Raw genomic sequence first — 72,089 nt, forward strand, 5'->3', positions numbered from 1 at the left:
GCAAAATGGAATTATTTTATTTTAGGAGAAAGAAATCTGAGACAGCCTAATGCACTGACATTTTAGAAGGAACACATTCACACACTAGTTTTATGACTCACTGAAGTAAGGCTTCCATAAGAAGTCTGCCTACATGCTCTGCATATCCATCAGGCTGATGAATCCTGAAATAATCACACCCTTCTATTCCAACATAGCCACGAGAATGTAACTCACTGATGAAAAGCATACATACATTGTTTTCCATTTATTAAAGCAGTAAAAGTAAGTTAGCTCTGTTTAGATGTCGTATTTTTTTCATTGTAGTCTTATACAGATCAGAATAAATTTGAATGACAGTTATACATTGATTTTTACAGTTAATAGAAGATTCTTGAAATACACAAAAGGGGCACTCAATAATTTCTCAGTATACATAAGAAGAATGAGCACATGAAATGTATTATATTTTTATTTTTCTATGTAGTCAGCCTTAAATCCTATATATTAGTTAACTAGATTTAGCAATTAGCTTAGTGTCACAGTCACCCCCCCCCCCCCCCCCCCGCTTGTGCCCAGTGATTCCCTGAACTGGATAAGTGTGATGTTTTTTCATTACTTGACCATTCATCATTATCATCAGAACAACACTTTCCACAGAGATATTTCTTCACATTTAGGAATGGGTAAAAATCACTCTAGGCTTAGTCACGGCGGCAGATTGGATGTCAAATTTCTTGCAGTGAACAATCATGCACAGCGCTATGCTTAATTTTGTCAAAATACATGTGTTAGTTTTCATAGCAATTGCAACAACACAATCAATCAAAATAAGCTGATGTATTCTTTATATAACTTCAGAAATGGTCACTTCTATAAATGTGTGTGTGTATGCACTGTATGCTCTCTGTATGTAATTAATGTCTACTTCTTACTCCTTTTGATTTTTTGAAAGCATATGACTGCACAAAGCACAATCTCCACAATTGTCACCCAGCTGTTTGCCTGCTTGTACAGATTTTCTAAAGCAATATGATTAGAAAGACCTGATACTGTATCAAAGCTGAAAAGGTGGCACCACAGTGCTGTCACATTGACAGAAAGCTCATGGAGAGACGGAATAAAGACAGGCTTACAGATTTAAAAAACCCACACCTAGCTCAGTCTGCTTTTCTTCATAACAGCCTCTACTACACTGCGAGGCTCAGAGTGTTTTTGTGTTTGAGTGAGAGCGCATGGCCGTCTGTGCTTACCATCACTCCTCCTCGCAGCCTTGAAGTGCAATTCTCTGAGTCAAAGCACCGACACCCATTGTGTTTCACAAATTTGACAGATAGCAGACATTAAATGGTGAGCTTACAGGTCAGGGAGCTGTTGTGCTGATTTTGTCTTAAGGCAAATCATCTGCTTTCTTTGTGGTTTCTAGGGAGGTGAGAGGGACCTTGCAGTCTTTTATTTGTCTCTGTTACACTAATATATTATTCAATATCTATGAATATTAAAACTGCAATACTGCATATATATACGAAGGGCTTTTGTGACAGGTTTGCCAAACTCCAAACTGTAACTCATTAAAGCTTGATCAATATTTTAACTTAAATAACAAGCAAACTTCAATTTTAATTAAAAAACTACATAAATCTACTAAACAATACATAAATATATATTAAAGACCTAGGGTAGATCTGTAGTTAGCAAGCTGTTTTAGGCTCTGCATATCCAGTGTGCAATTTTTTCAAAAAGCAGATGATTGGATTTTGACTTCGGAACGAAAACCTGAAATTTGATTATTTAATTTGCTATTTTGGGCATAATCCAATCCAGAAGATGTTACGGCTTGCGTTATAAGCTACAACATGGAGGATGAATGATTGTCAGATTAACAACTATTTTTCAGAGTGGCTGTGTTGACACAATTTCAGTGGTTTTATGTATGATTTTCAACATCACAGTGGTGAGAGTCATTTTCATGAATCTTGAAATCTAGCATGCTCTGTGTTTTTTATTCTTGTAGTTGCTAGTCTCAGGTCAAGCCACAAATGATGACATCTACCTAGAGGAACAGCAGTCAGGGGATTATCCTGTTGATGATGATGACTTCAACTCTGGCTCAGGATCAGGTAAGGCTCCCATATTTTCATAAAAATCAGTGCTGCAGACACACATGTGGTATTTTTTTCACCATTTTCACTGCCATGTGAACTGTACTGTATTTACTTGCTGTGGTACCCAGTGTACTGGAGCACAAGTTGACAGAGAGTAATGATGCAGACTAATGATTGATAAAATGCCATTTCACAGAATCATCATGATTTGTTTGTCAGATCAAACAACCAGAATTAAAGTAAACAGAATTATTTCATTCATTCATTCGTTCGTTTGTTGTCTGTAACCACTTTTCCAGTTCAGGGTTGCCTTGTGTCCGGATTCTACCCCAAATCACTGGATGCATGGCTAAGAAGATTTCTTGCTAAGCATAATCACTCTCAGTGACTATTATATACAAACAAATACAGAGTAAATGATTATCAAAATTTGGAGCTCCACCATTCTCACTTAAGCTGTGCCCACCACACAACCTCTAGTAATGCAGGTATCATAGATACAACTGGAAAACGAGAAACCAACAACTGTTCTCATCCAGGGTATAGACTATGGGTTCAGATTAAAAATGCTACAATGCTGTACCTTACTGCTGACTGAAAAGTTATTTTGTTTATAACATATATTGAAATACATTACCTATGTTGGAACAATGCTGGTCCTGGAGATCTTTCACTGTAGAGAATTCAGATCCATAACACCTGGCTCTAATATTCAGATAGTCCTGAAGGCCTTCATTAAGGATCAGGTGTGTTTATATTAGTGTTGGAGCTAAAACTTGCTCTCTAGGACCAGGACTGAGTCCCCCCTGTTCTAGACCCTCAGTATCAGCAGATCTTCAGGGCCCTGAAAACAGTGAAATTTGAAGTTTCTAAAAGCTATTTGTTTGATGTACATACAAATTTTATCTGACAGCTCACAGATCTGCTCAGCTCAAAAAATCCCCTTGACTCACTGTGTGATTGCCATGAGCACATCACTAAGTGGATGGGACAGAATAAAAGCGATATTATTTTATTTACATATAACAGAGGTGTGGACTGACCAGGTATCTTGATTGAAGAGCTCCATATCTAAAGAATTAATGTGTAACTGTGGTGTAGTAATGGACTCTGACCTGACATTTAAAGTCAAAATTGTTACCAAATCAGCATAAATACACCTTAAAAACCTCAACAAGAATAGAGATTTTCTGACTAAATCAGGCCTAGAGCAATACACCCATGCCTATTTTTATCCTATCAGGATATATTAATGTAATGTTCTCCTAACTGGACATCCAGAAAAAAAAGCTGCCAGTATTCTCAGTAAAAGCAAAAGAAGGGAACACATGAACACCATATTTAATACCCCATATCAGTATGCTGCAGAATAGACTTTAAATTACTCTGGTCTATAAAGATCTTAATAGCGTAGGACCAGCATATTTCTCTGATATGTGGCAGTGAAATGAGCAAAAATATATATTTATATCTTTAATAAGTAGTCAGTTTGTCCTGCTTCAGGTAAAGACTAAACATGGAGAAACAACATTTAACTACTATGCTGCTTTACATGCTGTTTGAGCAGACGTCCAGCTCAGTATAAAATGCTGCTAACTCTACAGCACTTCTATCCTGTAAAAGCACTTTTATTCCAATTAAATTTTTGTTTCATTTTATTTCTTTTATATATATTGTTTGAATCATGTTTTACTTTTTACTGTTTCATTTTTCTTTTTAAAATTTAATTACAATCGACTGTATTTTCTCATTTGTAAAACAGTGTATTGACTTAATCATATATATGGTCTTAAACACAATATTATTTTTAATGTAATGGGTGTAGCAGTAGCAGTCTTGTTGCTGTTTTTTGGGGGTTTTTTACAGGCCTAATGGCCCAGACAAACTCCAGCGTGTGGTCAGTTTGGCACAGCTCATTAAGCTTGTAACACTGAGTCTGAAATACTGGTGTGCTTTTGTGTGGCCACTGTAAGCAAAAGGGCTGCCTGCTGGCTGCTAGACAATGGCAGCAGTTTGATGAGTGCACAGATGTTTCACCTGCGGTCAAACGCGGTCAGCCAAGACCACCATGGTTATCCAGCAGGTGTCTGCTCCATACATGAGCTCTACATTATTAATGAATAAGCTCCCTTTTCTTGAGTTGCAATCAGCAACACTTATGGAGACTTTGACTTACAGAAAAACTCTACTTACGTATTTACATTCATTTACAGAACTCATAAAAAGAAGAAACAAAGAAACATACATTGTTTTATAAACAGTGCTTTCAGGAGAAAATCGCTGATGTTATATTTTTCTGTTATATTTTTGGCTTTTATTCAGTGTCTTACAAGTTTAATCCTGGTACATTACCCAAAGACAATTATAGGTAATCTGGTGTTCTTCCCAGGAATTAAAAACACTATTCAGTTATGTGGAGAACAGTGGTGTTACCCACTGTGTTATAATAAATTATTGCAGTATATTACGCAAATAATTAAATTAAATCTCTTGTTTCTGTTTAAATTAGAACTCCATGTTGCAGAGTTGGTGGACATCTGGTCAACAGACCAATATCCCCCTTTGCTGCTGTAACAGTTTCTACTCTTCTGAAAAGGATTTACACCACTGCAGTTTATCCAAAATGTACTGGATGGAGCATCAACACTTCAGAGAACACATCTGCAATATTCCTCAGCTCAGTTTTACAGGGCTTTATATCCCTCTATGTGACAAATGTCATTGAGCATGGTGACCTTAGACTCAAGTGTATCTTCTGCAGAGTATCTCAATAATTTACTTTTTTATGGTCATTATACGAGGTGTTACAGAATGCAAATAAGTGTAAAAAATTGTCTAATCATTTACATCGCTTAGACATGTGTGTACCTAATGTTTTCTTTGTTCTATAAATACAGGTTTCAGTGATAACGATGATGAGGATATGTCAAGAAAGAGTATACAAGAGATCATCGAACATTTCACCCAGACCAGCAACCCCAGTCTGGAGACTTCTTCACTCATAGAGCCAGAGTCTACCATGGACACCACAGTGGACAACAAAATGGGCAAAGAGGTGAAAATGCATTTCATGTCAACAGTACTGCAACTTTCAGAAATGTCTCACTGGTGTTATTGTTGTCACTTGTCAAAGTTTGACATTGCGTGTCAAAATTTCTCACAGATTTTAGCAGGAGGAAAAACTTACAAAGCCCACAGACTGTGACATGTTGTGTTTCCTTTTGTATTGCACCTATTTGAGTCAGATGACAGGCTGTCACCACTCTCTGTCTGCATTGTAACCTGTGGAAGATTTCACCTCAGTCTTAAGTAGACAAATCTACTTGTCACCATAGTCATTTTAAACATATATAGTAGTCCATGGATGTTGTATTAAAAATTCAGTTTTGGAATTACTGACAATTTTATAGAACCCAGACTATACAAAACTGGGCAAATTTGTGTCATATTTTAAAAAACGCAATGCTTTATGCGTACTTAAAATGATTGACTTCTGAAGACAACATAACCATAATCCATGTTAGGAATTGAATTTATTACTTTTTTTAAGCTTCATTATGGTCAACTTGCTTGTATTAACACTTCTTTAGTCTAGCAATAACACATCTTTGAATTCCCAGATGCAGATGCCCCATGTACAGTCAACTATAGACCTTTTTAGGAATTTCTCTTATTAGGGGAACTAATAATACAACAAAAATGGGGGACTGTGGGTAAAAATATCTATAGATGATGTGTTATTCCAATGCAGATATTCAAATCTCAAATTAAAACATGCAGTGTGCATTTTTTGAAACAAAACATTGAATTGTGTCAGTGTTCATTGAGTTTGAAAGTGCCCTGTGCACTGCAAATGATAATCTGCCCAACGTTACATTTGCACATGAAGGGTCTTCTTTCATATTCTTCTTTCATTTTCCCACATCTCCTCTCTTCCTGTATCCTCTCTAGGTGTCTGATTATCAGACTGAGAAGCCTCAGGTCAGTATTGTAGCCACCAGCACCAGCAGCTTCACTGGTCTGTCACAGGAGTCTGACAAGCAACATGAGGTGCGCACAGAAAACCTCTTCCAGAGAACAGAAGTGCTTGCAGGTATGTTCAGATTAGCTTCAGAAATATTATTTTTCTGATTCTCAAGCCCTGTGTGTGTGCATGTGTGTTATCTTAAATTCTGTGTGATAAGATACCTAGAGATTGAAAAAGTGTTTGAGCATTTCAGCTACTAATGGATGCTTCACAACTAGAGACAAATTCACTTTCTTTCATTAAATAGTTCAGCACCATCCCAGGCAAATAAGATTGTTTAAGTGCCCTCTCACTCTTAAACACTTCATTGATTACTTCAGCATTTTACTGCATTACAATGTGGCTTTTTGGCGCATTCACTATATTTTATTCATTTTCCTGTGCTTGAGAATACACAGGGAAATATTCTAATAGAACATAATGCACCAACAAAATAGTTGTCTATGTAGCCTGATCATTGGAAGAATGTATTCTAACCTTTTCTTTCTTTTCCTCTGTTCATGTAGCTGTTATAGCTGGTGGTGTGATCGGCTTCCTGTTTGCTATCTTCCTCATCCTCCTCTTGGTGTACCGCATGAGGAAGAAGGATGAGGGCAGCTATGATCTGGGGGAGCGTAAACCCCCCAGCACAGCCTATCAAAAGGCTCCAACCAAGGAGTTCTATGCTTAAATGACCAATCACTCTTAACATTAAAATCCATATGAAAACCATTTCCTCAGTCTTTTAAAAGAAATGCTGGAATGATGAAAGACTGAGGAGGGTTTTATTGAGAACCTTATTTAATAACAAAGATATTTTGCTTCATAAAGCCAGTCAGGTCTTGTGTTTTCATTTGGATTAAAATTGTTTCTTTTGTGGATTTTGGAATTGTTAGAGAAAATAATGTGTAATATAAAACAGTTGAAATTTTCTCATGACGTCATCCATTGACTACTTTAGAGGTACATATTTGTATTTTTTTTAAAAACAAGAAATGGGTTGAAACGTGGACTATAATTGTACTTCATATTTTCAGTTTTAATAATTACCCTAATCACACTTCTGCAGTCACATCATTTATGATGTCAGTGTTGACTTCATTCCTTGTTCAGGTACAGGAAATTTTTTTGTAAAAATTATGCTTTGGGCTGGTGCCATTTTTTGCTCTGCTGACATAAATTTGTATATTTTTGTCAATTATGTATCAGGGTATGAGAGGACCAATCATTTCAAAATGTTTTCATGTCATATTTCATATTTTTTAATGGAATTACTTCAGACCCTAATTCAATTATTTCCTTTTTTAATTAAGCCAAGAACAAACCCTGATATGCTTCTGCTCTCTCTCTCTCTCTCTCTCTCTCTCTCTCTCTCTCTCTCTCTCTCTCTCTCTCTCTCTCTCTCTCCCTTCCTCTCCCCCATTTATCTCTCTCCCTATCTTAAGTTGCTATGCAAAGTAATGTTCACTCATTGAGTAAGCAGTGCTACTTGACAATTTTCTTTGATTTGAAATGTTACTGTGTATTTATCTTTTGTCATATCTGCCATTCTCAAACTCAAGGTGTAGGTGTGTATATATATATATATATATATATATATATATATATATATATATATATATATATATATATATATATATATATATATATATATATATTCTCACCTAAGTGGTAAAAAGACATTTGTAGTATGTCAAGTGAGGTTATGAAAATTAAGTTTCCCATCTGTTTCCCTAGGCACCTAAATTACAAACATTGGGAAGCTGGCTACTCTTCTATTTTGAGACTTCTTGTTATGCCATTCACGTTCTGATCCTAATGTTGTTTACATGCTTTAATTAGGATGACTGTGACTTTACACTGATATTGTCTCCAAGTCAGATATCAGACTTTGGCCATATAACTGGGATTATGTTGAATTGGAGACTCTTTTAAAGGTTTCTTGGTTTTCTTTTCTGGCATGGTACCATCATAGATAAAATGTTATTATTGACAGGTTCTGGATAGTAAAAATAGATCATCTAGATTTACTGGGACCTAGATTAGTTAATGATTAAAACTTCGTTATGTTTTCATATGGTCATTAAAAAGTCTGCCTGTAAATATTCTTAGATTAGTAGAATAAAGACAATGACCAGTATCTGACTGACAAGACAAAATATAACGGGCTGTTCAGACATAAAACTGATTTAATCAGAATTCACAATGAGACATATATAAGATTACCAGCATAAGTGCACTTCATTTTATTTCTTTGTTTAATACACATGTAGTTGGCCTTTGTTGTGTTAATTGTAAGTATTGCATTAACAGGGCCACTGTTGTCATAGATGAATCCTTGTGTCTTGTTATAATACTGATCAACTGTCATAATTTTCCAAAGACTTAAACGGTGGTGTGATGAAAATTATGTCTTAATTACATGAATACTTAACATGCTCATTCCTTTTCATGTTCCTTTCTGCTTAATTTCCTTTTAAAGACCTGACCATTTTGAGTCAATGACTTATCTGTATATGTTAATATACAATAATTTATAGAATATAATTATTTATATACAACATATTAAATGTAATATGTTAGTTTAAAAAAAGTCTATGAAAATGTATATTCACAGATGTTTAAACGCCCTTGAAGTGCCTACTGTTTTAAAACAGATTCCCATTTTGGGCATTTGAGGACATTTGTACAACAGGATTAAAAGAAGTAATGAGCTTCTTAAACATGGGTTATAATGGAAACATTAGTTATGAAAGCAGTGTTGTAGTATGAAACACTACTGAATAAACATTTTCTCATAGAATATTCTAACTGTGGTTTTTCTGCAGCATGGGCTACATATACTTTCTGCTCTTTTATTGAATCAACCTTTTAAGGTTGTCACTAGATTCATCATTTTCTCCAGGCTGTGTGTGTATGTGTAGGCAACACAATAATAACTTCAAAAATGTCATGAGAATTGCGTTCAATCACAAAACATAAACCAAACGTCTCTCAAGTGTCTCTCCAAGCTATTAAATGAAAGGTGCAAAGGAAATGTAAGACTTCTAACACAGACTGCTCTGGGATTTGTCACTATGATTTGCAGGATGGTAATGACTTTGACAAACTCAAAACAAGACAACATCCGCTGGCTGGCACACTAAGTGAAAAACTATCACTGTGATGGTATCTTGCTGTAACTGTGGTGAAACCATCAATGATACATATTATAATTGTACAATATTCTATATTAAATAATTGTATATAGTGGGTAATATGTGTTCATTCAATTTTCCCAATTTAATCTCCTGAACGTATATTTTGAATATCTATTCTGAAAATAATATTTCCTTAGGGCAGTACGGTGGCGCAACAATTAGTGTCACTGTCACACAGCTCCAGGGTCCCAGGGTTGTGGGTTCAAGCCCTGTTCTGGGTGACTGTGAGGAGTGTGTTTGGTGTGTTCTCCCTGTGTCCGCATGGGTTTCCTCTGGGTGATCCAGCTTCTTCCCATGGACCAAAAATAAACCACATTGGTAGGTGGATTGGCTACTTAAATATGTCCCTAGGTGTGAGCATTTGAGTGAATAGGTGAGTGTGTGTCACCCTATGAAGGACTGGCTCCCCTTCCAGGGTGTGTTCCTGCCTTACGACCAGTGATTCAGGGTGGGCTCTGGACCCACCAGTCGTAAATTTGAAATGGTAAATCAGGAATCGTAAATCAGGAATCTGAAATGGATAAGCGGTTACAGGCGATAAAACAAAGAATAAACAAATATTTATATAATGAAAGCTTATAATGAGAGCTTATAGTGCACTTTGCTCACATGCCAGAAAGCATTATTGCTAGCTGAGATTTTTTGAGAGGTTTTTGAGGACACTACTCTTTTCCTGTGTTGGGCAAGCACTGGCCCAGATCAAATCCTCCTGATTCCTGCTTGATTTTGCCCACACCTCTGACAATTAGGAGCCCATGAGGTACATTTCTCACAGTAGAAATCTATTTTAACCTTTAAACAGTTTGATATCATTCATTTTGCTATAGAAATGGATGTTTATGTAGTTTTAACAAGCAGTGTTTCCTAACAATTAATGTGGAAATACACAAGCCATGCATTCATAGTATTCCTGTGTGTTAGAACAGCGTACACTAAAAAAATGGAACATGGAGGGTTGTTCACTTTACAAAAATGCAGTTTGCAAACTTTACATATTTGTTTTATGTTTTTCTCTTGAACATGATTAAATCTTAGCACACCATTTCAATCTTGAGTGATTTAAGTTCTACTAATCTAAACCATGTTGTGAAGAATGAAAAGAGTCATGTTTTAAACACCGGAAGTGGATGTTCCCGCCTCCTTTGTCAAGGCTTCAGCCCAGAACGGTTGCTGTGGATTTTTAAGCAGCACCATTTTTTCCTCACTTCAGCAGGAAAACAAAGTGGATATGGAGGACTCTGCACGGCGAGCTTAACTAAAACCTATTAAATATCAGTCAGTCATAGTTAGAGGTAGTCTAGAAGAAAGCATTCGGTTTTAATGCACCTTTTTACCTTCAATAATAGTAAATAGTAAAGCAAATCTGTCTCATCAGACTTTGAAATATTACCACCTTTGAATTTCTAGCACTGAATTTATGTATCTGAATATAATTGATCTTGAATAGAATTTGTGAATTTTCAAGAACACGTTTTCACTGTTATTATTAAAGTTAAATAAATTCAGATAAAAAAAGTTGCTCAAATTCTGTAGACGAAATTCAAATACCAAAATACAAGTTAAAAAATTCAGATACACATCCGGGACACAAAGGATGAGCAATCGATTCATTAGGATTTTCTCTTTCACCTTAAATGCTGCACTAGTTGCATTCTGTCGCTGCTAGATGGCGAAATACCAACACAACTTCCACACCGTGGAAAAACTACACGTTTAGCTTCCTTCCGCGGATCTCTTTATTTTCAAAGTATTTTCCTGAAGATGAAGAAATTTTACTGTGGACATTTTTTGTAATGGCCCTGTGAACAGAGCATGTGATATGACAGAATGTGGAAACATGAACTTTGGAGTATATGTCCTACGGCATTTTTATTTTTAATTGTCAGATTATCAAGAATCTGAAATTGATATTACAGAAGGTGTAATACAAATATAATATCCCAAAGTGCAGAGTTTAATTAATAAGGTTGTGTTTGTTTAAACACTGAATGTCGTTGTGTATATTCACAATGTCTGGTTATTTATAATATTATTATAAATATTTATATAGACATTTGTGTTTGTAGATTATTTATTTGTTGTAACAATGCTTCTTGGCAATACATTTTATACCATTGAAAAGCCTGTTAATTTGTACACATTTGTATGGAACATGTATTTGTGGGAGGAGCAGTTGAGCTGAGTATGTGGGTTGCACCCATGAAAAATTTGCCAAATCCTCTCTGCCAAAGCCAATTACATTGTACAACCTATGTTTATAAGTAATTTCTTCAGTTTTATTTGTATAAGCTCAATTTCTTAGTGCTGTTCAAATGAAAGTCAAATGTCCATATGATAAAATATGTTTAAAAAGACAAAGGCTTTCATGGGGTGTCTTAATTTTCACACGACTGTATCCCCACAGTTCATGTTTCCACATTGTCATATCACATGCTCTGTTCACAGGGCCATTACAAAAAAATTCCACAGTAAAATAACTTCATCTTCAGGATGTCAATAGTCTGTTATATTGTGTCTTCAATGAGCCTTTCAGATTTTTGAGACACTTTGAAAATAAAGAGATAATATCCGCGGAAGGAAGCTAAACGTGTAGTTTTTCCACGGTGTGGAAGTTGTGTTGGTATTTCGCCATCTAGCGGCGACAGAATGCAACTAGTGCAGCATTTAAGGTGGAAGAGAAAATCCTAATGAATCGATTGCTCATCCTTTGTGTCCCGGATGTGTATCTGAATTTTTTTGTAACTCGTATTTTGGTATTTGAATTTCGTCTACCGAATTTGAGCAACTTCAAAATATATTGTTGGATTTTTTTTTAGCTTTCATTTTTTTTATCTGAATTTATTAACCTTGAATAATAACTGTAAAAACGTGTTCTTGAAAATTCACGAGTTCTATTCAAAAGCAATTATATTCAGATGCATAATTTCAGTGCAAAAAATAAATAAATAAATAATTCAGATGCATAAGTTCAGTGGAAAAAATAATTCAGTGCTACAAATTCAAAGGTGGTAATATTTCAAAGTCTGATGAGACAGATTTTCTTCCATAGAAGATATTTCATAAGCTATGTGTATTAATGTATTTTTTTGCACGGAATGTGTTTTGGAGTTGGATAAGTTTTAGAACATAGGCCTACTTCTCTTTTAAAATCCACAATAGTTTCTTGAATCGTAGCATTAAACAAGCTAGCTAATAGGCGTTGTTGTGAGAGCTACGCAAAATGTAGCTGGCTAGCTTGGCTTTGGCCTTGGATTTGCTAAAACATGTCTGGAAAGGAGGAGTGGGAACACCTCACAAACATGCAGATATTTAATACACCAAAATATATATATATATTATTGAATGTATATTACAAAACTAAATTACATATAGCTGGATTTTTTTTTTCACAAAAGGAAAGCAGATGCCAATAAAGTATAAAAAGTCAATGAGAAAATTCACAGCTTTCCTGTTATGAAAAAATGTCATGTGATTTTTTAACAGTAAACCCTACTCCAGACCTGCAATAAATGATTTATAATACGGCAGGTATAATCTTCATATACTGTTATGAATGTGGAAGAATAGCAGTGTAAAATCATGAAAAACGTTACATGAAACTTTAATCGTGTATCCTGTTCAAATGCTTATATTCATTCATCCATTAGGTGATTCCTTCAATACTGAGTAAATTGTAGTATGAATGAACACTTGGTTAAGCTGTTGTTCATTTATTAACGTTCAACATTGCATTTTTATTGGTTTTTTTTTTTTTTGGTTAGGAGAACAACCAATGAATTAATAGTTTTCTGTTTTAATTGTAATAGTAATGTTTTGTGGTTATGTTGTTGTGACAATGGGAAGGTTTTACTCTTTTGCTTGTTAACATTGTACCAGTCAAACTTCTTGTTTCTGTGAAGCATTCTCCATTGATTTCATAATTTGTCAAAGCAGGTGTTTTCAGCACACTCAGTGTTATATTAGGTACCAACACGAAGGTACTATGAATACTATGCACTTCCTTGATGTTTTGATGCAGTACTGTGCATTTATTAAAAATAAGTATTTAAATAAAACAGACTATTGTCACAAATAAAGATTTGGTAATATATGAAGAAATGGTTGTTTTTTTGTCACTGACTATTTTTAAAGCTAAATTATGTTGATTTAATATTAACAGGAAACATCCCTGTTGACTTTAAATATTGATTGTTTTTCTAATATAAAAAGTAATGTTGGTTTAACAGATAAATTAATATTTTTATATTAAAAAGTATAAATGTTATATTAAATGTTTGACAAATGATCATTTTTAGTGTTACAAAAAGTCATGTAAATGTAATATAATTGATTATCCTTAAATTCAACATAATAGTTGATTTATCTTTAACATAAAATGATTTTAGCTGAAAAAAGAATTGATTCTTTTATATATAAGAAACAATAATTGAAAATCTTTTAATATGAAAAAGTCATGTTCATTTAACAAACAATTGTAGAACATGAATATTTCCTTTTGACCAAACGTAAATGTATGTGCAACAAATGTAAATTCATCAGGCATTCTTTTTTTTCAGTGTAGGGGATTTCAGATTTAATTTTAAAATGTCAATACTAGTTAAAATATTTAACAAATGTAATTTTTTAACTAGTAATAATATTGTAACAATATTTCATGGTACTCCAGTTTCCTTCCACAGTCCAAAAACACACGTTGGTAGATTGGATTTGCTACTCAAAAGAAGTGTTCATAGGTGTGTGGTTAAATCATAGGAGTGTGGTGCCCTGTGATTTATTGGTGCCCCATCCTGGGTCCCACCTTGTGCCCAGTGATTCCAGTTAAGCCTTGAATACAAACCAAATGAAACATTTTAAGGTTTTTCTTAGTTAATTCTAAACAAAATAATAATAATAATAATAATAATAATAATAATAAATAATATTTCATGTTGGGCGGCACGGTGGCGCAGCAGGGAGTGTCACACAGCTCCAGGGACCTGGAGGTTGTGGGTTTGAGTCCTGCTCCGGGTGCTCAGGTTTCCTCCCACAGTCCAAAAACACACGTTGTTAGGTGGATTGGCGACTTAAAATTGTCCGTATGTGTGAGAGAATGTGTGTGTGTGTGTGTGTGTGTGTGTGTCTGTGTTGCCCTGTGAAGGACTGGCGCCCCCTCCAGGGTGTGTTCCCGCCTTGCGCCCAAAGATTCCAGGCAGGCTCTGGACCCACCGCGACCCTGAACTTGATAAACGGTTACAGATAATGAATGAATTTCATATGTTTAAGTAAAAATTGATTTTGATATATTGAAATTGTAATTATTATGATTTAATTTGTAATTATTGTTTGTATTGTTAACTAGTGAAAACTCAATTTTCATTTGTGCAAAACTAAATTTATTTTGATTATGAGTTAAAAGGTAAAATGGCTTACCATAAGAATATGTGGCATAAGAGCATGTCATACTAAAGCATCATTATTTTTACACATTTTTATAGTGACATTACCAGCCACTTAAATGGAATGTGTACGTTTAGCAAGTTTGGGGAATTGGTAATATTTCTGAAGGAAATGTCCATATCATGTACCATTTTATTATCTGCTCAGAGTGTACTATAAAATACACGTCTACATGTGGCTACAGTTAACATTTCTTCAATGTCAGATGTACAGCGCTGCTGTATAAAGCTACGCCGTTTCGGGTGAAATAAAAATTCATCAGACTTGGGTTCGGAGGTGGTTCACTGGGGTGGGGAGGAGAGAAACGAGGAAAGAGAAGTGCGTTCATAAAACCCTCAGCCAGATGCTAAGAAGGTTCGTGTGCCTGAGGTTCGCGCTTTATTTGAAGTCACTGAGAAAATATACACGTCAAGTTCAGGTTTTCCTTTTACGTATCGATGTATTAGTAATTCTCAGACATTAATTTCAATACATTTTGGACTTTTACTGCTCATTCTGCTCGTTTCGCTTGTTTTAACATTTAGCTCATTAGCTTCCTGTTTTCATTGAGAGACACTTGTCTGAGTTAAAGTAAATTCATGCAGAAATGTTTAATCTTTAGAAACTTAAGAGCCGCTGCGGACATAATAACCTGACAAACCTCTATAGGAAGGGAATTTCAAATAAAGCTGTTCACTGACTCGTTTCAGCTGTTTGTAAAGGGTGACATTAAAGGAAAAATACTACGGTGGCCGGGAAAGCCCAAACGCGCTGCAAAAGCAAAACATCAAAACGACTATACATGGGCTTCATTTAAAATACGCGATGCAAGTTTAGAAAAAAATGCAAACTCAGAAACGCGATGCAAGTTCATAAAACAACTGCAAGTTAAGAGAGATGCAAGTCCAGAATATAAATATAAAAGGTTTTTATAAATATAAAAGTTTAGAAACGCTGAGAATCCAACTACATTCGCGTACCCGCGCGTCAGCAAGCAGCACTGGCAGGACACATAACAGATAACACTCGCGATTCCTGTTGTTTCTGTTTAAAACAAGTGTTATACTTTTTCCTTCACATTAGACACTAGAACAGCGTCTAAGCATTAGCTGTATTGCATTTAATAAACTGAATACCGTTTCAGTATATTTCATCATTGTAAAGGTGTTCCCTAATGGCAGTGGCCTGTTTCAGCAGGATAATGCTCTATGCCAGGGATAAATTGCCCAGGGATTGTTTAAGAAACATGACAAAGGTTTAAAAGTGTTCACTTGGTCTCCAAAAAACCCAGATCTAAGTCCAAACGGGCATCTGTGGGATGTGCTGGGAAAACAAGTTACACATATGGAGGACCCACCTTGCCACTAGCAAGACTTAAAGGATCTGCTTATTTAGTGGTACCACATATCACAGGACATTTTCTGGGGTATTATAGAGTCCATGCCTCTGTGGATCATAGCTGGTTTGACAGCACGAGAGGGATCTGTACAATATTAGGCAGGTGGTTTAATGTTTGGTTTTATTTCTTTTCCTTACTGTACAAATCAGCGAGGCATCTTATGTGTTTTTAAATTTAATACTGTTAAAGGTAAAATAATAGAAATCTTAAAGAAAATTATAGTAGAACCATAAGGTTTCACACTTCATGTCAAACTGTTGCAAAACCGAATCTGATTTATCAGGCAGTGATTTCATAACCTGCTGCTAAATAAACATTTTTCTTTTTTTCCTTCAGATGACCATCATGGGACAATGCAGTAATGGCCTTGTATATTTGGCCCTACTCATTCTTATTGGTTGTTTAAACCAAGGCTTCTGTAAGCCACATGTTTACAAGGATAAACCACTTAAAGAAATATCCAACAAGATTTCATCTTATGCTGACATAGCTCAGAAAATCATAGAACTGGCAGTGTATGGGAAGGCTCAAAACCGTTCATATGAACGACTGGCTGTCTTTGCTGATAAAATTGGCCACAGAGTGAGTGGATCCAAGAACCTGGACTTGGCTATTAAGTATATGTACAATGCTCTGAAAGAGGATGGCCTGGAGAATGTGCATCTAGAACCTGTGAAGGTCCCTCACTGGGTGAGAGGAGAGGAAAGTGCAGTAATGCTTCTTCCAAGAAATCACACCATGTCCATCCTTGGATTAGGGAGTAGTGTTGGAACTCCTAAAGGAGGTTTGTAGCTGCTTATTTAGCCACTGTTATTGACATATAGCTACTCAGCTCTCAATTTTAGATACTGGGTCCCTGATCCAAGATTATCACAATGTCTTGAACAAATTTCAAAGAAAGAAAACTGTTCATTCTCTCCAAGTTTTGGAATGGTGCTAGTCATTTGTGATCAAACTTATAAAATTATTCTAACATAATTAATTGTATTTCCCACATTTTAGCACATAATCACAATTTTAAGATTGAATTTTGTCTGTCACCATTTTCTTTTTAGAGGAATATAAGAGATACATACATACATCTATAGTTGCATTCTTAAGCATGCAAAAAATACATATTTGAAATTCTCTTACACTGGTTAGTAAAAGCATTTGAGCTAAGGTATTGTGTTCTCCTTCGGTCTGACAGGTATTGAAGCAGAAGTGTTGGTGGTGGAATCCTTTGATGAGTTGAAGAGGAGAGCGAATGAGGCTAAGGGAAAGATTGTGGTGTATAATCAGCCGTTTGTTAGTTATGGGGAGACAGTTTCATACCGTGCTTCAGGAGCTTCAGAGGCTGCTAAAGTTGGAGCAGTGGCTTCATTAATTTGCTCCGTGACTCCATTTTCCATTTACAGGTCTGGTCCCATCACCTGTCATATCACTCCCTTTCCTTGATTTTGATGCTGTTTTGTCACTGCTGCATTCATCACAGCTCTGTTCTTGTTATAGCCCCCACACTGGCTGGCAGTGGTATGACTCTGGAGTGCCTCAGATCCCCACTGCCTGTATAGCAGTGGAGGATGCCCAGATGATGGCCAGGATGGCCCACAGAGGCACAAAGATTGTGGTACGCTTGACCATGGGAGCACAGAACCTGCCTGATGCAGAATCCTTTAACACAGTGGCTGAAATCATAGGCAGTCAGCATCCAGAGCAGGTAAGTACACATATATTTTAGAATGTGGTCATCAGTTCAGTATATGGTGATTTCCATTCTCAAACATTCCTGATTCAGTTCAGCAGTTAATTAGTTTGTCTTTGCTATAAAATGGCCAAAATGGTTGGATTAGTCCTGAATTTGATGACCTGTAATCTAGGACATTGATAAGTATTGTTGTGGTTGCCAGATACGAGGACCTGATCAAGAATTTGATGAACATGATACAATAAGATAAAACTCAACTGTCATTGTAGTTATAGAACGAAATTCTGTTCTGAACTCACAGAAAACAAACAAAAATGAGAAACTGAATATAAACTGCTGAATTAATATATTCCTGTATTGCTACTATACCTAAAGTAAATATATTTGCTATTTTAGCTTTTTATTACATTAGAAATACTTGTAGTGAAGAATATCTACCATTACAGCACTTTTAGGGAATAAAAAGGAAAAAAATTCTGCTCACTCAAAGTTTAGTCTTCAACGCTTATTAAAGACTGTTTTGAAAGGACAGACTTTTTCTTTTCTATTTTATTTTGAAGCCTTTCATGAAGTCTATTCCGTGACCCTGAAATGGACAAGTGGAAAAATGATGATGATGATGATGAAGTCTATTCACCAGAAAACAATTTTGTATATCAGTGGCTTTTTAGAATGGTTAAGCCAGCAATTGGTCCTTTTATTTGCTGATCTTTTTGGGAATAAACAAAAATTAAATCAGTATACATTCTTAGCCTTTAGAAAATATACTATATTGTCTAACCATAGTACTGGATTTGTGTGGAAAGTCCTAAGGACTCAACCTTTGAAGGAATACAGTGGCGTTTTCTTTAAAACAATTTTAGCTCAGCTTGGAAGGTTTGGAAAAGTTGAAAGCATTATAAAAGCATGATTTAATGTTCATTTACTTTGTTTAACCAATAATATGTTGTGTTAATAACATAAATATAAAAAGTATGCATGCACAACAGTGTGGAAAAAAGCTGCATCTTTCATGACTAGACAGTTGTCCCATGGCATAATGGGTGAGATATCTTTGGGGTACAAAATGAACTAAAAAAAAGCCAAATTATAATAATATAATAATAATAGATGATTCATTATGGATGTAGTTACACAAAAATCAAAGCTGAGAAATAATTTGTCGCCCTTAGAAGAGCGACTATAATTTTTGACTGAACAAGAACGTTTGTGTTGGCTGCACTTAAACTGACCTGCATTTTTGTCTGAGAGTACTGCTGATATTGGGAAACTGCCTTTTATATGCATCACATGCCATTACTGCAGCATTTATATAGTTATTCCTTTTCCAAAAAATACACATAGTGTAACATCATTTTGTGGTGTGGTTCAAATCCTGAAAATTGAGCTCATACCATAACTGGCCAGTTAGTGACTGCTCAGATACACATGACGTTTATCAGTGTGACTCACCAGGATGTTTCGGGAGCCAATTATAGAGTTTTGATAGAGGTTGCCCTTTAGTTGCTGCTGGGAGCTCAGTTACACAGTTTCTCTTAGAACGTTGATTGGTATTTGAGAATGAGGGCTGTCCCTAGATCAGTGCAACAGGGTGCCTACCACCTTCCACCAATTATGAAAAATATAGTACTACACTGACTTGTCCATCATACACTGTGCTTTCTGACACTGAACATGACACATCTCTCCAGGAGTCTAACTCACACCAATAGTTGGCATCTAATTAATGACCTGTTAGTAAAGGTTCTTTCTGATGGGCTGGTTGTCGCTCCTCCTAGGGCACTAGCTGCAGCATAGAATAGACCTCAAAATGATAATTATAACACATCTGTTCTTTTATTTTTGCCAGTCTAATCTGATCCATTTCCTCACTGAATTCCAAAACTGTCACAAACTGCAGCTTCCTGTTAAAAGTGGTGGAAAAATCTGCTAGCCACATGAAGGAAATATATGGAGTCATTCATATTTTTTAACCTTGTAGCCCACATCTGTATAAAAGCAGCTCACAAATAGCATGCACAATAACAGTCATTCTAAAATCCTGTTTTGTAGACTTCAGTGTGGTTAGTTGAAGTACTCTGGGCTTTGTCCTCAAATCCAAACACACATCAGATGTACACACTGGTTTAATTTGTATAACTGTGTGCTGTAGGGACTCTCTTGTTACATAAGCTGGAAATAATGCCACAATGCTGAGATTTTTTAGCATTTTATATGATGCAATCTTCTTAAATAAATAAACAAATCAAAACTAGGAGATTCTCAAAATGTGGCCTTAACTTTTCATCAAATATTATCCCTTTCATACAAACTTGAATTTTCAGAACATCATCTTTTAAATAGTTTCCTTTAGCTTTGGTACTACTTTAACAGGAATTATCTGAAGTCCTGTCATGAAGAATACTTATGGGTTTCAGGACACATCATCTTTATGTATACTAGTGTTCCGAAAACACAGTCCATTCTAGTTCCTCCACATGATCATAAATTGATGAATCTCCTGTTCCGCTTAGCTTCTTCCTGGCTATTTTCAGAAACTACATAACAGCCATGAATCATTAGAGGAATGACATACCTCGTGCTAACATATGCAGCATGTTGAGTGACATGCTTCTTAAATGTCACTGTTTAACTTGTATTTTGGTGGTCAATACAGGCAATGACATTCTTTTAGTAGACTTCTGTTATGGTTACTTCAGAGATTTTGTGTTTGAAACTGTCATTCACCTACTTTATTTTTTGCACTTATTATTGCACTGAATATGAAAACACTGGTTTTAGTGTTTATTGAAAATTTTACAGTGGTTTGCTGGCTGGTTGTTCATGATTAAGGTCTACACAAAGATTCATTCAAATGTTTTGTGCCTTAAAATATCTTAGGTAACCAGTGTTTTTATAGATGACTCACTGCGGACATTTACTGATAGTTTCACACATTGCCATATATTGATTAATTCAATTAGGCTGAATTATATGACTGAAAAATCTACCTGCTTAGTAAATTAAAGATCATTGCAGAAAAGACTTGAGAATATTAAGAAAGTGTTTTCCATTGCACATTCAACAACAAAAAATGACCCTGGCAGGATGCAGCAGAACTTACTGCTCTAGACGTGGTTAATTTTCCACTCACTTTGGAGACAGTTGTAGCTGTGAATAACTATCTTATTGTATTTTATGCCATTCTAAGACATCTATTTTGAGTAATTAGTTACCTTGTGTGCGAGTTGGCTAAACCTTCAGGCTGACATACCACTATATTGTGTACACACATTTTTTATAAGTTGTTGTGCTAATTAGAAAATGTTGTCTGTCAACTATTAAGCTGAAATCATTTTTAATAGAGTGTTTGTTTTAAATGTTGTGCCTCTTCTGGTCATTACGGTTCAGGTTAAGCGCTTCAGAAAGTTACCAGACTAATCGCATTTCTGCATAATCACACATGGGACTACCTCCCCCCCCCCATGTAAACTACTAATTAGATCTGTGCATTATGATGAGAGCTGTGACTCGAATGTATGACATCCACAGGGCAGGGATCCAGATACCGCTGTCCTGGGGCCAGTGAAAATAGCCCAAGGGACATGATAAAAGCTCTTTTGGGACACTTCCAGGACAACTTCCAGTGTTGTGTGATTTAAAACCAGAACTGTAAAACTGTACGGGTTGAAATTCTCATGGCGCTGAACATGGATTCACGTCTTTCAGCAAAATAGCCTATCAGCTTGCTGTTAATGGATAAAGTCCCACCCTCCAGCAATAAGAACAAATCAGATTGCTTGTTATGGAAAGCAAAAAGTCAACTGCAACTACAAGTCATTTGGGACTTTATTTATATAAGCATTTTTTTTTCTAAATCATTATTTTATTTGTAAATTTTACTTGAAATGATAAAAGGACATTTTATTTAGATTATTTGTTATTTATAATATTTATAAATCATGTTGTATATTAAAATGTAATTGAATTATTATTTGAATTTAATTGAATTGTAATTGTAATTTGATTTGGAATCCCGTTGTTAACTAAAGCAGGTTAAACATTATGTTCCAGACCTTGGCTTGAGAAAATTTTCTCCAACTGGACCTTAATGAATATAAATTAATTACCCCTGCTATAAATTATGTGCATATTATTGTGTATTTAACCCATACATCTTTAACAGAAATACTGGAGGGTCCACCTGTATGAAAATCCTGTATGTGGTTGCTCAACTCTAGTACAATTCATCTACTACATGTCTTCTCTTATATATTTGCACATCAACTGTGGTAGTTTTCTTGACTTGTTTATACAAAAGATGTTGTAGAGTACTTTTTTATCAATGTGAAATTGTTTTAAATAGACTTGATAAATAGATTTATTGTGCAGCATCATTCATATACATCATTAATCTGCTCCAAATATACCAAATGGCCTCTTATGGGCAAATATGTCTGTAAGGAGATGACATCTACAGTCGATGATTTTCAGCTTATTTAGAGAAGTTGTTTTTTTATTAAACGTCATTCTCAATCCATGACAGATTGGGCATCATATCAGGGTTTTTTTTTTTGCTCCAGGTGCAGATCTGAAAGGAAAAGATATGCCCATATGTATAGTCCTGATGAGGTTTTCACAGGTCTTTTTATAGCCAGAGATTTTGCAGTGTGTGTTTGATTGCGTGGGAGGCTTCAGCTGTCTGTCATTGGCCTGTTGTCCTCTCTATTTGAAGGGGTTCTGGTGTGTCTGTTCTCTATCCCACCATCTGTGGTAGGGAAGACTCCTGATGACGTTGTTGGAAATTGGATAACCTGTAAGTATGGCTGATACGGCAGAAATATAACAACACTATATTAAATTGTATGTATATACAATTATACCTCCTGTTCTGCTCTTCAAATTCTCCAAATATATTCCTTTTTTTCCTGAAAATTGTCAATATTTTTCTGATAGACGTTCCTTTAATATTGACCCTGAGTGTTTCAGTGTGATGATTTTTACCAGTGAAGATTTAGAAGCCTTTTCTGTTGGAGGCTGTGTGTGAGTGAATGGGTGTGAATGGCTGAGTGGTTAGTGTTAAAGACTGTGTCCACTGAGTCTCTGCCAAAATATTGAAAGGAAATTGGGTTGAAAACTCGTCTCTATTTCTGCGTGCTGTATCTCACTGTGTCAGATTTGTTATTCTGGGTTTCTAGTATCCAGAAGCAACCCATTAATGCTTTCTTCCTTTGACTTCCTCCTTTTGTGTTTTATCAACATGTACACTCTCTATAGGGATAATTACTGCCATGAACATCATAATGGATAATGGATGATGGATGGTTCTGTGCACTTGTCATAAGCTGTAATGCATTTTCCGTCAACGGAGCCACAATGCTGCGTCATACAGGCTAAATTACAGACACAATCTCCAGTAGATTTTTGTGGAAGCTCTTTACTTTGCCTGTCCCAGCCTCTAGTTCTCTGTGGCTTAGTGCTGGGGGTTATTCCATGTTAAATCACTTGGTCTTGACATCCACTGCCACATTGTGTAAGAGGATATTAAATGATGTCATTTAGGTGGAAAGTTGAGGTCAAAACTTAGATTTCAGAAACAGCATGCAGTTTGTAGTGATATTGCAATTTTTCTGATAGGGTTGAAAAGTCTGAGGCAACAAAAATAACTTGTAAAATAAACCTGATGAAAATAACTTGAAATCATTTAACCTTTAAATAAAATACACTTGGTAGCTATCTGACAATTACTGAAATGTTTTCTTGCATTTTCATCTAAATACATGAAAATGAATATATGCCTTTTTTTAGCCTGGACATGAATGTACCACAGGTCTGAGATATTTGTTCGCTTCCCTTTTTCCTTTTATCATTTTTCTTGTTTCACAACATTGCTTCATAGCTATATTGGCCCTCAAAAGGCAAACATGCTGCAGATGTAATGCCAAAAAGCTGTGTATAATCAATAAAATGTCAAATGTATAACAGTACATTAAAACAATTCCCAATAACTTGTGAAATTTTGAGGAATTTATCAACATTAAGTTAACTATGTTCAAACCTCTTCTGAGCTTAACAGGATTCTGGGCAGGGGATGAGGAGTTGAGGTCAAGATGTAAACAAATTCCCTCAATGTTATTGTATTTCACAGCTGTTATCACTAGAACTTATTTACCATTGGCCTTATTTGCCATTGGCTTTAAGTTGTTTATCTAGTAGGAAACTGATCCCAAAAATTAGAGAGAATCTTTTAATAAGAACATATAACTTGCTGCAGCTGCTCCATCAAGAGCAACATTTATTGACCTAAGAATGGTCCAAATATGACGCATGGTGAGAGAATTGATCAAAGAACATGAATATTCATACATTTTTGTTTGAAGATATATTTTTCTTAGAGTGATTACAGAATCTTAGGAGATTAGTGTGTGAGATTCTTTGGTCTTCAGGTTATTTGACATAAAGTGACCTCTGTGCTTTGCTGTGCTGCGCTATCTTGTGCTGGTTGGGTTGTAGTTGGAGATGTGTGACAGACGTGCTGGCTGTGTCTGCAGTAATTACAGATCCACTGTCAGATCCTCCCCCACAGTGACAGAGCTGCAGCCCTGCTGCAGAGGACACGCAGCTAGCTGATTAAACATCACCATGGCCTGTAAAGTTCACACACACACACACACACACACGCAGTCTGAATCATCAGGAATTGGGAGTGTTGGATAACATGTCTAGATTCTCAGCTGAACGAGGGTTTTGTCAGCAAAGCCAGATGATTTGATGGATTTTATTTTATGGTTTTTATGAAGTTTCTTTCAAAGTGTTTTTGCTAAAGGGCATTTTATTGTGAGGTGGTGAGAAGTGATATTATTAAAGCAAAACAAAAAACTGTAGCTAAGTAGATAGTGAGCTAATAATAATTTACTGTAAAAATAAATACAGGCCTAGATATTAATACTCATTGTGCCTCCTTAAATAGCTCATTATAATATAATCACTTGCACCTTAATAGCCATTTGTTTAGAGTACAACATTTATGTTTCTTTACACAGCGGTTTTGTCTTTCAGCAGTTATTTCTTGTAAACAAGGTAGAAAATAGCTATAATATAAATATTTCTTCATCTCTTCCTTAAACCTACAGTGAAAATTGCAGTTGATTGCAATTATCAGTGGTTATCATCAGATTTCAGAATTTGGTAATCAGGTATCTTTTTTTTTTTTTTTACACCAGTAATGTCAGTATTTTCCTTTGAAAACTTAAATTTTTCTGAAAGACTGCTACACTGTGAAAATCTTTTGTTGGTGAATATATATTATCACGTATAATATCTGTATGTAAACAATTCATTAAGATATGAATTTAATTTAATTTTGAACATAATTTGAGTCTTAAAAGTAAAAAAAAAAAACGTAATAGTGTATATGCATCATAAACATTTTGTAGTCTATTTGGCCTGAATCTATAACTTTGCACATCTGAAATTTCCATTAAGGACTGGCACCCCCTCCAGGGTGTATTCTTGCATTGCTCCCAATGATTCCGGGTTGGCTCCTGACCCACCGCAACCCTTAACTGGACAAGTGGATGAATGAATGAATATTGTACTTTACACAACTCTAAAAATGTAATTTGTTTAATCACATTCAGCAAATTCATACTTTTTTTTGCCTGTTTCACAGAGCTTCATTTTCATGTCTAAAATATCAGCAACACCACAGTTTTATTCTGAGATGTGTATTAAAGAATTTTTTTAAGCATTTTTTTTACCATACAACTTTAGACAGCTACTGTGGAAAAATACCTCAAATCACTTTGTAACTGAAGAACCGATAATAAATAAAGTGGGACAAAGAATGAATTTAATATTGTTGCCAAAACATATGTATTTGGTTCACAAATCTAACCCATTTTCCTATGTCGAGGTGCATTCTTTCAGAGGAATGGCAGAGTTGGTCATCAGTGAGTGTAGAGAACTGGGCTGCTAGCCTGAGCTATGCTGTCATCGCTGTCTTTTGGGGTTTGCCCTGTCATAACCATTTATTTCTTCAGCTCTAGAGACGGACCTCTACCTTATAAATAATGCATGGAGCAATGATAAAGCCTTGTGGCACCCAGAATAGCTGCTCCAGGACCACCAGGGAGAAGAGAGTTAGCTTCAAGAGTACCCTTGGAAGAAGTTATCAAACCTGTCTTTGTTGTTCATTTGAATTATTATTAAATCAGTTTTGTAAAGGCCTATAGATAAGTATTTGTTTTATTGTCTGTTTATTTATTGATAAGCCCCAGACAAGGAAAAAGGGAAAGTTGGGGGATTTATAACTGGAGAATACTGTTTAAGAACTATAGTAATATTACAGTAAATCCTGCAAGAATGTTACAGTAAACTAGCTCATTGTTTTTACTACAGTGTACTAAACAAAGAATAGAATGCAAAAGTTAGGACATCTTTGGTAAATTAATTTCAGTTGTTTATTTTCTAAAATAACCGTAAAGCATATTCTGTAGGGAGTGAACTTAAAGATTTATTGTGCATTAAAATGTGAAGCAAATTATGTTGTTTGTAGATGATGTCAATTTAATTTTACTTAACAAGTCCACAAAGCATCTGTTTTATGAGGGTGCCCAAAATGTACAAAGTACAGTAAATGTACAGGATTAGGGCAGTTACTTTATTTTACAGCAGGTAGTGCTCATCATATATATATATATATATATATATATATATATATATATAATCCTAAACATTTTTATTGAATAATTATACACCACATATCTTTTAGTTTCTTAAGATTACCATAGATCCATATGTAACAGTAGTTTAACAATGATGATGTATAGCACAATCTTCTAATTAAAATATGAATAAACATTTAAAAAAGTTAATATTCCTATAAAATATTCTTATACTACTTAGGAATAATAAGAGTTTATCCCCATTAATCTAAGACAAGTCTGCACTGCTTGTCATGAAAAATCTAGAAAGGAATAATTTGGCAGACTTTTGTTTTTTATTATTATTATTATTATTTTTTTTTTTTAAAAACTAAGTTTAAAACTTCTGAAGATGACTACTGTTATGTTGTGTTCATGTTTTCATAATTTAAATTCCAACCGGCTGGATCATAAAACCCAGATATGTGACCTACTATTACCAAAGTAGACCCTTTTCCAGTGACTGGAGACAGTCAGACACTGCTTATTCCAATCAGACACTGCTTACTTTGCACTAAGTAGTGTTCACCTCCACAAACAGCAACTTTGCCTTTGGCCATCAGTTGCTGTGATGTTTCTCATTCACATCTCATACGCATCTGAATCAGTGAACAGAGGAATCAAGGTTTTTTCCTTCTCTGTTTATTTATCCAACTAGACTTGTTTTTGTGTACTTATCCACTTCTACTTTCATATTTCCCTCCTGTTATATTTTGGTGAACATATGACAATATTGTCCTTGTAGAATGAGGTTAAGGTGTTTATATCCTTTGATGGTATCAAAGTGGTTTTACCCAACTCAGGGCTGAATGTTTTTGGTTCTGGTTTTTGACATGAAGGGCATCCTTGAAGGGAAACTTAAATGCTTCTCCACACTTCATTACTTGCCACACGACAGCAAGGTTTGTATTTACTATCCTTTCAAGGTTCCCAGGGTATAATATTATTTACATCAAGGTCAACCAGAAGGAAAATGTTGATATTGAGTTTGAAAACAAATTTCTTTTTCAGAAATTGTCCTGTGTGGTAGAAATAGCCTGAGATCTTCCTGCTGTCATTAACTAAAAACTAAAAACTGTTTCCCTGTTCAGAATTGACTTTAGCATATTTCTGAACGGTCAGTAGGCTTCAGTGGTTAAACTGTGTCAATATTTACGAGTGATACTTTGCCCTAGTTAATGTTACGGTGCTTGTGCAAGCTTGGGTATTTATTTTACGAACAAACAGAACTTTGAGATGCAGTGTTTCTTCACTAAGCATCTCAATGACACCATGACATGGCTGGTAATAGTGATAGCTTTTGCTGATGGAGCTCTGTGGGAAGCCTTAGCACAGCTCTTCGAAGAGAATTACTCATCGTGGGTGCTTTGACAGCCCTGTGATGGCCAATGATTCTCTCAGGCAGTTAGACAGGCTTTAGGACTCATACTGTGTCTATTTTAGCTGAAAAAGCCTGTATGGCTTCCAGTTTGGAAAAGAATGTACATTTGAATGTCTCCCACTCATGGTTTACAAGGCATGTTCTGTCATATTTCATCATACTTCATCCCTTTAAAGTATCTAATAGGAAATTTCCAAAATGTGAAGTGTTTTAGCTCTTATTTAGGTCTTCTCCTTGTGAAATAGGTCTAACGTAAAGATAACTAACTTCTAAGCTGAAAGGCACTAATAATTCAGATATTAGAAGCTCAACGCCAGATGTCCTGTAGCTAATAATATATAGAGCAAAATATTTGGAAGTGAAACCCGTAGGTATATGAAATCATATCCTCAAACTAAAAAAAAAGACATAACTGCTCTTTTACAAGGGCCTAAATCTCCTCTTTTTATTTGGTATTTCAGCAAAAAAAAGTCTTCAGCATTGTATTTAGCTTCAGGAAAACTGAAGAGCAAGCTTTTTTGTAAATCTGTCCTCATTATTTTTTGGTATTTATGGTTAATTAATTATATTAATTTGGCTGGTCATTTGGGAAACTCCTACTAATACTCACAGGGGAACGTTAAACAAGATGTGTAAGTTGAAGCATGTTAGGTATGATTGTGTGTCTGGCCTTTAAAGTCATTTTTAGTTTATATGAAACATTGGCTTCTAGTGCTGCTTCATATTACATTTGTTCTACTCTTTATATATATGTATACAGAAACATTCTTGATCCTTAATGAGTAATTAAGGAATTACTCCTTAAATAATAAATAACAAATAAATGAGGAAGTATTTGTCTTCTGACACAATAAGGAGTGAACAGAAATGTTTTTGTTTGGCAAGTGATGGACAGATAGACAGAAATGGTGTGCACGTGTGTGTGTGTTGCACGGAGAATGAGAGGGTGTTTTGTGTGTGTCTGTCCACAGCCATATTTATGAAGGCTTTTTCCATAATTACGGATTCCTGCAAACATGCAGTGTCAATATATTAGGAAATGGGCTGTCTGCTGCATATTTACTTATGTTGACCAAAATATTTTTCGAACTTCTGTGTGTTCCTTGCTTTCTGACAGACCAAAAACTTCACATCCCACACTGTGGTTATGTGGGGGAAATAAAAACAAATATAAACAAAAAATGGTGGAATCTGTATGCTTGTGTTTTGTGGATAAGTTATGTGATGGGTCTCGAAAAAACTTAGTTAAGCAGAAATAAACATGTCAGATAGTCAGTCATTTATTTATCTTTGTTCACTGTTTCATCCTAACCAGGGCTGGGCATCACAAACTCGTCCAGTCACTCACACGAACACCTGTAAACAATTTCATACTGCCTATTCACCTACTAACATGTGTTTGGATTGTGAGAGGAGATCAGAGCACTCGGAGGAAACCACAAAGGCACGAGAACACACAGAATTCTTCACAGACATGCCCTAATGTAACAACTAAGCCCAAAACATCAGGACCCTGGAGCTGTGTGACAGATCGCTTGTAGCAACATTGTGCCACAGATTTTTTCATAGATTCTGTCATTAAATCTCCCACCAGCATATAATGCAGGTTGGGAAACAAGTAAAACATCTACTGTACAACTGTTGTTATTGATTACTTCATTGATTATTCTTTTGCATTGTTTTTTGCTCCTTTCTTTATAAATTAATCAATGATGTTGGAGTCTGAGCTCTGGCATTCTGTCTTTTCTTCAAAGGACACCAGCAACTTGTTTAAATGATTTGCAGTTTTCCTTCCTTTTAGGTGTATTTTGTGTATTCAGTAAGGTGTTACTGACATGTACGCACCATTTAAGACCCACAATGTGTTTTTTCCTCAAAGACGAATAATCAACCAACACCTGTGTATTTTGCAGATCTGAAATGAACGTGGAGCATGATTTTCTACTCTCTCTCAAAGATGCAAACTTTAAGTACTGTTTATTTGATGGGGATAGTTCTGGTGGTCTACCAGGTCTTAGGAGTACCATTTTCTTTAAATGATTTTTAAACCCCAGTTTTGTATACTCCATTCTTTTCACTTATTTTTCTTTTACTTTCCCCTTTTTATTTAATTACTTTATTTAAGTGGACTGCATTCAGTTTAGTCTGGAAATGAAATAAATGTATGTGTCGTTATTGGTTTTGTTGTTATTAATTGTAATTAGAAGGAGAAATAATAGGCTTGTAAATTTGACTCTTTGCTATGTAAGTAAGCTAATTAACAAAGATGAGAAAAAATTTGATTATGGGATAACTTCACACATTTAGACAATGTCCCTCGTGTTTTGAGATGTTTAAAAGCAGATTATGAAGTGCATGATCCTGGTTTCATATAGATAGATGGTGACAAATGTGTTTATTTATTCATTATGATTAGTTTGATGAGCTATTATAAGGTCTTGGTGCTCTGATTTGGATTTGTTGTAGATTTTATTGATCTGTTTTTGTGTTGTTCTCCAACTGTCATCATGTATTATATTCATCCTTCACTTTATCACTTCCCCTCATTCATTTTTCAGTGTTTTTGTAGCATGTCTTAGCTTATGATCCATTACCTTTGTGTCTGATTGTAAAGCATTTTAACCAGGCTTCACATTGCACACTTAGTATCAGAGAGTATTGTTTTTGCTCACAAGCAGATTTCATTTTCCTCATTCTCAGTCCCTTCTCAGCCTCTTTACTTCCTTCCTCAAAATGTTAAGTTTTATTGCTGAGCCTGTAATATCTTCAAAACCAAAACTGCAATTAGAAATGGTTTGTGTTCCCTTTTATGCATAAAAGCATGTTTAACTTAAAGAAGAAGTTCCACATTTAGAAAGCACTTCAGAGCAGGGTGGTCTACCTTGCAAACCAGTGGTGTGTAAAGCATCTGATTTATGTGTTTGTGTGTATTTTTACTACAAAGATACAGAAACAAAAATTTCTGTTTGTTTTGGGGTATTTTTGTATGTAAAGCTGTTAAACTGACTGCATTTCTGTGTTTGGGCAGTCCAGTGAATTCTGAATTAGCTTAAACTTAGCTGTTTCACTCATCGTGAAAACATGCCATTTCTATTTCTTTCTGACTGTTTCAATCAGTGAGCAGTTTCAATTCAATAATTTTGTTTTTTCTGTGGTTGTTCACCTTGGTTCATGCTTCATTTATCTGTTTCAGTGATGTCTGCTTCAGCTTGGTCATTTCCTGCCCAGTGGCTATACCACAACTTAAGTATATATTTGCTTGGATTAAAAATGTTCTTTCTTGTATCCCTCTGGCATGTTTCGCTTTCTGGTATTCTTCCTGCAGTTGCCTTAAGCAACTCCAATTTGGAAAATGATGTACACAGCAAGTTCTTATTACAAGAAAAGTATAGAGTCACACAAACTGCTCTTGGCATCAGGTCAAAACCCACACTATCAACTGGCATTTTTTTTAAACCTATTACTGCCATTGAAATTGATGCATGCTTTATTTCTGCATTCCTGGATTGTTGTAATTCACTTGACTCTTGTGTAAAGTGATACTGTATTATTCCAGCCCAAAGCTTTCAAGCCTATAGAGAATCTTCCACATTTCTGCTGTCAGTGTGCTCTGGAAATATTTACCACAGGACTGGCATTTGACTTGTCCTATATAGTTTCACTAAACCACATACTTAAAATCTTTTTATGTAACTATAGATGCCAAAATGTCTGAAGATGTTCAGTTCAGAATGATAGAACTCATAATTCAGCTTTTTACCTGTACCATGTTACAGCAAACATATAAAAATATGTTTAAATATATATATAATAATAATAATAATAATAATAAAATAAAAAGCAGAGAATAAATATTTAATGTTGCAAGCTGCTAGCAGACAAACACAAGACTATATGACAAATACAAATATGACAATAGTTATATATTTACAAGTCCCAAATAAGGTATTATATATTAATGAAGATGAATTGACATAAAATAAGAAAGAAGGGACCATCTTAATTTTACGTTTACTTTAATTCAACCTGCTAACCTCTTAAGAAGTTTGATCCAACTCATCAACTAATGTGTCTCATCAATGTGTGAGAAAAGGAAATATCACTAAGCCCTGCACAGCCTTAACCTTCCTGGACTCATTCCTGACCCCTGGATGTCTGCTTGCTAGTTAGATAGCAGAAAATGTAAAATAGGCTTGACATGGACATTATGTTTACCCTCTAAATCTTAAATATAATGACTGCTGGAGTCTGTTTATGTTGAGCTCTTTTATTTATGGAGATGATTTCCAGCATGTTATGATTTTCTTCGGTTCCTAAGCTGTGTAGTACTATTGACTGTCTTAGACTTGCAGAAAAGATATCACTGTTGACTAATTTTCTATATACAACTCCAAGAATCGCTGGTATCTGCCAGAAGAGAACTGTGAGAAGAAAAGATTGAACATCTGGCACCCCTCAAGAATTATTACCAAACATCTGGTAGCTCTTACTGAATTTAACTACCCAAGATGTTTTACTTTGGCTGAGATTACCATCTATGATATTTATGATGGAATTTGATTGGCAGCACTGAAGAAAATATTCATATATTTTATTAAATACTAAATATGGTGACTCGTGTACAATATTATATATATTCTTATGCTTTATTTTATATTCTTATTATTATAATTACACATTGTTTTGTGTCATTGTGTTTAATATCACTAGAATATTTTTTTGAATGGAGAGTTTAATCTTAGATTAAATTATATTGTGCTAATTATTTTGTGCTGATCAGTATATATTTTGAATGTTCATGGTGATAGATTGAATATTTGTACACATTATATTGTGCAAAAAGATTTACTTTTTTTCTGAATAACATAAATATTATTTTGTATTAAAATGGGGACAATTTTCTGGAGCTGTGATGGTCAAAGCACATAGCAAACACAACTAAACAAAAACAATTCACATTGTGCTAATTTACATATTGTAGCCATCTGGTGTTGTAATGTGATAATCAGAATTGTAATAACTATACACATATAGATGAACCATGTTGTTTAGTTCTGCCCTACTGTCATCTTAGTTAATTTAGGCCACTTTCATGTGTAAATTAGTTTATAGTTTTAAAACTAATTACAAAGAATAATGCAGAAGAAAGTGCACTGTAATTACACTATAACTTTATGCTTACATCTTGAACTCCTGCTGGCTTTCATGAAAAAAATTATTTTTGTTTAAAACATGAGCGATGTGACATTTGGTAGGGAAGCAGGTTCTATTCTTAGCTTATTTCTCATGTATAGAAAGTGAGAGGAAGATAAAAGCTTTCAACAGTAATACAAATGTGCCTCCCCCTCTGGCCTACCTCTGACAAACTCTTAGCTCTATCAATAGCCAACATCTGGAAAAGTTTGACTGTAACGTTTTCCTTTCTTTTTAAAATACAAAACCAAACAGTTGTGTAGGAGATGAATAATTATGTTTGCTGGGGGTGCAGGGGGTATGGGGGGGCATGTATATAATATGTGATTTATGGCTAGGGTTAGGATTTTTTTGTAAGGGATGATGGAATTATGTTTGTTAGCCTGAGTAGTGTGCCTTATGATACAGAATTTCTTAGCTGAGTTTCCAGTATTATTCAAGGGCTGTCCAGCTGAATGCTTTTTAATACCTAGCATTGTTATTAATTATTATTATTATTTTTTTTGTTATTAACTGTTTACCGTTACAATTCCTTTATTCACAGGTTGTATTGCTCAGTGGCCATCTGGACAGTTGGGATGTGGGACAGGGTGCTATGGATGACGGCGGTGGAGTGGCTATTTCCTGGGAAGCCTTGTCTCTGATCAAAGATCTGGGTAAGATGCTTTTAAACAAATGATTGCAGATTTAAGTATTTTTAAAATGAAGCAATCAACAAGAATGGAGTCAGCTATTCTTTACTGTTCTTGCACATGAGGATTCCTATGAGATAAGTCCTATGTGAGTTTTTAGCCACAGTGTGTCAGGAATAACAATACAGATTTTTTGAACTTTAGAATCTAAATTGGAATCTCATACATGCGTTAGAATGCAAAGTTCAATAAATTATTCTTTTAAAAATGGTATGCAGCTATGCTTGCGGTGATTAAATTAATCTGATATCCAGTATTTATTTCTCAGTATAGTACACACTCATTTTTCCAGTGCAATACATTTCAAAGATGATTGCAAACAATAAAAGAACATTAAAATGGACAAATATTTACAGATAAAAACAAAAACAGAAAGAAATATAACTAGCAGTTATCCTAAAATGGAAATTATATTTTACAATTTTAAGTATTCACAGCTCTTACCATGAAACACACAATTGAGCTCAGGTGCATCCTGTTTCCATTGATCATCCTTCAGTTGTTTCAATAACTTGACTGCAGTCCACCTGTGGTAAATCCAGTTGATTTGACATGATATGGAAAGGCACACACCTGTCTATTAAGGTCCCATAATTGACAACCCTGTACAACCCCAATTTCAATGAATTTGGGACATTGCATAAAATATAAATTTGCAAATCCTTTTCAACATATATTCAATTGAATACGCTACAAAGACAAGATATTTAATGTTCAAATGGATAAATTTATTGTTTTTTTTTTTTTTTTGCAAATATTCACTCAATTTTAATTTGAGGCCTGCAACATCTTCCAAAAGAGTTGGGACAGGGGAATGTTTACCACTGTGTTACATCACCTTTCCTTTTAACAAGCTTTTGGGAACTGAGGACACTAATTGTTGAAGCTTTCTAGGTGGAATTCTTTCCCATTCTTGCTTGATGTACAGCTTCAGTTGCTCAACAGTCCGGGGTCTGCATTGACGTATTTTGTGTTTCATAATGTGCCACACATTTTCTATGGGAAACAGGTCTAGACTGCAGACACTCTTTTACTATGAAGCCACACTGTTGTAACACATGCAGGGACATCCTTGAAAAAGACGTTGCTTGAATGGCAGCATATGTTGCTCCAAAACCTGTATGTACCTTTCAGCATTAATGGTGACTTTACAGATGTGCAAGTTGCCCATGACATGGGCACAAACTCCCATACCATCAGAAATGCTGGCTTTTGAACTTTACACTGATAACAATCCGGAAAGTCGACATCCATGATTTCCAAAACCAATTTGGACTCAGACCACAGGACTCTTTTCCACTTTGCGTCAGTCCATCTCAAATGAGCTCAGGTCCAGAGAAGCTGGCTGCGTTTCTGGGTGTTGTTGATATATGGCTTTCGCTTTGCATGGTAGAGTTTTAACTTGCACTTGTAGATGGAGTGATAAACTATGTTCACTGACAGTGGTTTTCTGAAATTTTCCTGAGCCCATGTGGTAATATCCGTTACAGATGTCAGTTTTTAATGCAGTGCCGCCTTTGTTTAACATTGTTCGTTTAACACTGTTGGACAATTTGCTCACGCAGCTGTTCACAAAGTGCTGAACCTCGCCCCATCCTTGCTTGTGAATAACTGAGCCCTTCAGTGATGCTCTCTTTATACCCAATCATGACACTCACTTGTTTCCAATGAACCTGTTCTTCTGTGGAATGTTCCAAACAGGTGTTTTTGAGCATTCCTCAACTTTCCCAGTCTTTTGTTGCCCTGTGCCAACTGTTTTGGAACGTGTTGCAGGCCTCAAATCCAAAATGAGTGAATATTTGCAAAAAAATAAAACAATAAAATTAATTTGTTTGAACATTAAATATCTGGTCTTTGAAGTGTATTCAACTGAATATAGGTTGAAAAGGATATGCAAATTATCGTATACTGTGTTTATGTATGTTTTACACAACGTCCAAACTTCATTGGAATTAGGGTTGTACATGTCAGGGCACAAACAAACTAAGAAAAGTCCAAGGAATTGTCAGTAGGCCTCAGAGACAGGACTGTATTGAGGCACAGATCTGAGCAAGATGGAAGCCACTCCTTAGTAAAAGGCACATGACAGCCCACTTGTAGTTTGTCAAAAGGCACCTAAAAAAATTAAAATTTACCTAAACAACTTTTTGTCTGATGAAACAAAGGTTGAACCCTTTGGCCTGAATGGAAAGCATCATGTCTGGAGGAAACCAGGCACCGCTCATCACCTGGACAGTGCCATCTCCACAGTGAAACATGGTGGTCGCAACATCATGCTGTGGGGATGTTTTTAGGCAGCAGGGACTGTTAGGTTAGTCAGGATCAAAGGAAAGATTAATGCAGCAACATACAGAGACATCCTTGAAGAAAACCTGCTCCAGAGTGCTCTGGAACTCAACCTGAGGTGAAGGTTCATCTTCCAAAAGGACGACCCTAAGCACACAGGCAAGGTAACAAAGGAGTGGTTTCAGGACAACTCGGTAAACTGTGAATGTTCTTGAGTGGCCCTGGCAGAACCCAGGCTTGAGCCCGATTGAACATCTCTGGAGAGATCTGAAAATGACAGTACACAGATGTTCCCCATTCAACCTGATGAAGCTTGAGAGGTTCTGCTAAGAAGAATGGGAGAAACTGCCCATATATAGGTTTGCCAAGCTTGTAGCATCATACTTAAAAAAACCTTGAAGCTGTAATTGCTGTCAAGGCTAATTTCGGCTTTGTAAATGAGCTAAGGCTGTGAATACCTGTGATACATGTGATATATATATATATATATATATATTTTTTTTTAATAAATTTGCAAAAAATTCCGAACAAACTTTTCAGTTTTTTTCATTATAGGTTATTTTGTAAGTAGAAAACAAAATATTTAATCCATTTTGGAATAAGGCTGTAACATAACAAAATATATGCGCTGTGAATACTTTCCGGATGCACTGTAATTGTTTTCATTGTGGACATTAAAACAGCATGGACTAGAGGAATCAAGCAGAAGGCTTAATTGTCCGACAAAAGTCTGTGGCGCATGCTGTGCTGTAACAAAACTGTCTGTGCTGCTGTTGTAAAGTGTATGAATGGCTCAGACTGTGAAAACAAATGTCCTACTTGGGGACAATAAAGAATCTATCTGTTTCTCTGTCTGTATTTCACCACAATCCAGAGACAAAATAGTTAACCAGCTCACCTTTCATAAACAACATGACTAATGAAACTAATGAAAAATATTTAATACTGTTTAAAAAATACTTCACAATTTCCCTCTCTAATGTTCTAATACTTTTACTGATCGGCTACAACATAAAAAACAATGACAGGAGAAGTGAAGCTTATTGAATATCTAATTGAAAAGGGCTAAACTGTGATGGCTAGCTGACTGAGTCAGAGCAACTCCAAAAATTACAGGTCTTGTGGGGTTTTGCTAGTATGCAGTGGATAATACCTACAAAAAGTGACCCAAGGAAGACAGTTGGTCGACCAGTGACATATTAGAGTGGTGGTTGTATAAAGTTGTGGCTGATCAGTGTGTGTCAACAAATTTACGAAACTTTCACATCAGTATTTATCAATATTTTGTTTATGTAATGAAATAAGGGGAAAAAAAGGGGAAATAAGAAAAAAAATGGGTTTTTTTTCTGCATATGCCTATTTTTATCCGGCAAATTCAGTGCAGCCAAATATTCCTAGGAAAATATTTTTCTCATACATTTTCATTGAAAGTTGTACACCAGATTAGTGAGAGCGTGCATATAAGAAAATATTCTCAAAATAAACTAAAAGGTCAAGCTTCTTGGTGTAGTACATATTTCCAGACAAAAGGAGAAAATATGGCATTGTAAATAAGAGGAGAGGAAGCAGAATTTTGTTTTGTGAACAAGAGTTTAAAACTTTGTGTTTTGTGTTTTGTTACCCCTTCGCTTTCCTGCAGCTGTCAGGCTGGGTTTGCTCATTAGATGTTTGGAAACCAGATTTCCATAAAATATTTTTCAATTCAATGTTATTTCTAGTGCTCCAGAAATAACTCTGAACTGTGTGTGTATGAAATCCTCAAATTGGGCAAGTGTTGATGCAACAGTTAATTAGCTTGGAGATCTTTATATCTTATCTTAAATATGTGTCTACCTGAGCATGTTCAGAAACTGTCATATTTGGGCAAAATGCCATGGCAACTGCAGCTGCTTTAAATGGAAAAATGAGGCCATTCTTACTGAGCCAAGCTGACACAAACCTTTCTGACAGCCAGAGATAATTAGGCTAACTGGTTTAGTCTATTTAGAGTTGGATATTACACTACTGCCAACCAGTGATTCTCAGTTGCATTTCTATATCATTTTAGTGTGTTTTCACAGGTGATAGTTTGGACCAAGGTTAGTTGGGCTTCATCTCCCCTCACTTGACAATAACTGGTTTGTAGAGTCTTATGTAGGACACAATACACATAAACATTCATTCATTCATTCATTCATTCATTATCTGTAACCGCTTATCCAGTTCAGGTTCGCGGTGGGTCCAGAGCCTACCTGGAATCATTGGGTGCAAGGCAGGAACACACCCTGGAGGGGGCGCCAGTCCTTCACAGGGCAACACACACATTCACTGACACACACACTCACACCTACGGACACATTTAAGTTGCCAATCCACCTACCAATGTGTGTTTTTGGATTGTGGGAGGAAACAGGAGCACCTGGAGGAAACCCACGCAGACACGGGGAGAGCACACCAACTCCTCACAGACAGTCACCCGGAGCAGGACTCGAACCCACAACCTCCAGGTCCCTGGAGCTGTGTGACTGTGACACTACCTGCTGCACACATAACAAACACTTAAGTTATTTACATATGTAATTTTTACTTATTTACCACGCCCTTATTTGGGAAAAAGTAATGCAATGGGAAACACTATAGTTAATATAGTTGCTTTTGTTAATGTTCTTTACAGCAACAAACACAAAAACCAACGCATTACATGAGTGGGACTGGGGAGAGGTGTTATATTTTATTCTCCCTCGTATGCAACTTTGCACTGAAAGCATGTGAACTGTTTAATATTGCACATTAACTCTTCACAGATGATGCAGTGTTTTCTCTTAAGGTGTCATGTTATCTTTAGAGTAATGACTTTACAGTTAAATGTTTTTACTTTTTTTTTTAACAATTTTTTTTAATTGAAGACAGTAAGTCAGGCCTTCTCCTGGCATTCACACACAGTTTTCTTTATACTGCTTAATTTTCCTGCAATTGGTCTGAATGTCCGAACGATCCACCCCTTTTGGTCATTTGCATTTGGAATTTTTTCAAATGTTACCTATTATCAAATGAGAACATAAAAGTGATAATATTAAAGTCCTGAGGGAGGATCATAGTGATAGTCCAGTTGGTGGACATGACCTGTCCTGCCCCATACATAACACTTTTCGTTATGTATCAGTTGTATGGGGAAATACTATAAGTTGTTTGCTATAGAATCTTTTAAAAAAATGTCTTACCCATTGTATTAATACTGTGTCTCTTACACATTATATCATTGAAATCATTTATCATGTAACGTGCAAAGTTTTTGAGATCATGTCAAGATGTACAGTAGAGCTGCCTTTTATTTTTTTAATTTCCAGTTGATGCTACCAATATCTAGAAGTTATTTATTGTTCTATGAAGTTTTAAGGGGTTAAGATAAGGTAAGAATTCACTTCAAAGCAAAGGGCTTACTGTAAAAATATGAGTTACCACAATTCAAATTATACAAAAATTAGGAGACTGAGACAGTCATTCTTGCATTAGATCTGAGCAAATTGCTTTTATGGATCTGCAAGAATATGTAGCTGCCATAAACATTGTTGCTGGAGAAATACAAAGGACATAAACAATAAAGGAGAAAACTTTTCTGGACTTACCCAGTAAGTCACACTTTCACATAGCCAGTCAAAATAATATCATATATTTTTGGATTGTGGAAGTAAACCAGAGCATCCAGAGGAAACCCACAGAAGTACGAGGAAAACACACCAAAGCCGTCACAGTGTCAGGAACGCGAAGTCGGACTGACAGAGGCAGACGCACACGCTACAACACAAATGTTTATTTAAACAAAATAACAAAACAAACACAAACAGACTTGAGGGCAAACACAAAGCGAGGAACAGATGAGGCAGACTAGAACAGGAAATGTGACGAGAAACAACATGCCTAGGAATGAGAGCGAGAAACAACATGACTAGAAATAGGAACGAAACAAGAACATGACTAGGAATTCGAACAAATGACCGATACGAGGAACCGAGACAAAGGGACTTAAATACATCTCACAGACAAGACACACCTGAAACAGGTAACGAGGATGACGGACAAGGCGGGACATGGGCGGAGACATGGGCACTAACAAACAGAGCAATGTGCTGAGAGAGCACATGGTGGGGCGAGTGCCCTGAAGTGAGTCACTAACAAGGCAGTAGCACTAAATCTTTACACCACCATGCCACCCCTTTTTTTTTTTTTTTTTTTTTTAATTGTGTTAAATATATGCTTGTTTGTTTGACACTGGATAATAAACTTATGATGACATCTATGTTTGGAAATTCAACAAATTAAAAAGTGGTTTGTGAGTTTTGCACAATACTGTATTTGTGCAGCTTTCAGATTATTTTAAATTATATTGATATTCTGTGTTATATACCTAACTGATCATCTTGACTTATATTGACATTAGCTATGCGTTCCAGTATTGAAAGTGTTGGTATGGATGTAAAGTGAAATCATCTGTATTTGGCTCATAGTGTCTCCTCCTTGGTCCTCAGGACTACGCCCAAAGAGAACTCTCCGGACAGTGCTGTGGACTGCTGAGGAAGCCGGAGGAGTGGGAGCTGCGCAGTACTACCAACAGCACAAAGTATCTATGTCTCACCATTTAATAGAATGAGTGTATTATTAATATGATGCATATAGTGCACATGCTGATCTGTGTATGTGTCCCTGTGCTCCCATATTTTCTGAAACTCACATGCACTGACACACACACATTAATTTCCTCTGGAAGTGGCATTCATCTCTTCAGATTTATTTCTCTCGTAATACTGAAAGAAAGGTTATGTAATGTCCATAATTAATCAGACCTCAGCTTTGTACAGCTATATTTTACTCTTTGGAATAATTTTCTAATGCATTTGATGTCAAATCAGCATGGTAGCTATACACTGCTGTGAAGATTGTGTGGATTTACTGTTGAAGTTTGACTTTAGAGGATTATCAAAGAAGGCAGCAGCCAAGGGCCAACCGAAGTTCAAATGCTGCATTTGGTCACTAAAGCAGCGGTTTTACTGTTTTCCATCCAAGTACGTGGAGGGTGGATTGAATTTAACTTGGTTTGGACTAGATGGGTGCTACTGAAAATTAATTCAGCTGCTTTCTTAGTCTCAAAGCCTTAAAGCGTAATTGACAGTTATATTATTACATTTGAATGATAAGATCTCATTCCAGCCTCAGGAGACCTTGATCTGTCCCTTATTCTGGAGATGAGATTATTTCATAAAGGATGCCTTTCATAAAGGATACATTCCATAATAGAGCTATTAAATTTAAAGCTGTCATTCTTTATAAATTGTTATGTGTGAGTTCAAGCTGCCAACCAAACCCCAGTTTCCCAAAACACTGTTGTACATAGACTGGTAGGACATGCTGTATAACAGCAAACACTTTTAGTTTATTTAATATTCTTCCAGTGAATTTAACCACTTCAGCAATAATAATAACTTTGAATTTTGACCCATAATATTCTGAGTTTGTTCTTATTTAAAATATCTTTGTTCATGCTCATAAATATATTGTTGCTGTTCAATGAAAATCTCCAAAATAGCAACTTTAAAGGAGAATGAAAAAACCTTCTTATATTTCAATAGAAGTCAATGTAAAAAGTAATTTTTGGAATTCCAAAGTTTTAAAATTTTCATTCATCATGAAATTTTCACACAGCGTGAAGGACAGTAGCTGTGTTCAAATGATGTCATAAACTAAAAATGGAGATACAAACTTTTGTTTGACATCAATGATATACTGTTTAATCCATATTTTCAATTCAAAAGATATTATGTGTGTATATGCAGAATATATATTTGCTGAATATATGTTAATAGCAATATAAATTGAATACCCAATTCTGATCATTGTACACTGACCTTCTCAGAAGTTTCATGCTTTTTTGAAAAAGGTAGATATATTTATGGACACCAGTTTTCATTGGAACCTGCTGAAACAATTTTCTACACTCTTTGAGCTGGAGAAATGATTAAATTCTGCTTACATCCGTGATTTTCTCTCTTATGAAGGGCTACAGTACAGCTCATTATAAATCCCCTCAATAGGTTGAATCAGGTGTGCTGGAACAGAGGAACTGCTAAAGTGTACTGTGCTATTCTCATCCAGTCCAAAGCTCTGTGTATAAAACACTCATTTAAATAAAAACACACTCTATATTCCTCCTCTCTGTCTTTCCAGCCAGTGCAGTGTAACATGACTTTTACACAATATTTAAACACCTGATTCAGTGATTGACACTTCAATTAAATAACATCAAACATGAAATCTTTCACTGGAATGTCGTAATCTTTTTTTATTCCCACTACAGGGAAACATTTCAAATTTTGACCTAGTGATGGAGTCAGATCTGGGCACATTTGTCCCCATGGGCCTGCAGTTCACTGGCAGTGACAAAGCCAGAGCCATCATGAAGGAAGTAATGAAATTGCTGACACCAATCAATGTCACATCTCTGGAGGAGCATGGAGAAGGAACTGACATTAACATGTGGATGAAAGCTGGAGTACCAGGTCAGTTTAAATGACAGCTTCCTTTAACTAAATCTGTATTATGAGCAAAACATGCATTTTTCAGATTCATCAGTGTACTTAGGAGCTGTGCAAAGGAAAAACATGAGCAATGGCCTTTGCTGAGCTTTCTCTATCTTTTGGCTTATTGTGTTTTAGATTAAGTCTATTTAAATGCATTTTCTGTAAGATAGGCCACTCAAATTCTTTCACTGAGTAATGCATCTCCTGAGCTGGTGAAGTGGTGTCAAAGTTAACATGTGAACAACTGATAAATAACTAATTCCACTATTTTTTTTAACTAATTATGCATTCCCTAGTTTGATCCTCAAAGCAATCCATATTTCTTTCATAAAACTTGCTGCTTGCATGTTGTAAATTGCTATGAATGTGCAGCTATAGCTTTCTCTTTCACATTCAGCTTGTAAATGACAGATTCTACAGATGTTTTGCAGTGTATTATACTGATGCTGTCTGTTTTATTTCCTCTATATCAGTCAAACATATGTATAGTACACTTTAACAAATGCCAAAATACACTAAATCCAGAAGTAGATTGGGCATTCATACTGAACAAAGGCCAAAGCAAATGCTGCAGCATCACACTTTAAATTCTATCTAAGAAATGGAAGCTTTAAATAATGAGCTGCTTTTTGTATGCAGGTGAGTAAAAAGTCGCTTTTAAATGTCACTAACTTTGAGCCAGTCAACCTTGCTTGCATCTCATCTCCCACACTTGCAATTTCCTTTGTGCAGTGAAGCTGTTGTGCTTTACTTGCTCTGGCCCTAAGGGACTTGCATCGCTGACAATTTAATGACTAAAAGAATGGCATTAATTGTTTGAGTTCAGGCAAATACCCATGAAATTACCAGTATAATATACTTAGCTAGAGTGAGGGAAGCTCTGATATGTGACATCACAAGGACAGGGTTGGTCAGGTACAATGAAGTGTTGCTATTAGAACTCTGAGGATTTCACACCTAGCAGACAGGCTGCACTTTTTATAGCAGCATTGGCGCTCATTTCTGTCATTACGTCTCAGCTTTTTAGTCAGTGTCAGATTTATCGGCATTGCCTAGAACAGAAATGAGAGACATGATTATGAAAGAATGTTAAAAAAATGTGTAGGGTGTTAATGCTATTCATAGGTTTTTTCTCAGCTGTAGTAAATTTGATCTTTTTTCCATTTTCCAGTTTTCGTTCCTCACCTCTGGTAATTGTCTGAGAGGATTTTAGTGTGTCCTCCAACTGTCTGTATGTGTGTGTGTGTGTGTGTGTGTGTGTGTGTGTGTGTTTCTTCCAGGTGATCCAGTTTCCTCCCATAATCTCACAATGTTAATAGGTTGATTGGCTGTGTGAAATTGTGACCACACTTACATATGTGTGTGTGAGATGCCCTGTGAAGAACTGGCACCAGGGTGTGTTCCTGCCTTGTGCTCAGTGATTCTGGCTAGGCTTCAGACCCACTAAAACCCAGAATTGGAGATTAATAAATGAAGAAGCGTTCTTTCATTTGAACGTTTTTCAATTCGTTCATTCATGTAAATACAATTCATATACAATATACAATACACCATCTATCATGTAACCACAGGATAGATCCTGCTGTATTTAAATTAAAAAACATTGATAAAACCAAAATTGCACCTGATGCTGTTTTTAGCTAAAGCTAAATTATGTATGCTGTGTTACAAACGTGTTACAAAGTTTGAAGGGTACAAACGTCTGTAAAGCTACCATACCTGGTAGTAAAACTTACAAAAATATAAAGTAGCAACTTATAAACATAATAAATATTTAGCTGTAGAAGTGTTTAGGAAATAACTGCAGTACCATTAACCAAACCAACCAACCAAAGTCAAAGTTCACAATCTACTATTTAAAAAATCTTGGCCCTTGCTTCCAGTCAGTGAAAGCACAGTCAGTGAAAGAAAAACATTACTAACAATTCAGGAAGAAGAAAAACACAAATACAAAGGTTTATAAAACCCCCTAAATATTGTCAGCACATTCTCTTGTCAGATAAAGCAAATTACAACTTATTTGGATCAGGTGGGTTTCATTATGTTTAACATGAATCAGGCTAAGATCAACATAGTGACTGTATAATACAGGTTCTGAATGTTCTTGGAAGTAATATATTTAAACAATTTTTAAGTACTTTTTTTCAGATTGCATGCATATCAAAGCTGTATATAATATCAAACAGATTGGTAATGATATCTCCTGATGACTATTAAAAATGTGGAGCATACACGGAGACTTGGGAAATGTATAGAGGATCAGGTTACTGTTCAGTGGGCCAAAGCAAGCATCTTAAACAAATGAGTCACACACGCGCACACAGCTGTCTAAACATCTACAGCAAGACAGAACAACTGGCTGAGATTGTTCCCTCACACTTCCTTTATGTGAGAATTTTGTGCAGCATTTTAAATGTAATTTTACCCTGCAGTCTTCTTTCTTCAGTGAGCCAAGGTTTCAGCTAATTCAATATACTCTAATTTGGGAGAAATCCAATCAGGGTACTTTATGTCCAAGTCTATACAATCACATCTGCATTTAAAGATTGTGAACTTTATTTACCCTATGATTTTGTCTCTTAAAGCTTATGGCAGTTATGGAGACCTGTAGGTTTTACACCACTCTGTAAAGTTCCAGAGTAGAATTAAAATTAGTGGCTCAGCAAGCAGCTTCCTATTTTAAAGGCTAAGCAAGTCTTTGTTGCCTGAGGAATAGCTGAGGGTTTGGGATGGAGCTGCGCCCATCTGGAAATAGTAAAGAAAGTGGAAAACTCTTTAACTGTAAACGCATGTGCTTGATTTCTGTGCTCCCATTTCTCCATTTTATCCTAGAAACAATAAGAATGTACTTTAAACGTGGACTGGAAAACGTTGCATAAAGGTCTATTACAAGTATCAGGACTATTACTGGCTTAGTCTTTTTAACAGTTATTATTGGCTTAATCATTCTTTCATCATTGTGTACAAATTATACCAATGGCCAACCTTGTGATTCACTGCAAAAGCATAAAAAAAATAGGATATGAAATGAACAGTCCACAGTAAGAATGCTTCGTAACAGAAGTTTCTTATCCTCTGTTCTTCACATTAGGGCAAACATTTCTCTGATCTTAAAAAGTGTTATTGTCACCAATGAAAATATCACAAAAAATAAATTAATCACAAAGTGGAATTAAAATGGAAATGAATGTAAAAAAAAATTGAATTACAACTCCTTACATAGTGTGTCCACTTATGCCTGCAAGTGAAAGATTGCAGATACAATGCAACCACACCATCTTACTTTTTTCCACTGAAGTAAACACAGCCTTTGCACCTAATCAACTAAAACACAATCTTTTCTGCACATCCTAATGAACAGTTACCCTTTAATAACATAAATCTATATAGCCTGTGCAAAAGTTGGGCACCCTCCAGAGTGTCAGGATCGAGGGGCGGATTGAGGAAGGCGGACGCATTCGCTAAAACACGGGTTCTTTTAATTAAACAGCGGCAACAAGACAAACAGAGATGAACCTAGACATATTAAGCTAAACAACAAGACAGAGAACTGGAATATAACGAAAAGGAGAATAACACTAAACGACAGGACCTCACGGAGAACACGACAAAACAAACGAGAAAGGAGAAACTGTGGAGACAGACGGACAGACTTGAAAACACGACTGACTAAACATGACAAACGAGAATGTGAATAAAAATGTACGACCAACAGGACGTGACACAATAGGGCTTAAATACAGAGACAAACGAGACACACCTGGACAGATAACGAGGACGGGTAACACATGACACGGACGAGGAGGCGGAACAAAGGCGGAGACTCGAACATAAACAAAACGGAGCCATGTGCAAATAAAGCACATGGCGGGGACAACAAACTGACAGGACGAAGGCGTGACAGATGCCCCCCCCAAGAACGCGCAACTCCTGGGCGCGTACTCCTAAACCCCCCAGGAGCTGGCACAGGAGAGGGCACGGAAAACAAGACAGGACAACAAACCAACGGGTGACAGGACTCAGGACAGGACGGGAACAGACACAGGAGCTGGGGACACGACAGGACCGAATATACTAGACGGGACATGGGACATGACAGGAGACTGACAAAGGGGGGCCACAAGAGACGAGAACGGACTGGACAGGACAGGAGTGGACACATGGGAATTGACGGGAGACTGGACTGGAGACAAGACAGGGGACTGAACGTGGGACGGATACGGAGACTGGACACATTTGGGGACAGAAGACTGGACATGAACAGGGGACTGGAATGGAGACGGGACTGATGACAGGACCGGGTGCTGGGACTGGACGGGAGCAGAGACTGGTGACAAGACACTGGACAGGATAGGAACATTAGACTGGACAGGGGTATGTGACTGGACAGAAGACAGGACAGGTGACTGAACGCGGGATGGATACCGTGACTTGACATGTTTGGGGACAGTGGACTGGACAGGAGACGAGACAGAGGGTTGAAACAAGGACTGGACAGGAGACGGGACATAGGGTTGAAATGGGGCCTGGACAGGACTAACAGGGGACTGGACATGTTTGGGGACCAAAGACTGGACATGGGCAGGAGACAGGACAGGGGACTGGAATGGAGACAGGACCGAGGGTTGAAACGGGGACTGGAGAGGAGACGAGACTTGAGACTGGACAGGGGGTTGAAACATAGACTGGACAGGGCTGACAGGGAACTGGACAGGACTCACAGGAAACTGGACTGGACTAGGTAGGGGAACAGGGACCAAGACATTCAGGGGGACAGACACAAACACAGTGACAGGGACCGGGACAGACACAAAGGCAGAAACGGGTACAGGGACAAGGACAGAGACGGGAACCAGGACAGGGACAGACAATGGAACCAAAGTAACAGGGGGGTGCCCAGGACTGGCTAATGTCTGTGTGGCAGTCTGAGGAACCAGCCTGGGCACAGTTCTGGGGATCGGCCCTGAAGTCCTTCGGGCCGACCTACGGACATGGACAGGGGAGGCCGTAGCCACAGTCACGGGTACAGGAGAGGCCGTAGCCACAGTCACGGGTACAGGAGAGGCCGTAGCCACAGTCACGGGTACAGGAGAGGCCGTAGCCACAGTCACGGGTACAGGAGAGGCCGTAGCCACAGTCACGTGTACAGGAGAGGCCGTAGCCACAGTCACGGGGACAGGAGAGGCCGTAGCCACAGTCACGGGGACAGGAGAGGCCGGAGCCGCCATAGTCACGGGGACAGGAGCGGCGGGAGCCGCCATAGTCACGGGGACAGGAGCGGCGGGTACCGCCATCACAGACACTGGAGCGGCGGGTGCCGCCATCACGGGGGCTGGAGCGGCGGGTGCCGCCATCACGGGGACTGGAGCGGCGGGTGCCGCCATAGTCACGGGGACAGGAGCGGCGGGAGCCGCCATAGTCACGGGGACAGGAGCGGCGGGAGCCGCCATAGTCACGGGGACAGGAGCGGCGGGAGCCGCCATAGTCACGGGGACAGGAGCGGCGGGAGCCGCCATAGTCACGGGGACAGGAGCGGCGGGAGCCGCCATAGTCACGGGGACAGGAGCGGCGGGTGCCGCCGTCACGGACACTGGAGCGGCGGGTGCCGCCGTCACGGACACTGGAGCGGCGGGTGCCGCCATCACCGGGACAGGAGCGGCGGGTGCCGCCATCACGGACACTGGAGCGGCGGGTGCCGCCATCACGGACACTGGAGCGGCGGGTGCCGCCATCACGGACACTGGAGCGGCGGGTGCCGCCATCACGGACACTGGAGCGGCGGGTGCCGCCATCACGGACACTGGAGCGGCGGGTGCCGCCATCACCGAGACAGGAGCGGCGGGTGCCGCCATCACGGACACTGGAGCGGCGGGTGCCGCCATCACTGAGACAGGAGAACCTGCAACGTCCTCCTCGGAGGCAGGGGAACCTGCAGCGACGTCGTCCTCGGAGGCAGGGGAGCCTGCAGCGACGTCGTCCTCGGAGGCAGGGGAGCCTGCAGCGACGTCGTCCTCGGAGGCAGGGGAGCCTGCAGCGACGTCGTCCTCGGAGGCAGGGGAGCCTGCAGCGACGTCGTCCTCGGAGGCAGGGGAGCCTGCAGCGACGTCGTCCTCGGAGGCAGGGGAGCCTGCAGCGACGTCGTCCTCGGAGGCAGGGGAGCCTGCAGCGACGTCGTCCTCGGAGGCAGGGGAGCCTGCAACGACGTCGTCCTCGGAGGCAGGGGAGCCTGCAACGACGTCGTCCTCGGAGGCAGGGGAACCTGCAGCGACGTCCATGAAGACTGAAGAACGTGCGACGACGTCCACGGAGGCAGATGAATCTGCGACGTCGTCCACGAAGACTGGAGAGGCGCGTGCCGCGCTCTCGAGGACAGGCGCAGCTGGAGGCGCCGCGTTAACTAAGACAGGCGCGGCAGGAGGCGCCGCGTTAACGAAGACAGGCGCGGCAGGAGGCGCCGCGTTAACGAAGACAGGCGCGGCAGGAGGAGCCGCGTTAACGAAGACAGGCGCGGCAGGAGGAGCCGCGTTAACGAAGACAGGCGCGGCAGGAGGAGCCGCGCTCTCGAGGACAGGAGTTCGTGCTGCTCGCCGGGCTCGCGCTGGAGCTGTAAAGGGTTTAGGGGGTTTCACAGGCGCACCCATCAGATCACCTCGAGGTGCGCCCCTGTTAGCCTCAGACCTCGGAGTTACGGAGGTGAGGCTAACAGCCCCTACCCTTAACGCCCCCCCAAAAATTTCCCCGGACCTGAGGGGGTAATCCTCCAGCGAGGGGGGAACTCCAGCACGCTTCTTCCGCCGGCTCCTACGACTCGCGCTGGAGCAATCACTCGACTCATGAATTGACTCATGAATCGATTCCTCCCGAAGGCGTTGAGCCACTGTGGCATGCATTTGTCGGAGCCGGCTATTCCACATCGCAGCCCTGTCGAACATAGAGTCTGTGCTAGCTGCGTCCTGGTGGTCGTACATTCTGTCAGGAGCGAGGGGCGGATTGAGGAAGGCGGACGCATTCGCTAAAACACGGGTTCTTTTAATTAAACAGCGGCAACAAGACAAACAGAGATGAACCTAGACATATTAAGCTAAACAACAAGACAGAGAACTGGAATATAACGAAAAGGAGAATAACACTAAACGACAGGACCTCACGGAGAACACGACAAAACAAACGAGAAAGGAGAAACTGTGGAGACAGACGGACAGACTTGAAAACACGACTGACTAAACATGACAAACGAGAATGTGAATAAAAATGTACGACCAACAGGACGTGACACAATAGGGCTTAAATACAGAGACAAACGAGACACACCTGGACAGATAACGAGGACGGGTAACACATGACACGGACGAGGAGGCGGAACAAAGGCGGAGACTCGAACATAAACAAAACGGAGCCATGTGCAAATAAAGCACATGGCGGGGACAACAAACTGACAGGACGAAGGCGTGACACAGAGTCAGTACTTACTAACATCTATTTGGCAGGAATCAGAGTTTTCAAATGTTCTTTGTAGCCAGCTGAAAGTCTTTCAGTTTTTGTAGGAATTGTTTTCCACACCCTTCTTTGCTGAAGGGCTCTAGTTCTGAGATGTTCTTGGGTCATCTTACTCTCATTCATGTTCTAGATGTTCTGTAGCATAGTTTTAATGCTGAGTTTTAAAGAGTTTTGTGACAAGGTGTCAGATGAGGTTTTCTTCTTATGACTCTTCCATGAACATTGTTTGTTCAAGCAGATTTGCACAGTGGAAAAGTGCACAACTACTTAAAACATTTCTGCAGGTTCTTGGCAGTCGTAAGAGGTTTTAATTTGACTTTCGTACCGTCAAACCAACAGTCCTCTACAAGGATTTTCTTTCTAGATTCCATTTTGACCTTCACCACTCCTCTGAACTGCCATTTCTTAATAACATTCATCACTGTGGAAACCGCAAGCTGACAACCCTTGCTTGTCTTCTTATAACTTTTCCTCTTTCATTGGCATAGATTACTTTCACTCATTGTTGTAGATTGTTAGGACAAGGTTTAAAAAATCTGCAAATTTATAAATTTTTGAAATCGGATCCAGCTGACAGTACCTAATTATACTTGGTCACCAGTCTGTTTTGCTAATCAGATATTGTCCCAATAAATAAATATAATAATAATAATAAAACAACACTTAGGGTGTCCAGACACAGGCAAAACTGAAGTTTTTTTTTAATTTAGCATTAGGATATGCCAAAATACACTGTGTTTTTTGGTGATTAGCTGCAGGCTGTGTTTGCTACTTCTCAATTTAAGAAATTACAAAATATGTAATGTGGCCAAGGTGCAAAAACCTTTGCATACAAATGTATTTATCAAGTATTCCAGACCATGAGTGCTACAAATATGGAAATAAGGATGCAGTTCCCCTACCAAAGTTATAGCAGCAGAGTTTACGTGTGAGATTTTTTTTTCCTTTTGCTGCTATCTTTATCTATTCATGAAGTTTGTTACACAGTTTTGGCATGTTGTGACCTGCCATCACTGGTATACAGGCATTAGGGAGTTAGTAGGGAGTTAGTTGCACAGGCTTTTTTTCATTTTCTGTTAAATTCTACATCTTTTCCTTCTCTCATTGCCCTATTTCTGTGAGGAGTAGATTTACAGATATGGATAATATTATAAAAAGCATTTTAGAAGTATTGTAGCGGTATGATGCATTCAGGCAATTTGCATGAGAGGAAACATGTCTCTGCGCTACAGTTTGAAGATTGGTTGCTGTTATGCATGATTAACCACATATTTCAACCTCTGCTTCCCTTTCCAGGTGCTAGCCTGCATACAGCAGACAGTAAGTACTTCTGGTTTCACCACTCCCAAGGTGACACAATGACAGTGCAGGACCCGCTGGAGATGAACCTGTGTTCTGCTGTGTGGGCAGTGGTGGCCTATGTTGTTGCAGATCTCGATGAGATGCTCCCCAGATAGCACGATGTTTCCAGACCCATTCTTTTTAGAACCCACATACAACCTAAAAAGAGATCTGATTCAAGACAGTTTATGGGCTTAGATGGATATGTTAAGAATCTAAATTTTCATAATATTTCATCAGGCATTTGTCACTGTTCAGTATAATAGAGGCTAGTTGAAAGTTTATGTTCACGCTGTAATATATTCTATAGTTTTAAATTATACTTTTAAATAATGTACAAATAAAGTTACAGTGTTAAATATCAGTTTGCTCGTAACCCTCAGCCAGCCTTTTGTGTATTCTTGTTGTGATTCAGTATTTTGGTTATGATATTATACATAATGTGAATTTTTATTCAGTCATTTGGACCAAGGTTGTGAAAGTACTGACATGGCTTGCAAAGAAAAAAGTTTTCACTGATCATAAAATGGTTTAGGAACGCCCATGCCCGTGAGTGAATGTGTGAATGTGTGCCCTGTGAAGGACTATCACACCATTCAGGGTGTGTTCCTGCCATGTAACTTGGGGAAGTCTACAACCCTGAACAGAAAAAGCAGTTACAGAAAATTGATGGATGAATGAAATTCAGCCGGTAAATCATAAAAAATTCAGAGGTAATATATTATTTTTTTTAACTCTGAAAGCTTTTCTCTAAAACTGAAGACAATTGACTGCTCTGGGTGTGCTATCAATGAGATACATTTTAAAGGAGAAGAATGTGTCCCCAAAACTGTCCTGTCACATTCTGCAGATGACTTCAGGATGTGACAGGACAGTTTTTGGGGACAGTCTTTTAAATTTTAACTTTGAAATAATTTATACCTTGTGTGTGTCACTACAGAGGTATTGCATGTGCTTGTTTATTCAGGAAACTAATTGTGTAAAAGCTGTGCACATATGTGTAATGTACTTGTAAACATGTCAATTGATAGCCTTCACAGTCCACACTTTTAAAGACCACTTTTAGAGTTATACCCTGCTATAATTAGAGTACCAAGCAAGTGAACAGAAGTGATTTTTACATGATCATATATATATAATAATGTGGTTGGATATTTTGCTTAAGATGTTTTACATGTTTATGAATTTTTGAAAGCTAATCTGCAACAAAACAAACTTGCCTGTTTTAAAATAATTCAGACATTAATTTGTGTACCAAGTTCTTATGAAAATTTTACTGCATTCAGTTTTTGTCATGAATCAACCTGTAGTAACAAATAAATAATCCATTCAGATTTTTTTATTGCAGTGTGTGAGTAAATGAACATTGTATAAGGGAATGTTGTTCCTGTTGTGGAATGCAATAAATCTTATCTCTGGTCTTGGAATGTCTTTCCAGTACACTGATTAAGCCACGGTATTCATGCTCATCGGTTGCAGGTGTTAGAAATTCAGCAGGAAGAGTCAGGAGACTGGAGTTTGGCAATGACTGGAGTTTATTTACACATACACAGGATAATGTATGAATACAGCTGGGAGATCGCAGCTAACACAGGATGATCTGAAGTTTGGAGACTGGAGGTTCAGCTTCTTCACGTGCATGCAGAAACACACAGGCACAGCTTGGTCATCAGTTTGTCACCAGTTCCTTTCTATGGCCAGTTCACACTGTACCTGGGACAATCCAGTCTTTTCCTAATCCAGTCTAACACCAAATATTTTAGGAGGGTCTTATATATATTAGAGAAGTGGGGGAAGGGAGTATCAAGAAAAAGAGTTTGAGGAGGGGTAAGGGGAGAATACAGAAGATGAGAATACAGTGAAGAAATTGTTAGAGATAAAGGGGGAGTGATTGGTGGGAATGGGGGATAGGAATATGAGGGGAATAATAAAAGGTCACACGAAGATATAAAAAGACCATGTAGTTTCTCTCAGTGGTTAACTGCTGGCCTTATGGCAAGAGTTTGAACTATATGGGATGTAATTTCCCCATCTCTGTAGAAAAGAAAAACATTCCTAGAATATGGGTTGTCATAGCCTTTGACTACCCATCATGCAATATTCTGCACCTGCTTCTCTGAATATTTTTTCCAAGACAATGTTATTTTTGTGGTTATTACTAAAAAAGATAGTGTTCCAGAAAATCAGAAGCACAGGACCATGTCCCCTGTTATGACAGCTGACATAAAAAAAGACATCTTTCCTCCTGTGTGTTGCGCTAGGTAAATAATTCTTTATTCATTTGATATTCACTGTTGTTCACCAGAATTTAGTCAATCCTTCTTCCTAAAACAGTCAGGCCAAGACTTGAGCTTTCAATCATTTCAAAATGCCCATCTTGGAGAAGAAATAATTACAATAAATTAAGCAGTAATGTTTAATTGCTTACACTCCAGGCTGTCAGTGTAGTGAAACTAAGTTGTTTGTAACATTTGATTAAATCATGCATCTGTGAACGTTTTACACTGTGATCAGTCCTGATTAAACATGTGACTTCCTGTTTCTATGACAACGTGAATATTTTGGAGTATATTGGTGCCCAGCTCGGTCTTCCCACAACTCTTCTTTGTGCTGTGTCCTCCAATCTAATCCTAAATAATGGTATCTTCAATACTTAATAAAGGGATTTGTGTGTGACCTCAGGTATCGTAACTGCTTGAGGTGTTTTAACAGCTCTCTCACTGACAGTTTGATGGATGTTGCTGGAGTTGTCTAACATATGTTCATTTTCAGAAGTTGCTGCTGGTAAAAACAAAACTGATGTAATCTGATATTAATAATTTCTCACTTGTAGCACCCTGACAAAAATGGAGCAGTTCTGTTAAAAGTGCAAATTCATTCAGTTATTATCACCTTTGTGTTGATACATAAAAATAGAAATGTTAAAGTCTGAGTTACATAAAGTGCATTTAATCTTGATTTGGAGACAGTGTTTTAATATTGACATGTATCTTTAATAATACAATTATTTATGTAACAATATAAATTACATATATAAGAGATCTATTACACTCTTTACTGAATGTAGAGCAAATTGAGGATAATTATTTACTATGTGGTCTTCTATGGTTTAAATGGAACTTAAGCCTTTAATTATTAATGTGCCATCAATTCAAAGAAGGCTTAGCTTTGATCAAAATATAAACCTGTTAATATTTCATGGCTGTGCTTTTTTTTTCCTCTCTCACACAGATCTTCTAGTACACTCTTGGGTAAAGGTGACTGCATCACTGTAACTTTGATCTCTGACACACAAGTCTTGTACTCTACAGGATGTTTGAGCAGAGGTCATTAACCTGATGATGACAATTAATGAGTCAGTTATGGAATAAGTTAAGACTGAAAACTTTACTAAAGTTTTATTTAAGATGTGCAAGTTATATACATTTTCTTAAAGAATTGTGTTGTTTTATTAGTTTCGGCATTATTTGGCATTTAAACCAGACCTCTGACTGTAGAGGCAGAGTCCCCTATGATGTGTATAATGAAGTAAAATGATAGCAACACCTCAAAGTCGGCTGTCACAGAATAGAAGAGAGTCATTCAGATGAAACACGGAGAGGCAGCTGGAAGCTTTTAACCCACATTGTATTTGTTAGTGAGAGTGAGCTGGAGGCTCATGAGGGCACTGGAGAGAGCGGCTTGTGGAAACAAGGGGAAACCGCTTTCTGTTAAGTCTTCTGTTTGCCCTGCTACACTCTACTGGCTCCTACAGGACCACGTCCTGTTGACATTCCCAGCCAACCCCAGTGTGGTAAAGCATAGAGGTACTTTCAGCTGCTGATAGACTGCACACTGATCTTAAAAGCATTATACGAGTGAATGGTTTTGAAATCCAGACGTAATGCTGTAATTATGACGTGATGGCTCAGAAAGAACAAAGAATAATTCACTGTGTGAATTTACGGGAAAAGACCAGTCAACAAAAAAGTATACGACACTTCAGTTGGCCTTAATGCAAAATTATACCTCACAGTGTACCAGATTTCTTTGCATACCAGTAGTAGAGTGATCTTTCTTTACATACATTTTGTTCCGTGTAAAGCCCATCTATCATGTGTGGTATTTATAGAGCCCAAGTTCTACCTCTTTTTCAGCCCACTACATCAGGCCACCTTGATTTCAGCCTAATAAATATATGTCAGAATGCCTTTATATGCAGTGGAGACCTAGAACAAAGCCTGTTCCAAAGGTGACAGAGATAAAAGTAGGATAAAACTGAAGGACGTTCTATGGGATGACACGTGTTGAAGTTTCACTATGAGCTGAAGAGTTCAGTTCATCTCTCTGATTCTTAAATGCTCTCAGCAGAATTAAAGCTTGATTTTCCACAGTGCTACCATGCTGGGTTGGTGAAGTCTGGCACAGGCCCTCTTCAAAATAGGTGAAGCAACAAACTCTTTCTGAATTGCTTCTAAGGTAAAACAGTTCAACACACTTGTAGGAGAACACTTACTGCCCTGTTTTGTCATGTTAGCTAACAGTTGTTAAAACCATGGTATTAGGGGGCTTCTTAGCCACCCAAAGTGAGTGAACTCCATGTCCTATCTTGGCTTCAGATGGCCATGTCTGCTCGAGATGAAATCCCACTGTAAAAAGTAACTGGAACATTTTGCAAGATGATTTAGAGTAGTTGAAAGTTGACAAATCCCTCTAAGAAGCTGTCTTCAGGTCAAATGGTCAGAAGTTCTCTCCAGAGTTCTTTGGCATTCCTTCAACTTGGCTTTGACTGCTAGTGATCATTTGTTACTTCAGATCAGCTTACAGTACCTTTCACCACTTGCCCCATTTGGATCTACAGCCACTTGATGACCTCATGAGCTGCTTATATCTGTATTTTATCTGTTTTGAGCTTTGTTTGCAGATGAAGCATTTGTGACTGTATTCCACTTATATGGCATAAAATTCTCATTTAATACGGTACTGTCATTCAGATTCACACAAATGTGCAGAAAAGCAGATTCCCACAAGGCAAAGATAAATAGCAGCATAAAATTTATCGCTCTCTTCAATAAAACAAGAAGAGTTTTGAGGGAGCGACCATGAATTAAAGACTTCAAAGGGCTTACTGCAGAAAGCATCGATTGGATTAGGTTTCTTCTGTCGGTTGTTTTGACTGTGGATCTTACCATAACATTTTCTCTGCAAGGGGCTCTGGCCTAAAGATACGTTATCTGCGGCTTTAATGTTTTGACATGGAAGAGTGGGAGAGAGGAAACAAAAAGGGTCAATCCAGTTTGGCTGCTTGGATGAAACGTGTTAATGCCCCAGATCAAAAGCTCCACGTAATTCTCCCAAGCTTAAACAGTGGACGTGGGGCAGCGTCAGGGTCCATTCAGAACAAATGAACAACATGAAAGAGCCTTCCCGAGCTGAAAAAAGCAGAATGAATAGAGCTCAAATCCTCTGTTTCGACTTCAATGGAGTCAAGAGTCAGAAAGCACCAATGGTTTAGACTCTTTATAAAAAAAACCCAGATTAGCTGACTCAATGAATATTGTCAGATTTTCAGGCCAAAAAAAGAGGAAGATTAAAGAAGCTTTTATTGTAGCAGACATTTTGTGGTTCTCCACACTTGCCAGTAGACTTTGCTTTACTGTCTTTTACTCCGTTCTGAAATTCTCAGTCACAACAGACACAACACAGCCATATACACACAACTCTGCATCAGAAACCAATTCCTTTCTTCTGATTCCAGGCCACGTTGCCCATAAGCACAAGTTATTAATTTGTCAAGAGGTATTTTGACGATATTAGCAGATAATCCTCTTTCAAATGGAGGTTTAAAAAATTCAGAAAAATATCTGTTTCTAAAAGGAGTTACTCAAGAGATAAACCAAGGCCTTGTAGATCATTAAAACTGTCACCATCCAATAAACAGGTGTTTAAAGTGTTTGTTGTGTAGAGCTTTAGGAGAACTTTAGGCTTATCTATACTTGATATAGTCACAGAGGTCTCTGTCCATGTTTCTGTATTCTTTCAGAATGTTTAATGGGTAAGAAGATTTTAAAATAACCAATGTATCGCCTCACAATTTAACTTATAAAAAATGTATGCCCATTCATCATAATTTATTATACAATTCTTTAGATTTTAAGGCTTATAACATGATAAACATAGTGTAAATACTCTAATATGTTGACTCAAGAGTTTAATTCATTCTGTGATTGAGCTCGTAACTCAATTTGCTCGTATATCAAATTAAATTTGCCCATTAAAATAAATTAAAATGCTATTAAACATACCCATTTTTTGATATGTTTTTAAATAAGAAAATGTACATTATAAATAACAAATAATTTATAAAAACAAAATAGTACATAATAAAAGAGAATGGAAAGATGTAAACTGGTTCTATTAAGTGTATTTACCTTGAAGATAAGACGAAGACCTGATTGGCCAAAGCCATGCCAATCACCACGAGATGTAGAGCTCATTCAAATCCAGAACTAACTCACCGCTTGTTAAGTTAGATTTTTATATGCTCTTTGGGCTGATGGTGGATGAAAATGTCCAGTGAAAGCCAAATGTGCAACTAATAAAACTGATCCGTGAGAACTGGGGCGCGGAGCAGTGTTTAATCCAAAAAACTAAAACAACACACGAATACACGATGAGTAAACAGCTCCTAACATTATCTCTGCCGTGGTTGTGGTCTTCAAAGACAGTGATTCCTGTAAGAGATGGGTTTCGCTGGAGAGCCCTGCCAGTGGAGAAGCGACAAGCTTTAAGCATGCTGAGCCAAGCCGTGTCGAGGGGTGTAGAGCCGGACCCATGCAGTGGAAAAGCACCAAGTGAACTGAATGCTCGCTGGGCTACCTAGTGGCGGGGGCGTAAGCTCACTCGCTCGTAACTCAGATCTCAGCTCGCATCATAAAGCAAAAAAATAAATCGACCAAGTCATGGCTCGTATCTCAGAAAATTCTCAAGTTGATTCACTTGTAAGTCACTGTTTCACTGTATACAATTCTAGAATAATATTTATGAGTCTACCTGGAATCACTTGGCGAAAGGTGAGAACACAAACTGAACAGGTGCCAGTCCATCACAAGGCAACATTATTAAAAAATTTTTTACTAAAGTAAATTTTTTTTTCAAATGTTTATCATAACCCACCCACCACAATATATATTTGTTATATTTTATTTTATATATATATTATATTTTATATTGCTGAACATTTTTTCCTGAAAATCTGAAATTTTAATTAAATACAAATTCTCCACTGAGCTGGATTTAATTTGTTTTAATTTGTTAAATTATTTTTCCTCTTATCCATGACATGGTCAGAAAAAGGAAAAGCACAAGATTCTTGACTTCTAAAATATTTAGCTCATTTTACAGAGGCATCACCGAGCTTTTGGGCCTTACAAGCTTAGTGTGTGGTGCATTTGTTCCCCAGCTTTGTGGGCGAGAAACATTTGCTGCACAAGAAAATATGATACAATCTGTTATTTCCAGGATAGTGGGGGGGAAATCTGGAGCATTGAAATGCAGCATGTGATGATGCAACCCTCTGCAATGGTGAAGTGATTGCACTGCTGTCTGCTGTAGAGGTCTATTGTCCTCTAATCCTTTTACAGTGTGGCCTGAACATGGAGGTGTGCAGCTTAAAGAAAACCTTTAGTTTATATAGAATAATGTTTTCATTATTTGTACCAACAGTGTTGAACAGGCTGCACTATCTAAACAGATATGCTTGGTTTGTAATACTTCAGTCTTCTCAGTATGAGCTTCCGAGTGTCCTAGAAAGCGACCACAATAATCCATTAAGCTCTAAGTAAGTGTTTAATTATATGTTTTTCCTTACCCTTAAATATGATGCTGTGGTAATCTGTGAATGGTAAAAATGCTGTTTCATGCAGGTGTGTGTTTGCGTGTATGTTCACACGTGTTAGTATGAGTCAGTAGCATGTGATGATGATGCTACTGAGGATGTGGATGATAGGAAAAGCATGAGAGTGCTCTAGTGTCACAATATTTTCCCATTCCTCCCACTCCCAAATACACTGGGAGCAGATCTTTGGGGTAGGGCCAAGCAATGGCTTGTTTGGTCTTTATTTGCACATTTAGGAAGCCAAACGTTAAAGTTTTGTATAATTGTTGTTGTTGGTTTTGTGTTCTTCTGAATACATTTGCATTATTAAAACAATGTGTTGAAAGTTTCAGCTTATTCTGTGAATCTCCCACAGTCTCTGGATCTAAACAGATTTTTTTAAGTCACAGCAATAAAACACAATTCAAAGCCAAACTGAAATTAGTTTACTGGAACTTGTCTTTGGTTCATATAAGTGAATATAACATGAAGGCAGACCTGGGCATTTATTTTGTTTGGGAATTAATTGTTAAAATAACTGTTTCATCAGATCACAGAACATTAAGCCACACAGGCCTTACATATTTGTCTTGCAAACCCAAGTGAGTAAATTGCCTAGTCAGAACCATACTGTCTTTTTCATTCATTCATTCATTATCTATAACCGCTTATCCAATTCAGGGTCGCGGTGGGTCCAGAGCCTACCTGGAATAATTGGGCGCAAGGCGGGAATAAACCCTGGAGGGGGCGCCAGTCCTTCAAAGGGCAACACAGACACACACACATTCACTCACACACTTACACCTACGGACACTTTTGAGTTGTCAATCCACCTACCAACGTGTGTTTTTGGACTGTGGGAGGAAACCGGAGGAAACCCACACGGACACGGGTACTGTCTTTTTATAAATCCAAAATATACAAACTTGCTCCACAAGAGATTATGAATTAGAAATAAATGAAAGGTTTACTGTTACATTGTTCTGCTTCATAAAGGTGCTTTATTTTTTTATTTTATTTTGTAAAGAATACTTATAAAACACTGAAGTGTCAGATGGGAAAGACCTGAAGATCTGTGGACACACCTACACAAAGCTTCACTCCTGCAAGTGCTGTTTGATGCCTTTACTCCCCTTTTTGATTTTTACCCTCAAAACTCTTAACTTTTAAATTTCCTAAACTCAGCTATTCTATCACATGGCCGTTTAATCTAAGCAGTCTTTGTGAATGTAAACCAGAACCTTAGCTATTCTTTCACTACTTTATGATACAGCTTCCATATCCACTTCTCAAACAACACTCTGGGTATTTCATCTTAATGGCAAATCCCTCCTCCCACCCATGCTTAATTCCTGAGCCAGTGCTGACATCTTGTCTTGACTGGCCTTTTGTGGTCTCATAATGGATTATAATAATAGTATTAAAATTATGCTTCTGTTGAGGCAGGTTCAGGAAAGGAGATGGTGGTGTGGCTGGTATGTATATGATACTTGACTAGATAGAGTTTTAATGTATTTTCTCAAGAAATGATTCTAACACAGAACACAAATACCCTTTCAGCCCACAACATTTTTGGCCCCATTATAGAAACCATAACAAAGAGTCAGTGCCAAATTTAAATATGTGATACAGGGACCTTACAGCCTACTTGTGTTTACTCAAATTTGAGACAACCCAAATTATCCTCATGCAACACCACATTTCTGTTGGTTCTTTGTTACTCTAATGCCTATATCCAGTCTACAAGATAAACTCACATGGATTTATTCTGCTCTGTCTTGCTTTAAAATACTGGCGGAAGCTCCTTCTCCAGCTAATATTGCTACAATCTGCAATCTCAACCTACTCTGTCAAAAACAGAATGAAATATAATAAATAAATCGTAATAAAAAAACAGTAAGCATACACATGTATACAGACACACAGGAGGAAAGCCATGAATACAGATGAGCTCTTTTAAGTCACTTATTACAGGGTGGACAAGCTAGAGTGAAAGATATTAGATGAAAACATAAGGCCAGAGAAACACCATGGTAGCTGTTCTATATGTCAGACCATATATCTTCAGGATGTTTATTCAAAGAGTGGAAATTAGACACAGCGGAAAATCATTGCAATTCAGAAAATGTGCATTTGTCTCAACCTTGCCTTAGTGAGGCTGAACCTGAATCTTCATAACTCACATGCAGTGTTTACACTCTAAACGCCAGTTATGAATGTAGCTGTGGTTCTGTGAATTCCTAAAGACTGCCAGACGCAGATGTTCCTTATGAGCTCACACACAGCCCAACACCTTATACGCAATAGCATCCAACACTGACATGATGTGTAATGCAGCCAGTATTGCTTACGTAATAAATCTTTTCACTGTGACAGTCCACAGGTGGTCGTCTGGATTTAGCAGATCTGAGAGAGCATGCAAGGGAAACAACCAAGTTGCGATTTTTCATCACATTACACTCAGTTCTATGCCAAGTGGAACCAACAAATCAGATTAGCAGGCCAGTAACACAACTCTTCATTAATGTGTTTTTTTTAAAGGTGCTCACGTGGCACACTGGTGCAGCAGGTAGTGTCTCCCCAGCTCAGGGGTCTCAGGGTCTTGGTTTTCCCTGTAGCAGTCTATGAGGAGTGTCTCCAGGTTTCCAGGTTCTTCTCACAATATAAAAATTCAACTTATTGAAAAAATAATTTGTGAAGTTCTCCACAGGTGTGACACAGCACTTTGAAAGATTGGGTGAGTGTGTGATGCCATGCAATGGATTGTTGTGCTGTCCACGTGTGTTCATGCCTTGCTCCCAATGATTCTGTGTAGGCTCCAGATATGATACTGATCACAGTGAAGCAGCTAAAAGATTATGCATCAGATTATAGTTAAAAGACGCTACATAAGATGCCAACATAAATCACAATATTATGTATTTTGAAAGAGAATAATCAGCCCCCTTCAGTCCCAATCCTGACTTATATTTGCTGTCAGTCATGCAAGTAGCTAAGCTTAGAAAAGTTACCTTATGTGCTCACTGATCTATTGTTCAGTAAAATTATTTTATGCAATTCATTCCTTAGTAATGTAAAATAGGAAATATTATAGCTTAAATAATGCTCAGTGCAAAAGAGTTGAAGAGCAGTGATTGGGAACAGGGATTCTAAATTAATCTGCTTGGCCACATAAAAACCATAACAAAGCCATATGTTTTCACACCCATGGCCTCAACCCTGGCACATGGACGAGTACAGTGATCAGAAGCTCAGTTTGAACAGCTGAATGGATCTGTAGAGAGATGACCTCAGTTTCCCTGGGTGAAAGCCTTCATTTTGACAAAGTCCCACAATGACAAGGCAAACAGCTGGACTTCCTGACAAATGCTGGCACTTAGGTCCACATAAAGCCACATGGATTGGACCAGGCACAAGTGGATACAATTAGGAGTGTCCTACTCATCAATGAAAGGATGATCTGTTCGGTTTGATGAATAATAAACTGAGCAGGTTAGACCTCAAAAACTATATAATTTGTTCATTACCGAGTTCACTGTGCACATAACAGAGTTAAAGATACCGTGTGTAGTTTTGTTTAGGTGAAGAAATCATCAGTACAGAAATGATTAAATGAGCCCACTTGAGACCTGCTTGTGTAAAAGACTCTAAAGGTGCACCGCTGCAAACGTCTTAAGGCACAATAGCATCTCCAGCATGTACTTCAGGAAGACAGAGATCAAATGATGTTCACCTTGAAATACTCATGCACAGAAAAAGCAGAAAGAGTGGCCACATAATCTTTCAGCATAGATATAAGGCAAGACCTCCAGCCAGCCTGCTCTGTAGGGACTATAGAAAATATAGTTATAAGAGCAGTATAGAAAATACCTTTAAACATGTGTTAGAACATCAGTCAAAAACACATTTTACCATTTGTTTATGTTTATTAACTACACTTCAAACAAATAATGAAATAAGAGTAATTGCTTAATTTTAAAATAATAAGCATGATGATCAAACATAATTAAAGAGAAATTCTATTCCTGTTTTCTTTCTTTCTTCTTTTATGTTCCCAGTAATCACTAGGAAATCTGTAAAGGTTTAGAAGGCCCTGAGGCTTCCCCACTGCTTATAAACATATAAATGCAATTACAGAAGATAAATGTGAACAAACATCTGTGCTGCTGAAGCCCTTGTTCTTGCTGGCTCAGTTATATTATGAGCTTGTGTGGAATTATTGGTCATTGATCAAGAGTGTAGCCTATAGGCAACAATGATAAGAAGCAAGGTTTTGCTGTGTGTGGCAGTGTATCTTAGCTTTTCTTTGAGTGTGTTCCCCTTTCCTTTTTAGTCGCAATATGAAAATGGGATATAATAATAAACACATGAAAAATGAAATATAAGGCTTGTGAGTCAAGGTATGCTCACAGAGTACAGTTAGCCTGTGGTTGTGTAATAGTACAAAAAACAATAACTTGTAAAATGCTGCAGGACATTCATATTTCAGGAAAGAAACATTTTTAAAGGTAATCAGTGCATAATGTGTTTAATGAACTAAAAAGTCCTCCAATCCTTACAAACACAAGGCAATATATATTTTTTTCTCTCTGCTGCACGTTGTTTGTGTCCGTGTACACTGTTATAGGGCTAGTCTTGTACAAATCATTCAAACTTCACTATTAAAACCAAGGGATGTGAGGCTGGTCACTTGGTTTACTTTTGTGAGCTGGAGGCTTCACTGAGCTCTTATTCCAGATCTCTGTACATCAGCACTCATCAGTCATTGTACACACCTGTAGACGACTTAAGTTCAAATAACCTTTGCTTCCTTATGTTTATCAGTATTTAGTTTCATTTGGGACCATAAATAATTAGAACGGGCTGTATACTTAACATAAAAATGTATTATCTCTAAACAATATTATGAATGTTACCCAGCATTGTGCTGAGATATATTCTGAACCTGGAGTATCTCAGTTGACTGAGTTTGTTCGAAATATTTATTCATGCAGCAGCGCCATCTGCTGGAGAAGAGGAATGTCAGACCAACAGTAACGAACCGTATTCTGAAAGAATGCCTTAAGAAGTGTTAATTCATTGAGTGGAAAGCTAACCTACTTTGGACTCTGACCTACTTTTTGTTCTGAAAGCTGGTCTAAAGCTGTTCTGCTGCAGGAAACCCTAATGCCTTGAGTTGGGCCTACCCAAGTGCTCCAGCTGCTATTTTCTGCAGCTGCTTATCTCATGAATTATTGAGGGCAAACGACCTCAAAGTTGACAACTTCTGCCAGTAACGTTAGTGCCGACTTACATTCCTGAGAGAAAACGTGCCTCTTGCAAGAGATTAAATTACACTGTAATTGAGATATTTCACCAGCAGATGGCATCATGCAGCAAAAGGAACCTAAATTCTATGAACCGCACCTATAAAGACTGGATGTCCATTTTATGAACCTCAGCAATACAGCTGTGTCTGATCCATTCTTAACAACAAAACCACACCACCAGCACGTCAGAGTTAATGCGGCACTGTGGGGTTCCTGTCCATTAAAAAACAGAGAGAAATTAAGTATGCATTAAGTATGCTGAGCAACAGATGGTCCACCCCAGAGAGTGAGCATATATCAGTCCACTGGCTTAATAAGGATTGGCACACCTTTGATTGTAGGCCACTGCTGGTCCACCATCGGAGCACTCAGATTACGGTCCTGTGTGATCTAACTAGTTTTTAATTACCTCAAACTAATTTTAAATAAGTAGAGACTTTTATTCTGGAAAAAAAGTAACACATATCAAATATTAATACATATATTACCAACTATGAGAGATACAATGAGTAGGCCTCCTCCATAAGTTACATAGTGCTGTTTCTGCAATGCTGAGTCCAGAGTAGCAATAACAGATGCTTTATTCACTCAGTTTCAGGTCACAGTGAGGGCATGCATGAGCTAATGGTTAGAGGCGTGGGCTTGGGACCGGATGGTCACTGGTTCCACTGGTTAGTGTCTGTGTGTTCACGTCCACTTTTAAGTGACGTCACTTATAAATACACTATAAAGTACAGATAAATCAAAATTGTATTTTAGGATATTCAATGGACAGGTAAACCTTCATAACGATCACAGTGTCTCAAAACTGGAATTTTTAGCCATGGTTTTACATTGCTGCTTGTGACACTGCAAGAGGAATGATATGTTATTGTTTTGCTCTGACTCTAACATTCTGGAAGTGCTGTATGCTGTCAAGAAATTCATGCTGGGTTTGTTGTCCTGCCAGCATGATGTTTCTCAGTATGTTCTATCCCATATTTCCCTGTAAACTGTGGGTCTGTGGTCACAGAGAGGTTACTTTTTAGTGTCTTCTTTAGTTGCCCTCAGGCCAAACAACCTGCCTCTACTCGACAACCTTTATGTGTGGATTTATATCTGGATTTTGTAAAGTCCATGCTACATGATTTATGGTATCTTCATACATAACAAATCATACAGTGACAATTTATGGAAGCAAATCTGTCTCATCAGACTTTAAAATATTACCACCTTTGAATTTGTAGCACTGAATTTATTTGCACTGAAATTATGCATCTGAATAAAATTGCTCTTGAATTGAACTCGTGAATTTTCAAGAACGTTTTCACTGTTATTATTCAAGGTTAATAAATTCAGATTTTAAAAAATTCAAGCTTAAAAAAATTCAAACAATATATTTTGAAGTTACGCACATTCGATAGACCAAATTCAGATGCCAAAACACAAGTTACAAAATTCAGAGTACACATCTGGAATGCAAAGGATAAGCAATCGATTCATTATTTATTAGGTTCAATTCCCGCTCTGGGTGACTGTCTGTGAGGAGTTGATGTATTCTCCCTGTGTCTGCGTGGGTTTCCTCCGGGTGCTCCTGTTTCCTCCCACAGTCCAAAAACACACGTTGGTAGGTGGATTGTTGACTCAAAAGTGTCTGAGTGTGTGAGTGTATGTGTGTGTATTGCCCTGTGAAGGACTGGCGCCCCCTCCAGGGTGTATTCCCTCACTGTATGGGCCTAGCATTCAGACATGTGCTATTTTCTTGGTGCTTTTTTTTTTTAACACCAAACATAACAACTCTTATGGAGTTATGGACTTAATGAGAATATGGTGAAAAACCACTCGTGAGGTTATTAATTTTTTTCTACATCAATGTCCACAGTGGATGATCTAAGATAGTGTATCCACTATACACTATCTGTCCAAAAGTATCCATCCTTTAAAGTAAGTGAATTCAGACTCATGACTTATGATCACTTGAAATCAGGTCCCTTATATGCACTCCTTTCTCTAAGCAGAGCATTGTTGTTGTTGTTGTTTTTAGTCTGTAGGGGGGATCTTCTATTGCCCATTTGTTGACTTCACTCTGTTACAATAGCAAAAAACAATATTTTGGTCCCAGAGTATTACTGTCTGTACAGAACTTTTAAAACAAACCAGTATGAACTGCCAGTGTTTTAAAATGTCTTCCATTTCCTTGGTGAATATGAAGCAAAAACATGAAGAACTGCTTATTGTTCTTAGGTCGTTTATTTTACATTCTTTAATGAGAACATGTTTGAGATTTTTGACTTTTAATCTAAAATGATAAAGACAGCTATTGTTCTAGTGGCCTCAGCTTTAAGATGTTAAATATTTGAGCTGTATATGTACTCTGATGAGTCAATTAAAAATGCTTTTAGCTTGGTAAATTCCTGGCTTTGACTGCAAATCTTGTGTTAAAAAGAAGTAAAAAACATTTCAGACCATATGTCTTTTTTGCAATAATGTTTTTGGCAGAGTCAACGATTCAGAGACACTTAACAGGCAATGTCTATGATCTTTTAAGGTGTAATGTGTCAGAAGTCTTTCTTGTTTTGGATTTGTTTGTGTATTCTGTATTTGGTATTGTATTTGCATTGTGCCTAGTTTTCCCTCTTGTCTCCCCTAACCATGCCCCCACAGATGTGGGCGGTTTAGCAGGTCATGTGACTGCAGCTTACAAAGGCTGCTTTTCTAGTCTCATTACTTAAGCTGTCTGTGCATTTTGCTGTTGCAGTTAATTGTGAGTTTATGTGTCTGTGCAATTCTGTGTTTTTCTATTCAATTTAAGTCAAATTAACTTTTTTTTTTATTAAACTATAATTTCACCTCAGCAACTGCGTCCTCCCCTTCATTCATTCAAGGCTTTTAAAGGAAAAATATGACTGTATGTGGCTGAAGTTGAAATGTCCTGTACATTTTTATTCACTGTTTGATTTACCACAGAAACTCCTTCGTAACTTGAGTTGTTTAGTTATGTAGCACTTTCAGTCTGTGTTTATTTTCATGCCGTTAGCAGTGTCCTGAATTTAGAATTAGTTCCACCTAGAGCAAATATAATTCAATAATATTACCCACCTTAGGAGCAGAAATAGAGCAATAATTCTCATCTCAGTTCATGCTTTTCAATGTTTGGAGTTCTATAAAAGACCTCCAGAGAAAGCTTAGCATACTGGACATAGACACTTTGTTATTTTGTTTTTTTGTTTTCTTCTTGTCCCGTTTATTGACACTGAGGCTTCATTAAAAAAAATTAGACCAGTTTTGAGCATGCAGACAGACTGGAGAGCAAGCAAATTGTGGGGAAGCTTTTCAGAATTTTATAAAATGTGTTTTTTGTTATTGAATTCATTAATTTGCCCTTTAACGTGTCTAATCATGTTACAGTTAGAGGACAACATAGTGTAGGGATCTTTCCCAATGATTGGACTGCACATAGACTTTTGCTCTCTATTTTTGAATTTCATCCAAGATTGACAAACACAAACACCCTCCCCTTGGATTCTTGCGAAGTCTCCCTTTATGGGAGACACACAGGCATGTACTGTACAGTGTAGTCTCTTTTTAAAAAGGCAAACTGTCTACTGTCATTTAAGCCAATTTCAATCACTTCACACTGTCCACATTACGAACTATCCAGTGTCCAGCATATTTGGAGCCTACTGAGTGGACTGGAGAAGACACTACACTGAGCTGATGATTACTGATGAATGAAATGCAATATAATTCCCTTGAATGCTGTCCAGTTGGATGGAGCATCATTTTTTTTGGATTGTCTCCTAAGCTTGACATCTGCTTTGCTCAAAGGACTCAGACGTACAACTATGGATCTTTGTGGGGTGAGATGTTGTTAGATAGAGCTTTATCTGTCCTCAGCTGTCTTTTCATTCAAAAAACTCTTTCCCAGGAAGTTATTTCACTCATTCTTTGACATAAAAACGAGTGTCTGAAACTTGTCTGTTGTCAAAATGATGAGCATCAGTCTTCTGTACTTTTATAATACTCTTCTTCTGACAAGAATGTCCAGTGTTGACAGTCTTTCCGTGAATGAGTTATCAGATAACTCCACCAGCAGGACCAGCTACAGCAATGAGTTGAGCTCCACTCAGAACGGTCAGTGTATTAACACCTTCATCTTGCTAGAGAACATGGACAAGAGAGGTGGATGCTGGCCTCCAGATAGTGATGCTAAATTTAAAGGGTTCATTGCTCAGAGAGATACCCCACTGGGGAACCCGAACCCTTCATACCAAAGGATACAACAGCTGGAGATGACAATAGACAACTACACCCTGTGGCTGCAGCAGGTAGGTAATGACGCATGACCTAAATGGGCAAAAATATGTGGAAACATGCACAGCCAATGTTTATAGGCAGTTGCTCACCCCTTTACTAGTAACAGCTTCTATACCTCTGTAAAAGCTTTACATTAGATTTTAGTGTGATGTGAGGATTTGAAAAAATTTAGGCTCATAAACATTAGTGAGGTCATGTGCTAATGTTTTATGGAATGCCCAAACGTATTGTATTGTGCTCCATCAATCTAGAGAGGAAAGTGTTCCACTGTGCAGAGCCAGGGGACTTCACACCCCTCTGGCTGATGCTTGGCATTGGACGTGTGCCTCATATGGCTGTTCAAAGCAGCCCATTTCATTTCCTGCTTTTCTAATGAAGATTACACAAGCTTTGTAAGCACAGTTTAACACGTCCACAATGTGTGCACTTAAAGTACAGGGTGGGCCATTTATATGGATACACCTTAATAAAATGGGAATGGTTGGTGATATTAACTTCCTGTTTGTGGCACATTAGTATATGGGAGGGGGGAAACTTTTCAAGATGGGTGGTGACCGTGACAGCCATTTTGAAGTCGGCCATTTTAGATCCAACTTTTGTTTTTTCAATGGGAAGAGGGTCATGTGACACATCAAACTTATTGGGAATGTCACAAGAAAAACAATGGTGTGCTTGGTTTTAACATAACTTTATTCTTTCATGAATTATTTACAAGTTTCTGACCACTTATAAAATGTGTTCAAAGTGCTGCCCATTGTGTTGGATTGTCAATGCAACCCTCTTCTCCCACTCTTCACACACTGATAGCAACACCGCAGAAGAAATGCTAGCACAGGCTTCCAGTATCCTTAGTGGGAGGATACTGGAATAAAACACACTCAGAAACAACAGACACTCTGTCAAAGCTGGCACAGAGCTGAGGGCAGTGAGAGCACTCCAAGAATTTTTTGTCTTTTTTGTCTCATTCAGAGATTACAGCACAAAGTCCCATGAATACACACACACAACTCATATGGACTTCATACACAGCAGTGGTATGTGCAGAGCAAGTTTTTATCATAATGTGGGTTTTAACCTTACAGCCCACATAAATAAGAGGCTGGATATATTTGGCTTGTTCAACTTTCTAGATCCATCATTTCAGCCTCTGTTTAGTCTCTTTCTCTGGCATCAGCTTTGAAGTCTTTTGATCAATCAGCCCTTATTTAAGAAACTGCAGAAAAAAAACGTACATGTTGAGTGATGGTTTTTGGGGAATATATAGTTTGAGTGAAGAGTGATGTCTTCCTGGCTCCAGTGCACCACTTTTCAACACAACGGATTATTTCTCTTTGTTAGTTTATCCCACTGTATTTATTCTGCCAAAAGCTGTGTGAACATTAGACCACAGCTCAGTACCTCATCATTGAGTTTTCTGCAGTAAGAGAGGGGGATTTCCCTCACATTTATTTATGCACAGGTTATGGTGTTTTAAGCTCCATTTGTGATGTGCAAACTATGTAAACGCCTGTTTGTTTTGTACAGGCCAGTCAGATGCTGACTGATGAAATGTGTGTTTTGCGTGGTCAGACTCTGCTTTCTGCATTCTGAAGACTTTGTGCATTGTGATGGAGGTTTATTTGGAGTTGTGAATTTCACTGTTTCACTGCCCCAATGATGATCAAGAATTTAGTGGAACATCTGGGAAAGCATTTGGGTAAAAAAAAATAAGCACAATGCAAATGGTGGTGTAAGCATTCAGGCATGCTCTATAGTCAGTAGTCTAAAGGGCATTAATGGAGTTAAGATTTGTAGACTCAAATAATGTGAAACGGGTTGAAATGGTACTTCTTGTTTACCGCAGCACTATAACACTGTCATTTTAAGATTTATAGACTGCCAGTGACTTGTAAAATTCCTTTGTATATTTACAAACCGAATTCCAAAAAAGTTGGCATACTAAACAAATTGTGAATAAAAACTGAATGCAATGATGTGGAGATGACAAATGTCAATATTTACTCGTAATAAAAAATAGATGACAGATCAAAAGTTTAATCTGAGTAAATGTAACATTTTTAAGGAATAATATGTTGATTCAAAATTTCATGGCGTCAACAAATCCCAAAAAAGTTGTGACAAGGCTATTTTTTACCACTGTGTGGCATCCCCCCTTCTTCTTACAACACTCAACAGACGTCTGGGGACAGAGGAGACCAGTTTCTCAAGTTTAGAAATTGGAATGCTCTCCCATTCATGTCTAATACAGGTCTCTAATTGTTCAATCGTCTTGGGCCTTCTTTGTCGCACCTTCCTCTTTATGATGCACCAAATGTTCTCTATAGGTGAAAGATCTGGACTGCAGGCTGGCCATTTCAGTACTCGGATCCTTCTCCTATGTAGCCATGATGTTGTGATTGCTACAGAATGTGGTCTGGCATTATCTTGTTGAAAAATGCAGGGTCTTCCCTGAAAGAGATGATGTCTAGATGGGAGCATATGTTGTTCTAGAACCTGAACATAGTTCTCTGCATTAATGGTGCCTTTCCAGACATGCAAGCTGCCCATGCCACAAGCACTCATGCAACCCCATACCATCAGTGATGCAGGCTTCTGAACGGAGCGTTGATAACAACTTGGGTTATCCTTGTCCTCTCTGGTCCAGATGACATGGCGTCCCAGTGTTCCATAAAGAACTTCAAATCATGACTCATCTGACCACAGAACAGTCTTCAATTTTGCCACACTCCATTTTAAAAGACCCCTGGCCCAGTGCAAACGTCTGAGCTTGGGGAGCTTGCTTAGAAATGGCTTTCTCTTTGCACTGTAGAGTTTCAGCTGGCAACAGCAGATGGCACGGTGAATTGTGTTCACTGACAATGCTTTCTGGAAGTATTCCTAAGCTCATTCTGTTATTTCCTTGACAGTGGCATTCCTGTTTGAGTTGCAGTGACATTTAAGGGCCTGGAGATCACGAGCATCCAGTAGAGTTTTACAGCCTTGACCCTTACGCACAGCAATTGTTCCAGATTCTCTGAATCTTTTGATGATGTTATGCACGGTTGATGATGATAACTTGAAAGTCTATTTTACGCTGGATAACACCATTCTGGTATTGCTGCACTATCTTTCTGCGCAACAATGGTGGAATTGGTGATCCTCTAACCATCTTGGCTTCAGAGAGACACTGACACTCTGAGAAGCTCTTTTTATACCCAATCATGTTGTCAATTG

General features: G+C 37.7%; 2 protein-coding genes and 1 pseudogene across 5 annotated transcripts in view; all 3 read left to right on the forward strand.

The window, feature by feature from the left end:
• Window positions 1–7,657, forward strand: part of LOC136708027 (syndecan-2-A-like) — a 17,685-nt gene extending 10,028 nt beyond the window's left edge. Inside the window, exons 2-5 of the mRNA XM_066682289.1 lie at window positions 1,994–2,099; window positions 4,982–5,139; window positions 6,036–6,177; window positions 6,618–7,657. Of these exons, the coding sequence (XP_066538386.1) occupies window positions 1,994–2,099; window positions 4,982–5,139; window positions 6,036–6,177; window positions 6,618–6,781 (570 nt within the window). The 3' untranslated portion in view covers window positions 6,782–7,657. The remainder of the gene's footprint in view (window positions 1–1,993; window positions 2,100–4,981; window positions 5,140–6,035; window positions 6,178–6,617) is intronic.
• A 7,343-nt stretch (window positions 7,658–15,000) lies between these two features.
• LOC136708446 (carboxypeptidase Q-like) lies at window positions 15,001–52,830 on the forward strand. Of its 4 annotated transcripts, none has more exons than XM_066683011.1 (8): window positions 15,001–15,080; window positions 16,441–16,888; window positions 17,294–17,501; window positions 17,596–17,803; window positions 33,594–33,705; window positions 40,533–40,624; window positions 42,356–42,557; window positions 51,372–52,830. In XM_066683011.1, exons 2-8 carry the CDS (start codon window positions 16,441–16,443, stop codon window positions 51,530–51,532), a joined length of 1,431 nt encoding a protein of 476 aa, XP_066539108.1. In that variant the 5' UTR covers window positions 15,001–15,080; the 3' UTR covers window positions 51,533–52,830. The 4 variants fall into 4 exon arrangements, with proteins under 4 accessions (XP_066539108.1, XP_066539106.1, XP_066539109.1 ...); XM_066683009.1 differs by having other exon boundaries at window positions 15,014–15,095; XM_066683012.1 differs by lacking the exon at window positions 51,372–52,830 and adding an exon at window positions 43,859–44,057 and having other exon boundaries at window positions 15,014–15,095.
• Window positions 52,831–68,548: 15,718 nt separating this feature from the next.
• LOC136708028 (angiopoietin-1-like) overlaps window positions 68,549–72,089 on the forward strand; it is a 13,143-nt pseudogene continuing 9,602 nt past the window's right edge.

Source organism: Hoplias malabaricus, chromosome 10, assembly GCF_029633855.1.
Source record: "Hoplias malabaricus isolate fHopMal1 chromosome 10, fHopMal1.hap1, whole genome shotgun sequence".
NCBI lineage: Eukaryota > Metazoa > Chordata > Actinopteri > Characiformes > Erythrinidae > Hoplias > Hoplias malabaricus.

Excerpts from the sequence above, each read along its gene's own strand:
- LOC136708446 (XM_066683011.1), top strand. The coding sequence starts at position 16,441 with ATGACCATCATGGGACAATGCAGTAATGGCCTTGTATATTTGGCCCTA. Across the intron at positions 17,502-17,595 it reads ACTCCATTTTCCATTTACAG|CCCCCACACTGGCTGGCAGT; the intron begins GTCTGGTCCCAT and ends TTCTTGTTATAG. Across the intron at positions 42,558-51,371 it reads GATGAAAGCTGGAGTACCAG|GTGCTAGCCTGCATACAGCA; the intron begins GTCAGTTTAAAT and ends TTCCCTTTCCAG.